This window comes from Lynx canadensis, chromosome B1, assembly GCF_007474595.2.
Source record: "Lynx canadensis isolate LIC74 chromosome B1, mLynCan4.pri.v2, whole genome shotgun sequence".
In the NCBI taxonomy this organism is placed as follows: domain Eukaryota; kingdom Metazoa; phylum Chordata; class Mammalia; order Carnivora; family Felidae; genus Lynx; species Lynx canadensis.
In genome coordinates this window covers 30839321-30911409 of record NC_044306.2, presented here as the reverse complement: position 1 = coordinate 30911409, position 72089 = coordinate 30839321, and the positions used below count along the sequence as shown (strand labels likewise).

Here is a 72089-nt window from a genome sequence, read left to right as displayed (position 1 = left end):
ATCCTTTTCTTCAGCTTGGACTCCCACTTTTCTCAGGCAAATTGTATTTCTGGGACTTCACTGTCCTGCCCTGTCTCTGGGACCCGGTTGAGGCCACCTTGGTCTAACACACAGGACTCCCTCAGTTCAAATCTTGAGAAGTCTGGGTGATTTGGATTCTATTCTTCCCACAAGGAGGACAACCCCAAATCAGTCTCAACAAGTTTTCTTACACTGTAATTCCAAGGAATGCCAACCCCAAATCAGGCACAAGTTTTCTTACACTGAAATTCCAGAGCTTAGAAGAGTGACTTGGGTTGGTAATCCTTCCAAAGATCTTAGGGTATGCTTTTGTTTGCCTTACCGCTTATATGGTTTCTTTTTGTTTCTTTTGATTTTTGCCTTCTTTTGGACTTATTTTATTATTCCTTTTATTTCTTCTGTTAGTTTGAAACTTATACACAATTTTACTGTTGGTTACTTTAGAATTACTAGTGGCTACCCTAGAAATTTAGCATGTAGACTTGACCTATCAAAGTCTAATATTAATTAATCATTTTACCCACTTCTGTATCAATAAAAGGAACTTAGAACACTTTGCTTTCTTTTAATCCTCTCTTGAGTTTTATGTCATTGTTTATATATATATAAACAATATATATATGTTATTGTTCATATATATATGTGTGTGTGTGTGTGTGTGTGTGTGTGTGTGTATACATATATCCAAACAAGACTTTATTATTGTTTTGTACCATCAATGCTCATTTAAGCTTATCTTTATGTTTGTTGTTTTTGTTGTTGTTTTTTTCTTTCTGCATCTCCAAACTTCTGCTTTCTCTTTGCCCAGAGAATATCCTTTAGGATTTTTTTTTTTTAGTATGATCTCCAGGGGGCAGATGCTCTCATTTTTGCATGTCTAAAAATGTCCGTAGTACAGCTTCGTCCTTGAAGGAATTTCCAGTCAACATAGAATTCTAGGGTGCCAGTTCTTTCCGTTTGGTATTTTTAAGGTGTTCTGATTTCTGACATTGCTAGAGAGGCGGGCTATATAGTCCATCATTCCTTTGAAGATGGTGTCTCTTTTATCTCTGACTGCTTCTAAGATTTTCTCCTTATCTTTAGTTTTCTGCAATTTTCCTATAATACATCTCTGTTTGGGTTTCTTTTTTATGTATTCCACCTGGGGCTTCTGGGCTCCTTAAATCCATAGATTGATTTGTTTCATTGGTTTTGAAAAATCCCATCATTATCTTTTCTACTGTGCCTACGTTGTTGTCTTTCTCTCCTTCTGGGATTTCAATCAGCTCTATGTTAGAACTTGTTACTGAATTTCCCACATGTCTTATCCACTCTTCTTGAATTTCATCCCTTCTGTCACTCTGTCCCTGTCTCTTGACAGAATTTTCTGGCCTGGGTGCAGTTTACTAATTCTCTCTCTCTCTCTTCAATTGTGTATAATCTTTTGTTAAACATATTTATTTAAATTGGTGAATTTCTAAGGTAACCATTAAAATAGACAGTAAGACAGTGTATAAACATCAAACTAATTAAATTCTTAAGTTTGATTATGTTTTTCAGTTCTAGAATTTGGAGGGATTTGTTTTCAACCATGAAGTGTTCTTGTTGTGTTTGAATTTAAGGAGCATTGGAATAGAGTTGTTCAGGAGGGTTTAAGTCCAGAAAAATTTCAGAAGATGGGAGGGAATTTGGGAGTTAGTGCAAGTTCTGACAGCTGGGAAAGGAAGTCCCAAGAGGCCAGTGAAAGGAGGAAAGAACAGGAAAATGGGGCTCAAATCCATTATCTCAGAGAGCCATCCCGAGCAGGACTCCTAAGCATTATTGATGAACTCTGAACCCAAGGGTGATCTACTCTTTACTATATTATAGGCTGCCTGTTGTGGGTCATAGGTCTGGGGATTGGAACTAAATGTAACTAGAAAATAGGAAAAAATCCCACAGCTGAAAATAATCCTTAATTGAGACAAGAAAGCTAAAACTCCTTGCTAAACAATGACATAGGCTGATGAAAGTTTTGTATAGAAAAGTCATCATAGAAGGAATGTTTTAGTAGTATTCTTTCTAAGTGCAGCATTTTGCATACATTTTCAATTATTTTGCCTTTAGTAACTCTCACGATAAACACAAATGCATTAAGAAAGGAAGGAAGGCAGAAAATATTGTAAATCTAGAATGAGAAATTGGAATTAAATTTACAATTTTAAACTCTCCTTATTGATGTGAAGCTTGTAATCAATTTTTTTTGTTGTTAGAATTTGGGGCATTTTGTAATTTTCTAACTGGCCCAAATGCTTTCAGGGCTTTCCTACTAAGAAAACAACATATTTAATTCATGTTATTTCTTCTATTCATTGCTAACACGTTTCAAAGATTAATATAAAAAAAAACCCAGAGTCATTATATTATAGAAATGCAAATATAGTTCAATTACTGTACCTCCATTTTTGGAGAAAATCTACTTCGCTAAAAATGACAACGAACCTTCTCTCTACTCTGATAGAACCTAAGAAGTTAGCAGTGGCAGAACTCTGAGGGTCAGAAGAATTTCTCATTGCTGAATTGCTGGTGGGGGCAGCATCTGAGGTGGGGTTGGGCAATGGGACGGTGTTACCGAAGCTTCTGTAATTCTATAGCAGCAACAGGGACAGCTGTAATGGTCGTGCCCGAGGCCACCACAGCAGATAGTCGGTGGCTCTGGAGTGGCAGCCATGTTTAGCTTAGTTACAAGTCCTGTGTGGGCAGGACAGATTCCAGCAATCAGAATGATACTTGGGAGGGAAGAGACCTGGTTTCTTCTTTGGGTTCTGTCACCGACCAGTTATGGAGCCTTGGATAACTTGTCAATCACTCAAGGCACCAATATCCACATCTCTGAAGTGAGCGTGTTGGAATAAATGTTTTCTAATATTTTTTTTCCCAGCTCTATAGTTCTCTGATATGATCGATGTGTTCTCATGCCTAATATGGTTCCTTCCTCTGGGAAATTTAAAATTTTTATAGTGCAAGGTATTTTAAGCATAGTGAAAAGTAGAAAAAAAATTTATAATAATTCCCTAAATATTCCTCACCTGCATTCAATAGCTATTAACATTTTGCTACATTTGTTTTATTTATTTGTGCTTAATTTTTAAAAATTATGGATGTTTTGGGCACCTGGGTGGCTGAGTCAGTTAAGCCTCCAACTTCGGCTCAGGTCAGGATCTCACAGTTCATGAGTTCAAGCTTCGTGTCGGGCTCTGTGCTGACAGCTCAGAGCCTGGAGCCTGCTTCGGATTCTGTGTCTCCCTCTTTCTCTCTACCCTCCACCGCTCATGCTCTCTCTCTCAAAAACAAAATAAACATTAAAAGAAATAAATAAAATAAAATTATGGACGTCTTGATATTCACCTCTAAATAATACAGACTTTTGCTGATATAACCACAGTATTATCATCACAACTAATAAAATTAATAACAGTTCTTTGACATTGCCTAATACCCAGTCTGCGGTCAAATTTCCCCAGTTGTTCCCAAGATAGTATTTACCTTTGGTTTACTTGAACATTTCGTTGGATGGTTATGCTTTAAAATTCTCTTTTAATACAAAGTAATCTCCACCTTTCTTCATGACATTAACTCGTTGAAGAAAATAAAAATTTTGATGACAGTAAGCTATTAGCTGGCATCCTCTTTGTTAATAGTGATACATGTTGTGCTGCCTTGGGTTGGTTTATAAGCACCATTTAACTCTAAGTCCCCTCTCCAGTAAGCCTGCTCTCAGTAAGAAACAAAACAGAACAAAACTGACATCTTTGGCTCAGACAGCTGTGACTCAAATCAACCAGCTCCTGTCCCCAGACTCTGGGGTCACAATTCTTCAGGGAGTCAGACTGAGGTGCAAGGTCAGTCAGTGGCTGATCACTGCAAAAGGAGACAGAAAAAAAATGTTTTCCTCGCGGAATGGAGAGAAATTTAATGGAGGACATTAAATCTGCAATATATATGAGCATTTCTATTTTATTAGATACAAGCTTAGAGTTTCTTCAGTCCTAGGGGAATTCCTAAAAACATTCAGCTACCTTTTTCCATTACAGAAGCTATAATTTTTACTATGCTTCTTAAGAATATTTTAACCAGAAGCTATAATGCTTTTATTTTTATTGAACACAGGGAAGATGAGATTTGGGGGGAACTCTACATTTTGATCAAAAAATTTGGAACGAGGTAGCTCATTATACAAGAATTGCATTAGTGGTATTTACTTGAACACTTTATAAGTCCCATATTTAGCATTAGCCATCAATTGAACATTTGAATCTTTAATGCTAGCTATATATACAGTCTGTTTACATTCTTCTTTTTCTTCTGCCTTTCTACCCATAATTTGTATATATATTTTTTTCCCACTAGTAGTGTCCTGGTTATGACTTTGTCCTTCAAACAGCTGATCTCCCAGACTCATGATTAATGATTTTTCTTTATGATTAATGATTTTTAAATTCGATTATGCTTTTAAAAACTTGATGAAAACAGCTAAGCATACACAGCAATACAGATTAGTCTTGTTCATCTATCTTCATTTAAAAAGTAATATAAACACATGATAGAAAATTAATTCTTATGGCATAAATATAGAAGCAGAAAAGGACCATCAGTAATCTGATTATCTGAAGTCATCGCTGCTAATATGGTCACATCTTGTTCTCACGTTTAAGCATTTCAAACGTTTACGTGCAAAAGTGTAGAGCGTTACATACATATAATTATTATAGAAAACCTCTAGGCGTGGGCACTGTAATAGGTACTTGTGATATTGACCTACCTTTGCATCATTTACCTACATTTCTGGGTTTCTTTCTTTCACATATGTGGTAGAACTGCAATTCTCTGTCCCCTGAAGTTGGGCATAGGCATGAGGCATCGCAGGCAGAAACTTACAATCAGATTCATGATTTGCTCATTTCCTACCCTCTGCCATGGTGGCAGGTGATGTTACAGACCACAGAGGCTTTGTCAGCCCGCCTGCCCAGTCAGGGATGGTCCGGAGCACAGACCCCACGCAACCCTTGCTGGACTCGAGACGTGAGCAAGAAATAGACTTTTGTCTTTTTAAGCCCATGGGAATTCGGGGGTGTTTCTTACTAGCATAGTTTACTGCTAAAGTTTTTACATATGTTATCTAATTGAACTATCAGAGTGATCCTAAGAGGTAGCTTTCACCATCCCCATTCAGCAGATGAGGAAACTGAGGCTCAAAGAGTTTAGACAACCTGCCGTATGTCACACAGGGAATGAATGGAGGAGCCAGAATCACACACAGGTCTTTGTAAAACTCCTCCCCACCCCCGCATCTGACTGTAGCAAAACACTGTTTTCATTTTGTTCGAAACTCTTCAAACATGTTTGTATAGGCTGCATAGTATTTGACCACACTCATGCCCCGTGATCTGTTTAAGCATTCCCCAAGTCGTCGGATATTTATATTTCTCTGAAGTCTCGTTATTAGGTGAATGTTGTAACAGACGGTTTGTGTGAAATGTTGTGCCTGAACTGCTTCCTGGGAGGGAGGATCTGACTCACACTCAGGTTTCAGGAGCCAGGGGATGAAGGTGGGAAAGTATAGCGCTAGTCTTGCAGCCACTGGCCATGAAGTGAAGACATTGTTGCCAGAGGCAAATAAGAATCAAGGGCTAAAGGAGCTGGGGCGCCTGGGTGGATCAGTTGATTCTTGATTGCGGCTCACATCATGATCTCACAGTTTGTGGGATCAAGCCCCATATAGGGCTCTGCACGGTCAGCTTGGGATTCCCTCTCTGCCCCTCCCCTTTGTGTGCACTCTTTCTCTCAAAATAAGTGAATAAACTGAAAAAAAAAAAAAACTTAAAAAAAAAAAGAACTAAGCAGGCTGCCAAATCAAGCATCATTCCAAAAAAAGATTGCGAAGTGCTCAATCTAGACCCACGGCGATGGAGCTCCAATGGAGATGGTGAGAGAAACCAAGCAGGGACAGGAAGAGAGAGAATCAGGGCATTCTGGAGACGTTCTCTGGAAAGGTGCTGGAAAATAGAGGCAGGGGATGGCACAGAGTAGCTGTCAGCTCTTCTTTAGCACTTTCTGCGTGTCCACTGTTGTTTTAGCCAGTTCCGGCTGCGATAATCAACCCCACACACTGGATGGCTTCAGGAACAGGCATTTATTTCTCACAGTTCTGCAGGCTAGAAGTCCAAGATTGAGGTGCTGGCAGATCTGGTGTCCGATGAGGTCCTCTTCCTGATTTGCAGATGGCTGTCTTCTTGTTGTGTCCCCACATGGTGGAGAGAGAGGTCTTGTGTCTCTTCCTCTGTTATAAGAGCATTAATCCCAGCATAATGCCTCCACCCTCGTGACCTAATCGGACCCTAATTGTGTCCCAAAGGCCTCACCTCCAAAAACCATCACATCGGAGATTAAGGCTTGAAGATGTGGATTTTAGGGGGGACACAAGCAGACGTTGTGCCAGGAACCATGCATGGATTACTCATTTATCCCTAACTACAGAGTACTTTCTGTAGATAAGGAAACGTGACGGTTAATTTAAAAAAAAAATTGTTTTAATTTTTATTTACTTTTGAGAGAGAGTGAGAGAGCTTGTGTGAACAGGGGAGGGGCAGAGAGAGGAAGACGGAAGATGCGAAGCAGACTCTGCATGGACAGCAGACAGTCTGACGCGAGGCTCGAACTCACGAACTACGAGATCATGATCTGAGCCAACGTCAGACGCTCAACTGCCAGAGCCCCCCAGCTGCCCCTGTGATGGTTAATTTTATGTGTCCACTTGACTGGGTCAAATTGGCATGGTGTGCTCAGATTAAACACTATTTCTTTTTTTTTTAACGTTTATTTTTATTTTTATTTTTGAGACAGAGAGAGACAGAGCATGAACAGGGGAGGGTCAGAGAGAGAGGGAGACACAGAATCTGAAACAGGCTCCAGGCTCTGAGCTGTCAGCACAGAGCCTGACGCGGGGCTCGAACTCAAGGACCGCGAGATCGTGACCTGAGCCGAAGTCAGACACTCAACCGACTGAGCCACCCAGGCGCCCCTTAAACACTATTTCTATGTGTGTCTGTCAGGGTATTTCTGAATAAGATTAGCATTTGAATCAGTAGACTGAGTGAAGTAGATTGCCCTCTTCAGCGTCGGTGGGCATCACCCAATCCATCGAGGGCCTGAATAGAACAAAAAGCGAAAGGGAGGATTGGTCCATTTCTTGCCTCCCTATTGAGCTGGACACTGGTTTTTCTCTTGCCACGGGACTAGGATTTACACCATGTGGCTCTCAGGTCTTCAGACTCAGACTAGAATGACACCACTGGCTTTCCTTGGTCTTCAGCCAGCAGACAGCAGATCACGGGACTTCTCAGCTTCCACAGTTATGTCAGCCAATTCTTCATTTCATATATGAATGATTTTGTTTATCTGGGGAACTCTGATTAACACAAGGACTGAGGCTCAAAAACAGTTGAGAGACTCTGCTCAAAGTCACATAATAAACAAAAGAATCTGGGATTTGAATCCCCGGCTTGCCAATTCCAAAACGTATGTGCCAAAACTCCACGCTATCCCGCTCAGGGCTTCACCCATGGGTGGGGAGAAGGCTGTGAAGGGCACAGAGCCCATTATAAACTCTTAGATGACTTTTCACATAGTTTCGCAAAGGTAGAGTAAGAGTCCTTGAGATGGAGCAACGGGCTAAGAAAAACTATTTTAAAATGTAATGCAGGGGCGCCTGGGTGGCGCAGTCGGTTAGGCGTCCGACTTCAGCCAGGTCACGATCTCGCGGTCCGTGAGTTCGAGCCCCGCGTCGGGCTCTGGGCTGATGGCTCGGAGCCTGGAGCCTGTTTCCGATTCTGTGTCTCCCTCTCTCTCTGCCCCTCACCCGTTCATGCTCTGTCTCTCTCTGTCCCAAAAATAAATAAAAAAACGTTGAAAAAAAATTTAAAAAAAATGTAATGCAAACAAGACAGCACAAGTTAAATAACACAGACGCATAGAAACAGAAACTATTTTACCAATTCTTACCATTTCCGATGTATTTCATTGAATTCTAGTTTTTTCCAGGTTTGAGTAGAATCCCTGCCCCTCACTTTTTTTTTCCAAATTCTAAGATTTTAGAACTTTAAAAACTACACCTGTCTCTTTGTCATTAGCACTTTGACTAGTGAAACAAACACCTGGGTCACTACTGGTCAGTGAGGATCCGTATGCAGCTCTATCAACGAGCAATAATCTGCGTTTTTAAAGAAACTAGGCTGACACACGTTTTACAGTCATACTACAACTAATGCTACCTTGTCAAATACATTTAAGTGAATTATACAAGCATCTCAACCAATTTCACGGCTGGTTGATGATTTCAGCTTCTGTACAATGAGGAAGCGTAAGTAGAAGGATGCTGCTTTCAAGAGGAGCCGCTCTGTGCGCTGGGAGCCTCTATCTGCCTCTCTGTGAAGATCAGCCTCTTCACTTCCCACCCCGATCATTCTTGATTCACTTCTCAACATTCCTGAAACCTGTCACCTGGGTCTGAGCTCACCTTGACCTCTAAACCTCTTCCACTCTTATTTCGGTTTCTCCCATTATCCCTGTGGGATCTTCCTTTTACTCATCCATTAAAAAAGAAGGAGGAGGAGAAGGAGGAGAAGAGGAAGAGGAAGAGGAAGAGGAAGAGGAAGAGGAAGAAGAAGAAGAAGAAGAAGAAGAAGAAGAAGAAGGGGAGGAGGGGGAGGAAGAGGAGGAGGAGAAGGAGAAAAAGAAGAAGGAGAAGATGAAGAAGAAGAAGAGGGGGAGGAGAGGGAGGGGGAGAAGGAGGAGGAGAAGGAGAAGGAGAGGAGGAGAAGAAGAAGAAGAAGAAGAAGAAGAAGAAGAAGAAGAAGAAAGAAGAAGAAACAGAAGAAGAAGGGGAGGAGGAGGAGGAGGAGGAGGAGATAGATTTTACTTTTTAGAGCAGTTTTCGGTGTACAGAAGAATGGAGCAGTGAGTTCCCACAGTATCCCTAGTACCCACAGTACCCCCCCTCAGTACCCACTCCCCAGTTCCCTCTATCATTAACATCTTGCATTAGTGTATCTGATTAATACAACTGATGAACCAACATGGACGCGTTATTATTAACTGAAGTCCATAGTGCACATTAGCGTCTACTCTTGCTGTTGTACATTCTATGGGTTTTGGCAAATGTATAACGACATGTGTCCATCGTTACAGTATAATTACAGTGTAATTCATAATAGTTTTGGTGCCTTAAGAATCTCCTGTACTCCATCGATTCCTCCCTCCCTCCGCCGTGACCCCTGACAACCACTAAACTTTTTCTTCTGTCCATAGTCTTGCCCTTTCCAAAATGCCATATCGTCGGAATCATACAGTGGATAGCCTTACACACCCCTCGTGTATTACTAGTCACACCCTTATTACCTGATGAGGGAAACAAAGGCAAGAAAAATGTAGTTTAAATTAAATTCCCTTACAGCCTGCCGCTCATTGACAGATGTCACAGGCCTGCAGTGTCTAACACTCCCCAGGACGTTTATAGCTGCCTTAATGCCTTAATGTTTACACTTCCTTAAAAACTAAAAGCAACTTTATCTTGACAACAGCTAAATCTGCAGGGTCCTGTGAGACCCTGCTTTCAGCATCCAGAAATTCTTTGGAGACCTATGTTATCTATACCTCGCGTTCCTCCATAAACTTGAGAGTATATAGTCAAGTGCTCCTCATAAACCCCGTGCAGCACTTTCTGCCCACGGGTCCTGTCCCCGTGCTTTAATAAAATCACCTTTTCATACCAAAGACATCTCGACAATTCTTTCTTAGCCATTTGCTCGCGAACCCGACTTCAAATTTCATCATTACCTACTCACCCCCAACTCACTCCACCAAATTCTCTTTTCTCACTGCGGTAGCTCCTGACCACTTCCGGTCTTTTATGTGCTGCCGAAGCATTGTGTGCCCAGCAGAAGTGTGGGCCGCCTGGCACAACCCCGGCTCTGCACAGAGAATGGATGTACAATTAGTAATATTTATCAGTCCTCACTTGCAGACTAAGGAGTATTGACTTTCTTAAAAATGGTTTTGAAGGGGGTCCCATGGCTCAACTCTAACAAGGATACTCAACTGCTTTTCCTAATGCGAACAATAAGCTGTTAAAGAGGGAATCGATTCTGATTCTGTTCTTAATCATTGTGGAAAGGGAGTCCACGTCTTTGAAATAGAGTAAGAGAACACCAGGAAGCCCGTGCTTGTAATGCTCTACTTTGATGAAATACTTTGGTTGAAGGTTCTCATTGTTTTGATGTAAATATAAAGAGCTACTATTACTACTATGAGCTGAGCCAATGTGGAAAGATTCCTGGGAAAATCAGTGAAAGATGAGCACGTAGATTACTAAGAGGAAGCACACATTCAAGAAGAATCAGCTATGATGAGGGTAAGGGGCATGAAGTGCTCAAGTTGGACAAAAAGGACACAAATGAAATATATGCAAAATTAATCCTTCAGAATTTCTTGAAGTGCCCATAAAATGTTTGCATCGTATGTGGCTTTTAAACCAGTACTTGGGGCGTCTGGGTGGCTCGGTCGGTTGAGCGTCCGACTTCAGCTCATGTCATGATCTCATGGTTCGTGAGTTCGAGCCCCGCTTCGGGCTCTGTGCCCAGAGCTCGGAGCCTGGAGCCTGCTTCCGATTCTGTGTCTCCCTCTCTCTCTGTCCCTCCCCCACTCATATTCTGTCTCCCTCTCTCAAAAATAAATAAACATTAAAAAAATAAAATAAAATAAACCCGTACAGTAATGCAGTAACACAGTGTATGTATTACTAGTGTTTAAAAACACATAAAATGTAACTTTACGATACTATAAATTGCATTATCTAAACTGTTATTTTCTTTCTTTAAAAAAAAAAATGCCAAGCAATGCTCAATAAATTTATAGAAGTGATATTGGTTGTTAGCTTGAGTTAAATGTTTTTATTATGTTAATGAAATGTTTCTCTGCTTCTTTATTTAAAGTTTGTATTAGGGGTAGATGTTGAATATTATCTTCTTCTTTTTTTCTTTTTATTTTTTTGCCTCTAACTGATGACGTTTTGGGGTGGTGGGGGTTTGGAGCTCATGGCCAAGAAAGAATTCTTGAAAGACATCTTTGGTGCAAAAAGGTGGTTTTATTATAAAGCAGGGAGACAGAATCCATGGACAGAAAGAGCTGCACTGGGGTTGTGAAGAATGACTGGTTATATAGTGTGGAGTTGGGGAAGCAAAGGCAAATCAGAGGCCTCCAGAAGGACTTTGATATGCTAAAGAGGACTCCTAAGATACCTTGTCAAGCTAAGGTTGTTTTCCCTCCTGTGAGGCATTAGCCTTAGGACAGTAGGGGGTTCCTGGAGACATGTTACACTCTGCATTTGCCTCAAGTATTTGTCAATGGGCTGCAGGTTATAAGGAAATTTAATTTTACCTGCCGGTTCCTTTTTGCCTTTGTTCCCCACATCACTATGGAGGGGGGATGTTGGGGCTCCAGGAAATGGAGTCTATGGGTTTCTGGAGATTAGGCTATTGATAATGTTGCCTTTTTCTTGTAATTTACTGATATTTGTAAACTGATGGAGACTGTATCTCTATCAGTTAAACATTTGTTTTCCCCTCTCCTTTGTTCCTGGGCAGTCTGGAGTGCCTGAGGAATATCACATATCCCACCTGGGGCAGAGGGGGGAGGGTGTCCTACCTTGTACTTTGTCCTCAGCCTTGTCCCCTCATCCTAAGGAGACCCCTGTATGGATTTTCTCTTTTTGCTTTATTGATATGATTTATGTCAACAGATTGCCTAACATTAAGTTAGCCTTGCTTTCTTTAGTTAAGCCTTCCTTGACTATGGTCAATCATTCTTTTGAATAATTGCTAAATTTTATTTGCTTATATTCACAAGAGTTTCCTTTCGAGTGCTGTCATGTTCAGAATTGGAAATCAGAGCACCTTAGCTGCATATAACAAATCGGGAAGCTTTCCATCTTTTTGCCATGTTCTGGAACAGGTTATACCACTGGGAAATCATTTGTTCTTCAAAATTTTGGAAGAACACATTTGAGTACAAGCAACATGTCGTAAATGTTGACATGTATAGTGTTTTCATTATCATTGTAATCTAAATAGTCTGGAATGGTGGTATTAATCTCTGACCAACTTCCGAATTATTTAGAACACCGCATTTTGATGTCCAGGAGTTTGAGAATACTTTTGGTTTGTGTGATTTTGTTGTTGTTGCTAAAGATACTTTTACTGTGTTGTTGTCACAGATTAGAGTCTGTACAATTTCTGTTCGTCTCTTTTTATTTTGGTTTTTGTTCTAACTCGATACAAGACTTTTTGTGCATGCTTGAAAAAGAAGGTATTTTTCTGTTTAAGTAGTATTGCTACCATATCTATTTAATCCGTCTTAGTAGGGATATTATTCAAATCCCTTATATTTTGTATACTGATCCATCATAGAGGATTTAGGTCTGAAGTTACCCCCCCCCCCCCTTCATTTCTGTTAGTTCTATTTCTATTTGTAGCAGTTTATGCTTTATATGTTTGGGCACAATATCATGAGGCAGAGAATAAGTTTGTGATAGTTATATTTAAATTATGGATTATATATTTTGCCAACGTAAAATGACTTTTTCCTATATACTCTTCCGATTTGGGTTTCTTTCCATTTTATATTAAAATTTTCGTGGTTTGTATTTGCTCGATATGTCTTTGTCATTTTAAATTTTTTGACTTTTTGTATCTCTTTTGTATTTGTCTCTTATAAGCAGCATATAATTGGCCTTTATTTTGCGACATAGTTTTATATTTTTTGTCATTTAGTGGAAAAGTGTACCTATTTACATTTGTTGTCATTTCTCATATGTGTGGGCTTACGATTGCCATCTTGGTTTACGCTCTATATTAATGGTTTTGAGTGTTTTTCATTCTTTTTGACGTTTTATATACATTATTTTTGTTTTTTTACTTATTTTTCATACCATGTTTATTTACAGGAGTTATTTTTGCCTTTTATTTGTTCTATAATGACAAAGAAGTTATATACTTAAAATATTTTATTCTATTATTGGTTGCCTTTAAGTTTTTAAAAATAATCATATTTAAAACTACTTTTCCTAAAATCAAAGAAAACTTGGAAGAGTTGATTTCCAGACACATACGAGATGAGGAATTTTCGTATTATATTTTTATCACCAGTACCTCTACTCTTCTTCATTCTACCTCTCAAATTTTATTTATATATTGTGGGGTTTTTAGACCCAAGTGGTTATATTATATTATGAATCATCTCTTTAAAAAATTTTTACCCTTGTATTATTATAATTTAATTCACGTGTGTGTGACTTGATTTCAGGCCTTAGTGGCCTTTTTTATGCTACTTTATTTCCTTTTATGAGTTAATATAGGCGAGTTGTTGCTATGTCCTTCTGAGTAAATTCTCTGCCAATATATGGATGGTATACTTTTCGATCCCTTGTAGATGTGAAAATGTCTTTCTGTTGTTCTTACCAGTGCAGAATTCTGGAATCACAATATTTTACCTGAAAATTCCATAGATGTTGCTTCACTGTCTTACAAGTGTCTAGTGTTGCAAAGAGATCATCTTGATTTTCATTCCTTTGAATGCGATTTTTTTTTTTTCATCTGGATGCCATTTGGAGATTGTATTTGACCTTAAAGCTTTTTGTTTTTTTTTAATTGTTAGAATCTCTTTGATCTTGACCTTGTAGACATGAGCTCTTTTTACCCACAGACACAGGTTTACTTCAGTTTAGGTCAATTTTTTTCTGTAGTTGTTTTGTTTTGTTTTAAATTATTATTGTTCTATTCTGTTCCTTTGTATCTTGTAAAACCTTGTTTTTCAGGTCTCATACTTTGTATCCTATTCATTATTTCTCATTTCTTCTGTGTTGTTAGAGAATTTCTCAAGCTTGTCTTCTACTTCACCAGTTACAACTTCTACAGTCTTGAGGCGCCTGGGTGGCTCAGTCAGTTGAGTATTCGACTTTGGCTCAGGTCATGATCTTGCAGTTTGTGAGTTCCAGCCCCGCATCAGGCTCTGTGCTGACAGCTCAGAGCCTGGAACTTGCTTCGGATTCTGTGTCTCCCTCTTTGCCCCTCCCTCACTTATGCTCTGTCCCTCTCTGTCTCAAAAATAAATATAAACATTAAAAAAAGCTTTTTTAGGACTTCTGTAGCCTCTACAGCTACTCAATATTACACTGAATCTCTGAATTCTGCAATTGTAATTCCCATCACCTTTCTCTTTCCTGATCTCGAATAATTTCCTTGCGATGAACACCCACTTTAATCTCATACTTACAGTGCCCTTTTGAAATGGAGAATGAAGATGACACAATTTCTTTAAAATATCTGTTTCTAATAATAACCGTGAGTTTCAGAAGGTGACGTTAGTTCCTCTTGTTATAAAATACGAAGGTTTCAATGGCTTCTGTTTATTCTCCCTTCAGGAGGGAGGTCGAGGTTTGCCCAAGACTGGCTTCAAGAGTTAGGATTTCATGGCTTTATGTAAGAATGAAGAGTTCAATTTCTTTCTCAATCCTTCAGTTTTAGTGGAAAGCAGACAAGACAGCCGAGCTTCCCTCTGTATTGTTGTTGTTGCTTCTTTTTTTTTCGCTGCGATTTCTTGCTGCCACACCATCAGCCCTGCTCAATGCCAGTCATTGCACAGTGGCTAGAAGCCTGAGCCAGGGCTGGGTGGGAGGCATCTTAGCATGGAGCCTTTCCATGCTGAATCCCCAGTGGAGCAGTGCCTCTGGTGTGTGTCCCTCTTGTGTCCCTTCTCTGTGGCTCCAGCTCTGGAGGACATCCCACAGGTGCTGGCTGGTAGAGTGGAAGTGTTTCACTCAGCTATTCAATACTACACTTAATGTCGCACGTTGAAGGTAATATACCTCCATCTCCCTTTACAGCGCATCAGTACCCGTCTTCGTTTCTTCGCTTCCTAGGATTTTAATACAGTCTTGCTCCTCTCTCCCTCTTATTTTCTTTTTTTAAATTTTTTTTTATTAAGTTTATTTGTTTATTTTAATGTTTATTTATTTTTGAAAGAGACAGAGACAGAATGCTAGTGGGTTAGGGGCAGAGAGAGAGGGACACACAGAATCGGAAGCAGGCTTCAGGCTCCAAGCTGTCAGCACAGAGCCTGATGCGGGGCCTGAACTCACGAACCATGAGATCATGCCCTGGGCCGAAGTTAGACGCTTCACCCACTGAGCCACCCAGGCACCCCTCTCCCTCTTATTTTCTAGACATGCAACAGAATACTAGATGGCTCTTTCTTTTCATCCAGTCCCATCTTGCTGTATCTAAATGATTTCTTCAACGCTCCTGGCATATATATAATGTTTTCTTGAACTGCAGCACTGATATCTGCTCATAATCTTTATAATCGCTTCAGTAAGAATGGGGAAGGAACAATTTGATGTTTGTACCCAACATCGTGGCTCATACATACGTATACATACCTCTAACTCGAGGGCAGAGCTCCCGCCTTAGGTTTTCTTACATTTCCCACAGAGAAACCGATGCTTTGCATATCATTTATATTTTATAAACTTTGGATGAATTGGATTGAATTTTAATGCAATCTCCTCCACTTTCCTACTTCCAAACCCAGGCTTTAAATACCAATATTTTTGCTGGCAGGGATTCTTCTAAAATAAGAATGGAGCCTCTAGTTTTCTTTTTCAGTTTCACGAATTAAAAAGGTGATATTACAGCACCAGACAAAAGAAATGTCCTCTAAAGTATTTAATAAAATAATTGCACTAATATGCTTGGATCTGTGTCATTGCAAGTGAACTCCATGCTTCATTGCTTTCGAACTGGGTGAATTACTTGGGGGTGCTGATAGATTGAAAATGAAAACGATAGCTTTTTTTTTTTTTTCTGACGACTCCTGCCTCCATCTGAATATTCAGCTTGTACCCAAAGACTGAGACAATAGGAAAACACTGTTTAAATCTCTCCTGAAGTGTTCAAGTAGATATAGTTCCGCTAGCTGTTGTGAACGTCAAAACTAAGCCGCTGAATTAGTCGAGTGAGTCACCTGTGAAGGCTCTGAGAGTGTGAGCTGACTAAAGATGGCAAGGTGTGGGAAAGACATCATTTGTAACCCACTTCTCAGCTCTATTCCCTACCCCCTCCTCATGATTGACAGCCATGTGGTAGTATAGATTAGTGGCTTGACACCCGCTTTGTGGAGAGGCAGTGACAGAGGAGGGAAGGCCATGGCTTAGTCAGCTCGGCTGCCATAACGAAGTATTACAGACTGGATCTTCTTAAAGAACAAAAGTGTATTTTTTTTCCATTCTGGATGCTGGGAAGTTCAAGATCAAGGTAGTAACAGAGTTCAGTTCTTGGTGAAAGTACTCTTCCGGGCTTATGACCTTGTCTTGTCAGTCCTCACATGGCCTCTCCCGTGCGTTTGCGGGTGGGGGGACAGCAAGACCGCAAGCTCTCAGGTGTCTCTTCTTATAAATAGACCATCTTTATGACCTAGTCTAACCTTAACTACCTCCTGATAGGCCCTCTCTCTAGATACAGTCACAGTGGGGGTCAACACATGCATTTTGGGGGGCACAATTCAGTTCACAGCAGGGTAGGCTGGGGGGTATGGGTGTATGTGGAGAGATTTTGACCAGCAATCAGAAAGTCCTTGTTTCCTCTGGTTGCTATGTGAATTCGGCAAGTCATTCAACATTTTGAATCTTAAGGATCTCATCTGAGGGACTTGCGTGAGAAACGTATAAGCTTGACCCTCCAGGGTTTTATAGTTTATACTAACATCAGACACATTCCAGTCTGTCTAGTAGTGTCACTGGCCTGTCATCACATATGCTTCCTACCTTGACAGCCATTATTCCTTTGTCCATGGACACCACTGTGTCCGGAAAGCCTTTCTGCTACCAGACTATCAAATGAGATCCCTCCCCCACCCCCAGTTCTCCAGAATACCTCATATTCATCCTTTTAGTCAAATAGTGTACACTTTTTTTTAACTGCTTTGTTCCAGGTACCGTTCTAGGTGCTGGGGATGGCCCAGCATGGTGCTCGGATGAACCCTGCATCCTAGTAAGCATGCACGGATAAAAGGAACAATAAACAAATATATGCGGTATGTCAGATGGTCGCGGGTGTTATGGAGAAGGATAAAGCAGGGTAAGGTGGCAGGATGTCCTGGCCAGGCAGAGGTTTGGAGGGTTGTTATTTGTTACCAAATGGTGAGGAAAGGGCTCGTGAGATGATGCAGAGAATGTGAGCGAGGCAAGCACATATGGGGGAGAGGGTTCCGGGTGGGCACGGCAGGAATGCCTGGAGAAGAACGAGCATGGAGGGAGAGTGAAAAGAAATCAGATGGGCAAGGTGGGGCGGACTAGCTCATGTGGGGCCCTGAGTCTACCGGACTTTGTGAAGTTTTCCCAAACCTCAAGTGATTGCATTGTCTCTCTGACCGGAGTTTACGCTACTATTTGTGGGAGACCGATTTTGTTAGGAGTTCACTCTCCTACACTGAATGCAGAACCTTCTGCATTTATATCCTTTAAGTGTAAATTGAATGAGGCAACTAATGCCTAAACCACTTTTCGGTATGAGGTCAGCCTTTGATAGCATGGTGTAAAGGAAACTGGAATTTTCTGTGAGTTTTTGGGAAAAGAGGAGGCTTGGGTGGGTTCTCACCCCTCATCTTTTCTTCTTTTTTGCCTACCAGAGAGACATGCAATCTAGTTCACTCTTGCCTCTTCTAGATCTGTAAAGCTCTCCTAAAATATAATTTTAACGATAGTTCTATCGAAGACAAAATCTGTCTTTTTCCCGTTAACAATGGTTTGTATGATTTGATTTACTTTGTATTAATTGTGTAAGAAAAGCATAATTTGTTGACAAATAAATCAGAAATGGCAAAGTTGTTTTGGTTTGGGAACGGAATGTGTACTAACATGTATACTAAAATGTAATTACTTACTGATGCTTTAAAAATTGACAAAAACTGTCTTCTTGACCAAGAGTTAAAAAAACAACTGTTTTATTTTTTGTTTCTACATGATGAGACAGGAGGTGTTAGGTTGTTGTGTCTCACTTACGGTCTTAGATAAACATTGTGTGTTATTCTTATCCAATAAATGGTCAATTTAAATATACTCATTACTATATTTCTTCTTTTTACTTTTTTTTTTGAAAAAAAATTTTCAATCAGCTGCAAATTGTAATTTAAACAAGCCACAGATCTGGTGAGAATCAATTTGAGATTAGATTGCAGAATCGTTATCATTTTTATTCTCATAACTTGAATTTTGACATTGTATTTTTTTTTTTTTTTGCTTTCTTTAATAAGTGGTCCATTATGTATACAAAAACTCTAAGACTACGATTTAAAGTAATTCAAACAAGGGTCCCTGGGTGGCTCAGTCAGTTAAGCATCTGACTTCGGCTCAGGTCATGATCTCACAGTTCCTAAGTTCGAGCCCCGCACCTGGCTTTGTGCTTTGGATCCTGTGTCTCCCTCTCTGTCTGCCCCTCCCCAACTCACACTCTATCTCTTTCTCAAAAATAAAATAAAATGTTAAAAAAAAAAGTAATTCAAACCATCTTGGCTAGTAAGATTCAGTTGAGTGATAATATGGGTGAGATATGAGTTTGTTCACTTTGAAATTCACTGGCCACAGCACACCTGTTCCCTTGATATGAAATGAGAAGTTAGCAAAGTGTTCCCTTTAAAGGGGAAAAATATTTAAAATCATTGATTTATTTTTTGCTTAGTTTTGAGAAATTTTCCTACTCTATTAACTGACTGATAAAACTGGAAAGGAACAGGTGGCACTGTTGTGAATGACATGACCTTTCCAGAACCCTTCCATCAAATCCCTAAGTGTTCTCAAACCACCAGCTGGGCAGAGCCACTAGAATGATAAAAAGCCAGTGAAGAGATTTCAACAGGGAGTACACTTCATCGGGTTTTCCTTTTAGAAAAGTCACTCTGGATTGGACAATGAAGCCACCGAAGCGGGAAAACAATTGGAAGCTATTGCAACAGCCCCCCCCCCCAAGGTAAAGGTTAGTGACCAGGGCTTTGAAAGAATGAAGTGAAGAGATTTTTAGGAGGTGGAGTCAACAGAACATGGCGATTGAGTTGGAGGAGAGCAGGAAGAGAGATGGAGAACGGTGGTGGATGGTAGAATGCACCGTGGACGGTGTCTTGGTAAGGAAACCAGAGAGGAGAAGGGGACGTGTTGAGTGTCTAGGTGCCTGTGGGATTTATACGTGGACTGGTTCAATGGCATAGGCAATTAGAAATTTAAGTGAGGACTTTGGGGGATACAGTCGTCCTTGCTGAAAACATAATATTTGGGGATTTGGGAATCATACTGTCTTAAAAACATGACTTGGAACTACATGGGAGTATTTTGGGTTATCAAAATGACTAGAAAGATTGCTACTGGCATTTAAAATCAAGGGTAGGGAAAGAAGTTTGCTAGACTCTTCCATAAACCAAAAGATGAGGAACTGACTATTTCCCATAGAATGGGAGAAAATACTTAAAAATCATATCTATAATAAAAATACAAATAACACAATTGAAATGGGGCAAAGGACCTGAATAGGCACGTCTTCAAAGAAGATAAGCAAACAATCAACAAGCACATGAAAAGAGGCTCATCGTCATCAGCCCTCAAGTAGCAAATCAAAATCAAAATAGGAAACTTCACCCCAGTAGGGCACCTAGAATCAAAAAGATCACAATAAATGTTGGTGAAGATATGGGGAAATCAGAGCTCTTGTTTATTGCTGGTAGAGATGTAAAATTGTGGAGTTACTTTGGAAGACAGTCTGGGAATTCCTCAAAAAGTGAAACATAGAGTTACGATTTGACTCAGTAATTCTACTCTTAGATATATAGGCAAGAGAATTAAAAACTTAGGTTCACATAAAAGCTAATACACAGATGTTCATGGCAACATGACCTGCAATATCTAAAAGGTGGAAACAAACCAAATGCCCATCAGTTGATGGATGGGTAGATATAATGTGGCATATCCATATAATAGGATATTATTTGGTTATGAAAAGGAATGAAGTACAATACATGCTTCAGTGTGGATGAAACTTGAAAACATTATGCTGACGGAAAGAAGTCCGTCACAAAAGACCACATGCTATGTGATCCTATTTATATAAAATATCCAGAATAAGCAAATCTATAGAGACAGAAAGTGGATCAGTGGTTGCTTAGGGCTGAGAAGGATTGGGGCTTAGGGTGGGATTGGAATGGTAATAGCTAAAGGGTTTGGAGTTTGTTTCTGCAATGATGAAAATGTTCTAAAATTGATCACGGTGATGGGTACATGGCTCTGTGAAAAGACTAAAGGCCACTGAATTCTAATCTTTAAATAAATGAATTATATACTATACAAATTATATGTCAATAAAGCTGCTACGAAACAAACAAAGTCTCCCGAAGTGATTCGGAACCTCTAACCTATCAATTGTAACCTACTCTTGGAGGACAGAGTGTAGGGCAGAGTGGGCTGTGGGCAGGGACAAACTTACTTCATAAGCGTCTCTGAGCTACACCCTTGAGAAACCAGGTCCATTTGGGCACGGATTATCCTTGATTGAATTACACAGTGGAGATAGAAGCTACGGTCCCCCCTGCCTTGCAGAAACATGGTAGCTTTGAAAGGTTGTTGGAGCAGGAGAAGAAGTGTCACCTCGGATTTGGGGAGAAAACAGAGCCAAGCAGTAGTGGTTTCCTCACACCCTGGTGACTATACTGAATCACAAAAGGAGGATGGATTGAGATAGGAACAGCCTGGACTATTTGCTAATAATCCACGATAGGCCATAATTCACATGTCAGTTGAGATCGTGGCATGCCATTTCTACATATGGGCAATGTCACTCAGAGAAGTGCACAGGGAGAAGAAAAGGACACCATGGACCAACCTGTTTGTTTAATTGAATTTAATAATGTCAACATGGTGCTAAATCAATGGACAAGTCCATCTGTTCAGTAAAAAGATAACCAGTCACAGAATTTTAAAGATGGATTATTCTTTGAGGAAGGTTGACTCCAACATATTTTCTGGACAACAAAAGGTCAGCCGACCACACCAACATTTAAAAATCTACTTCAGGGACTCCTTCCATTTTGAAGTGGTGACAGAAACATTACCTGGACACAAGCTCTATTGTCCCTGCCCTTATATAGGAAACATAGTGTCTGTCGTATGCACTATGGGTTTTGACTTCTCAACATGGGGCATCTGTATGCATTCTTCTTGGTACCTCGGAGCAAGGGTCCTGCACGTACTAGAAAATTCTTAATGCAAGGACCAGGAGAATACGCGGTCATGGTTGTACTTTGCATGGATAATGAAGGTTGAGGGAATTGGCGAGGTCCAGAGCAGCTGGAAGAGGTGTCACAGAAGTGACGTGAACTGAGCTGTGCCTTGAAGAAAGACTGCTTTCCTCAGGTGGAGAGGAGAGAGAAGGTACTGTAGTGGAGAAGGCAGCACGCACAAAGACACAGGTCGGGGATCAGCAGGGAAGCGGGTGGGGTGACACAGAGAAAGTAGCCTGACCGGGACAGAGTGCCTGCTGGGAAACAGGAAGAAACAGCTGCGGGGATATGGTGCCTTAGAAACTAGAGTGAAGAATTTTGACTTCATGCGATGCAACAGGAAATCATGTTCTTGAGCTGGGCGTTCATCTGGTGGAAACAGCATTCCTGAAGAAGTTGTCTGTTTGGTTAGTGTACTTCTTAGAGACAAACAACTGGTCGGAGCCTTGGTCTCCAACAGCTGCCTTACAATCAGTCACCAAAATGATCGTAATTGAATGTATTTCACTTAAACCGTATACAAAAAATTTGATTTCATTCTGCTCCTCGTGTGCTGAAGAAACAAAATCTCCAGACTTTATATAAAGTTTCAGAAGTGGATCCCCATTTTTACATATGGCAAACCGAGGCAATGGTTTCAGAATGTAATGTAACAATGTAACCTGGTATTCTTAAGAAGTGATGTAAGATCATCATTTTTACTTCAGTTTCTATCTTCTTCTTTCAATCATATTGCGATGAGCCTTGAAATGTACTTGGACTCTGGAGATATTTCTCTTTTACTTACCTTTTATTCATGGCCTAACTTTGCAAGGAAAATGCTCTCTTAATAATTGAAAAACTTCAGTATGCTGCCAGTTAACATTTTACCAACATCGCGTCTCCCCAGTGCATGCTTAGGAACAGAGCCATTTCATTGTCACAGCAGAACAATTGCCCTTTTCCAATGCAGCCTCAGAGGGGAGAGGTGTAAAAATAATTTTACAATCAATAGTTGTCAGACCTTACGTATGTAGGGTACATTCCTAAGACAAGTGTTAAGATACTTAAGCTCATTCCCAAGCCATTCTAAGGTTATCCCCAGCTATTAAAAAGAAACAAACGAGCCACAATATCAGAGCCAACTTTATAATTCCTTTAGAAAGAATAAGAAGCTGATGGCATCCCTAAGACGTTTGAATGTAAATTTGAGCATGAATATCCATACGATGTGCACAAACCTACGAGGCAGGTTCAAATGTTTTGATACTTCCCACAAATCACACTACACCCCTTTTTGGCACTGTTTATCTTCCGATCAATGCAGATGTAGACACATCCGTCAGAGACTTGGGAGAAAATTACATATCTAAAGTGACTGACATGGTTCCTTCTTTTTTTCCCCCTTATAAAAGGCTGATATCTGCGTTGCAAGAAACTCGGTCTCAAGAAAGTCATCTTCCCCTTTAAACGGCAGTAAAAGATCTGTCTTCAAGATGACAGCAAGCGGGAGTTGAACTGGAGTGACGGTAGTGCTACAGAAACGAGGGGCTGAAGTACTGCTTCTCAAACTTAGTTGCGTGCTAAAATTACCTGGAGAGTTTTCAAAGATAATAGTGCCTTGATCTCACCCCAGAGATTCTGATTTGATTAGTGTTGAGTGCAGCCTGGGTGTTGAGATTTCTGAAAGCTCCCTGGTGATTCTATTGTGCACTCAAGGTTGAGCCACTGGGGTAATGGCCATGGGTTTAAGTTGAGCACTAGGTGGAGGGTGTTGGGTGAGTCACACAGACTCTAGAAGCCTCATTCTTCCTGTCTGTGAAAATTAGATAAATACCAGTATCTTACAGGGCTATTGTAAGGATCAAATAAAGTAATGGATATGAAATTTCCTTGAAAACTATAAAGGGCCATACAAATGTGCGCCATTAGAGATATATTTAGACCCTCTTGCTCCAAGGAAATAATTTAACGATATGATTTGTACAAAAGGTCATGCTCCAATCACTTCTACAGGAAACAAATGTCCTGCCAATTTTTAAGATCATTTTCACCACTCTAATAGATTCTAAAACCCAGTGACCATTCTGTGTGATATGTAGATTTTATACAACAGAGGAATATTTCAATGCTGTTGCCAAAATGGATTCATGCATAATTTAGCAGTCCACCAAGTTTTTTTTTTTTTTTAAACCAAGTCCCCCAAATGGAAAACTGAGGTAGGTATATTGGCCGTAGGATTTTATCTCTGCATAAATTAGATGTAACCAAAAAAAAGGAAGTTACTGGCACAATAAAGAAGATGAAACCTATAAAGAATGTGCAGAAACCTGCAAAATACAGGGAAATTGCTCAAATAAAAGTTAAGGAAACTAAGGATACAGAGATGGTCAGTGAAATTGATGGCATAAAGGGGAATTGAGATTCTTATGTGGATAATGCCCGTAGGGTAATGGGAAATGAAATTTGAGGAAAATGAGTTAAAAACAAAACAAGAATTTCTGAAAAGGGGAGTGGAGAAAAGGACACAAAATAGAAGGGAACTTTGGGGCCAAGAGAGAGTTTATTCATAGGTACTGGAGCTACGAGAATATACTTGAACACTAGTAGGATTGATTCCTGGAGGTAGGAATGCTCCGAGGAGAGAGAGCTGATTGAAAGAAGGGCTAATTGCAGCAGTGAGGTCCTTCGGAAGGGGTTATGAGAAGCTAGCTGAAAGGAGTAGTGTCCGGGTAAGAAAAGAGGTGGTACATTTCAGAATGGAAAGACTGTTTCAATATTATCAACACAGTGAGAAGTAAGATCGACAACTAGGAGTGTTGGGGGAGGGATTCTTGTGGACAGTGAAGGTATATAATATTGTCCTGGAAAGCATACTTAGAAAACAAGGTAGGATTGCTGATCTGTGTTCCATGTCCGTTTGTTGTTGGCAGTCGTGAATGCTGTATGAGGTCAGTCGGTACTTTGGTCTACACTTGGGAATAGGTGTGGGAAGGTGAGTGTTGAGGTTAAACAGCATGGTGGTTTTACCCGGGGAGGACAATGGACGAGGTTGTCATATTAGTTTAGTTTCATGAGACATTTAATGAACACTCACCAGGGAGTTGTGGGAAAGGCAGGATGCACAGAATGCCATGGTAGGATCTCCTCCTCAAGTGTCTCTTTCTTTTTTTTTTAATTTTTTTTATTTTTTTTCAACGTTTATTTATTTTTGGGACAGAGAGAGACAGAGCATGAACGGGGGAGGGGCAGAGAGAGAGGGAGACACAGAATCGGAAACAGGCTCCAGGCTCTGAGCCATCAGCCCAGAGCCCGACGCGGGGCTCGAACTCACGGACCGCGAGATCGTGACCTGGCTGAAGTCGGACGCGTAACCGACTGCGCCACCCAGGCGCCCCAAGTGTCTCTTTCTTAAATCGGTGCAAGATTTGCCCAGCCAAGAGGCAGATTTGGGATGGGGCCAACTGGGAAGATTCAGAAAGGCAGTGCGCTCTCTGTGGGGCTCAAAATCATTGAAATACATCAGAAATGCAGGGCCAGCTAACTCACTTTTCCACATCTTCTCCTTACACAGCTGGCATGGTGTGTTGAATGGGACCCACCAAGACATGTCCACTGGGAACCTGTCGATGTGATCTTGTTTGGAAAAAGGGTATTTACAGATGTAATTAAGGATCTCTTGACGACGACAACATGGCTAAAAGTGGACCATAAATTCACTGACAGGTGCCTTTATAAAACAAGAGTAAGGAAGGAAGAGCACACGACGAAGGCCATGTGAAGACAGAGCAGAGATTGGAGGGTTGGGACCATAAGGCAAACAATGCCTGGAGCCACTGGAACTGAAAGAAGCGAGGAAGGATTCTTCCCCAGAGCCTTCAGAGGGAGCACGCCCCCGCGGACACGTTGATTTTTGGACTTCTGGCCTCCAGAACTGTGAGAGAATAAATTTTGGTTGTTTTAAGCCACCGAGTTTGTGGTAGTTTGTTATGGCAGCCCGAGAAACTAACAGAACTGGCGAAATGTAAATAGTTCCCGTTCCCAGTAAAATAAACAGTGCCTTCAAGTAAATAGTACAAATAATAAAAATAATAAATCTTGCCAGTGCTGACCTGGGTCTATTGAGTATATTTGTGACACGCCTGTGGCAACTTAGAGGGCGTGACATTGGGCCAGACACTAATCCTTGCCCAGTGGGTTGCCAGTTGCCTGAAGACCTCAACAGAGCCATCCAAAATCCTGAAATGGAATCATGCATGGCCTGGAGCCATTTTCCAAAAAGAAGTGACTCATTCTCATCTAAAATTAAAAAGCACTAATATCCCATCTGAGGACGCTTCTTCCGAAAACCGAGAAAGAAAACTCAAGAGAGAAAAATGACCAAAGAGAAAAGAATGTTTTGTTGTTCTCTTTCCCCCCTCAGTGGAGGTCAATTAGTGATTTTGTGCCTGTTTCTCCGGCTTTGGGTCAATGTTCCTTGTATGGGATCTGACTCCTGTCTCGGTTCTGAGTAGAAATTAGGATAACATTTGATTTTCTGCTGTTTCAGATAATTAACATCAAGACACAATAACTGAAATTGATTACATTAGAGTAGTGTTGTTGTTGTTGTTGTTGTTGTTGTTGTTTCTACTTAAATGGCAGGTCATATGGTCAACTGGCATTTCTCTGCTGCTGACCTTAATGGCAAGGATTCTGCTTGGTGCCTGGGATTGAGCAAACTGATCATATCGTGTCATGAGAGCATGAGTCCCAGTTAATGATGACTTTCTGTCTGTGGCTGGCAATAGGTAGAGAAGAAACACGACCCAGTAAATGGTTGGGTGCTTGTGGGGGACGGGAGGGATATCAAAATATCGGTTTTTCTGTTGCCAATCCTTGACTGAAAGATATGGCTTGAACCTGAGAGAAAATGGGGCATTTTACTCCTGCCTCTGAATTTGATGTAATTGGTCCCCACTGCAGAACAGAGGGCTGAGTTGAATTATCTGCCCAGAGGCTGGCACAGAAGAATCACACTTCTGGCTGGAACAGTCTATATAGTGAAAACCATGCCTGCACACCCCAGGAGGTCTATGGGTATGGAGGACTAATCACCGAACATGAGAAAACCAGAGAAAGGGAGCTTGCATTGTTTTTCTCAACAGGGTAGCAGAGAACGCTCCTGAGACTCATGCCTGTCCCCACCCCACCTACAATCCCGCTCATTGAACTGGTGATGGGGGAGGTAAAGGTGGGGGGAAAAGTTATGTTATTTTCAAGTTTCCAGTAATGGCTGCTTCCCTGAATTGATACATTATAGGAATTGCTAATGGGAATTCTGTTTATAAATTTATCTTGTAGTTAATAAAGTTAAAATTACTCAACTGCACTTACAATCATCAATGTCAAATAAGCACCTGAATTCTCTGTGGGAATTTGTTGGATGTTTTCTGCTATAAAAGTGAACCATGTCAGAAAAACAAACCAAAACAAAACGAAAGAAAACATTTTTCTTCCCAGCACGAAAGGGAAAACAAAACGAACAAAACAAAAACCTCAAACAAAACCAATAGAATGGATTTATTATATCCTCAGTTGAGTGACTGATGCTATCTAGTTATGTGACACACTGTAAAATGATAAGCAATTTCAAATAAGTTACAGCGTTAAATCCAGTGCCAGTCATAAATCCCTTAGTTGGAACTCAGTGAAACACACATACACTTCCATTAATCATTTCAATCAGCGTGTGGACACTGCAGCTCCTGGCCTGGCCTTGCCTGTTGTCATGTGAGTCTGGGCCACGTCAGGGTCTGCAACCCAAGGAAATAGACTGGAAAAGGTAAGTGACAACGGCGACTCAGTGTGTATTATTCCGTGATACTAGGTAGTTCCTGTATGCCACCTCCCCAGTTCCTTCTGCACTTTAGGGGATCGAAACGGTGATGAAGAGGTTCATTATCAGTGGGCACATGAGGTAACTTTTCCCCACCTCACTTGCTGGGGAAGGAGACTTCCCCGGCATTTATTACTTTCTTTTGAGAGGTATTCATGTCTAGATATATTATTAAGACGTGTCGATATCAAAGGACCAGGTTTCTATAAACTTTGAGGTAGTAATGTACTGAATTTCATAAGCTCATACCCTTGACACTTGAAAACATTAAACCTCTGTACACGTTAAGACGAGACCACACACAGCAGATCCGCAAGAACAAACGGAAATCAGAGGTGGGAGGGAATCGCTTTGGTCGTGTTGCCAGGAAACTGACGGCTCTACGTCGTGTTCTTTAGATTCCTATTAGCCCTTAGGTAGCACACTTTACCTACTTTCCTAGTTCCTTCAAGAGAGCACAGACGGACCTGTTCTCCACTACCCTCACTAAAAAGGTGACATCCCTTGCTATGAGGACCCTCGCTTACTGCTTATGGACACCAGCCTTAAGTGCCTGACATTCACTAATGTATTTAAGCCCCACCATAAAGCATATAGTTTCAGTTTTTATGTCATCTTGTGGATGATAAAATGGTTGCCACTCAGATAGTCTGACTCAACCCACACTCTTCTCTTTTTTTTTTTTTTTAATTTAAATTTTAGGTAGTTTAACATACAGTGCAGTACTGTTTTCAGGAGTAGAATTCAGTGATTCATCGCAGCCATACAACACCCACTGCTCATCACTCTTAATCGATATGCCACTCTTCTACTCTCTCTTACCTTTTCAATGGCCATTTTGTTCGTGAGGATTCCTGAACTGTGTCTTCCCTGAGTCTTCCTCCTGTAAAGGTTTCTGATAATTCGCAAAGAGATTAAATGACTTGCTAAAATGTGTACAGTGAGCAAGTGGTGGAACTGCACTTAAATCCAGGCCTTCTGATTCTAAATCCTATTATCTCCAATGACATCACACTACTGGATATAGCTGAAGTTTTCAATTTAGGAAGAACTGGCTCTGAAACAAAATAGCTGGCACTATTTCGCTCCTTTCAGAAATAAATTCCAGATGGATTCAAGAATTAAATCTTGCAAATGAAACCATAAAAGTCCTGGAAGAAAATTTTGGTGAATATTTATGTAATCTTGGGGTGGCAAAGGCCATTCTAAAAATGGCCTTAAAGGAGGAAAGATGGATACAGTAGATTGCACAAAAAAAAAAAAAAAAAAAAAAAAAGTCCGCATGTGAAAACTCTACAAATCAAAAAGAAAAGGCAAACAACTCAGTTTGGGGAAAGCAGTTCTCTCTTTTAGTGATAATTATTTTATTCATTCCAAGCATATTGACACTGGGGTCAAATGGAGATTAGCAACAGATAATGCCCTGTCTTCAGGAAGTTTATAATTGAGAGAAGGGGTCAGATACTGATTGATGAATGTGCAATCACATGAAACAAAAGGAACATGGTGCTATGATGCCAGGTAGCAGACGAGCCTAATGAAATGATGTCCGCACGATGACAGGAAAGACTTCCTGCAGAGGAATGTTTGAGTGGAGATCGGAAGAGGAGTCTACATCGAAGGGAAGGCAGCAAGGGGGAACGTTCCAGATAGAACAGCATACCCTTATGGGGAAGAGAGCATGGCCCATTTGAAGACAAAGAGAAGGCCAGTATGACCCAAAGCCAGAGAGTAAGAATGCATATGGGAGGAAGTGGAGAGATAGATGCCAATCACCAGTAAAAGGACTAGAGAAGATGAGCAGGTTTACACAGGATGGAAGATCAAAAAGTCAAATTTGGACATGTTTGAGATATTCTAGAATGGTCCAAATAAGTGGTTGGATATAAGGATCCAATGTATGGAGGATAAGACTGATCAAAAGATATAAATTGAAAGTCATTTAATAGATGATAGATAGATAGATGGATAGATAGATAGATGATATAGATATAGATGATATAGATATAGATATAGATATAGATATAGATATAGATATAGATATATAACAATGGCTTCATTAAGCCATGGTCACGAATGCAAACATGCAGGGAGGGAGGACAGAGTAAAAAGAGAAGGGTCCTAGGGCTGAATCTTGAGGAATACCAATATTTGATGATCAAGGAGGGGATGAGCCTACAAATGTAACTGAGAAGATTGCGCCAGTAGGAAAGCCCAGGAGAGTGTGATGTCATGAAAGCAAGGAAAGCCAGAGTTTCAAAAAGGAGAGCCAAAAACAGTGCCAAATGCTGTTTAAAGATCAAATACAATGAAATGAAATAAGCTGGAAAGTACCCACCGCATTTAGGAGCCTACAAGTCACCAAGAACTTTAATAAATGTTTTCCTGGTAGATAACAGGAACAGAAACCATACTGGAGTTGGTTGAAGGGTGAGTGTGTAGGGAGGGAGGAAATTGCAGTAGCTAATAAAGAATATGTTTAACAAATTTGTGAACAGAAGTGAATGAGTGATAGCAGAGAGAGATGTGGGATTTAGGAAAGGATTTTTTTGTGATTTATTAATTTACTTTAGATAAGAGAGACTTATGAATATAGCTGTATGAATCCGAGTTTACAAATTTAGTGTGTGCAGCATGGACAACTTTTCTGAATTTTTCTGAAACTGGACATAAGATATAATGTCTTATGTCACCAGATTGGTAGAAATTTAAACTCCATTAATTCATAACGTTATTCTTTCCTCAGTATAGTATCTAAGTTCAGGGTAAGTCCACCCAGGTGTCAGCTGTGCTCCCATGATCTTTCACCAGGAATGCCCCATCTGCCTGTGACACACTCCACAGACTCTACTCGTCTGGATCTGGCTGTTTCCTGGGATCTCCCAAGAGCACAGGACTCCTTGCTCTGGAACCCAAGGAACTCTCCCTCTTATGCTCTCCCTTCACTGTCTTCCCTTATGTAGAAGCATCTTTTTCCTAGTCTGAGTGGTGGGGGCAGGAGCGGAAACCTTACTCCCTCCCCTGGTTCTCTAATACTCCTTTTGGTTCCACTGTGATCTGGTGGAACCCAAATGAAGAAGACTTAGTGGCATTCTGTTTTCTATCCTGCTTATGCCTTCACTGCAACTAAAATTTATCCGGGTGGTAGTTTTGTTCTCTGCCTTCCAACTAGTCTTACCAAATAGAGAACAAATAGTATACTGTATACTATCTTGTATATTGTTATATCTCCAATGCTTATAATAGTGTCTGGGAACAATAAGCTTTCAATGACTGTCTGCTTATACACAAGAAGAAGAAGAAGAAGAAGAAGAAGAAGAAGAAGAAGAAAAGAAGAAGAAGAAGAAGAAGAAGAAGAAGAAGAAGAAAGAAGGAGGAGGAGATGAAGAAGAGGAAGAAGAAAAAGGAGGAGGAGGGGGGAGGGGAGGAGGGGGGCAAGAGGAGAGGAAGGAGAAGAAGGGTGGAAGGAGGGAAGGAAAGATGAAAATATATGAGGAAGGAAGGAAAAAAGGAAGACAAAGATGGGGGGGAGGGAAAGAGACAGAATGGGTTGATGGGTAATAACAGTGTATACTTCACTTCGCATTCCTCACTGTCAAATGTAAGCTGGGAGCTAGCCTCTTACTAGAATCTCCACTCTGTGATCCTTGATTGACAGATGCATTACCTAGAGACGTAAGCTTTACATTTTCCCCACCTACTGCCCCAGGAGACCCAGAAGATCCTTTCCATATAGTCTCTGGCTGGGCTTTTCCCTCCTCATATGGTGACCCTCACATGAATTGGCCCTCCTTTCAATCCAGCTTCTTATTTCTTGCAGAATTCTGTTAATAGTTCTGGCGCTTCACTTGAATGCGACACTTCTGTAGTTTCTAATGGCAATGTAAATTTTTACCTGTGCTGCATTCTTAGGTCATCCCCGTCGGGAATCTAGAGGAAGGAGTAAGTAAATAAGTAATTTTCATCTTGAATCAGAGCCCGTGTATGTTTTAGCAAACATTCATTCGGCAGCAGCCCTGGAAAGAGAAGCTACTGACTGTCCAGTATAGTCAGTGGACTCTTTGAGAAGGTTGGGGTCCTTTTGCTGTAACTGCCAGTAATTTCATTAGAGCCAGAGCCAACTTGGCCAAGAGAAAAGACTGCAGTGTTTCCACTCATGGATGTCTAGGTCTTTTTTCCTTCTCTGCCAGAAAGTGCCCTGAGGCCAAAGGGAAGGGAAAAAGAGACCACTTGTCAGCAGGGAGAGGGTTTCCCTTGCTCTAACCATGCCCAGGACAACTTGGCCATCAGGAGTGCCTGAGCAGAGAAACGTGTTCTTGCACATGAAGGACGTGTGGCTTGGGGGCCTCTCTAGGTCATCGCTGCTGTCGCTGTCCCACTCCTCTAAGAGAAAAAGGTTTTACAGAATTGGGTGGAGGAGTGCTTGGAATCTTTTCTCATTCTTTTCCTGCTTCAATCTCGCTTAACATCAGGCACTCTCTCTAACCTTTTATGGAAGTAAAACACAGCGGAAACAGTGGTCCTCAGGAGGGCGGCTCCCCGACACCGTGCCCCCAGGAGACACTGGCAATGTCTGGAGACATTTTTGATTATCATGACTGTGGGGGGAATGTTGCTCCTGGCATCGGTGGATAGAGGCCAAGGATGCTGCTAAACATTCTACAAAGCACAGGACAGCATCCACAAGAAATTATCGGTCCAAATGTCAACAGCGCTGAGGTTGAGAAATCTGGATGTCGATGTAAGTATTCCTTCAAACAATCTCTCAGTGCAAAACCAAAACAAAACAGAAAGGCATGGTGTTGAGCTGGCTTTTGGGGTTTTTTTCGGGGCAATGTAGAGAAGGAGAGCTGCGATCTTATTTTTCATCTATTTTACATACAATTCACAATTCTCATATATTTCACAAATGAAGGGGGGATTTATAGCCATGGGGTGTGGAGGCCAGCTTTCACCATGACATGTGGTCAGACTCTTTTTTCCATAATCTCCGCTTCAAAACCAAATTCAAACCTTCCTTGAGCATCCTTGGTGAAAAGACATCCACAGGAATGTATTGTTTGGGTACTTCCTTTTTTTAACCTTAAAACCTTAAATATTTTCCTACCACTTTTTGACTTTATAGCTGATTTTCATGGGCGGCTTATACCTGTTCTTTCTTTATTTTTTAAAATTTTTAAAAATTTATTTTTGATAGAGAGAGACAGAGCACAAGTGGAGGAGGGGCAGAGAGAGAAGGAGACACAATCTGAAGCAGGCTCCAGGCTCCGAGCTGTCAGCACAGTGCCGGAAGCGGGGCTCAAACTCACAAACTGCGAGATCATGACCTGAGCCGAAGACAGACGCTCAACCGACTGAACCATCCAAGGGCCCCAACCTGTTTCTTCTTCTAAAGCTTTTGTGAAGCTTTGTCCAAAAATAAAAATATATTGATTTAATGTAAGAGTGTTTTTTACTATCATCTCTAAATTATGCAATGTGTGCACTTTTAATTTTCATAGTGGACTGATTTTACTTGTTTCTGAGAATAAGTTTATATTGCTTGACTTAATTTCACAAAAATGCTTATAAAAATTTCCTGTTCTTTTGTAAAGTTCGCTTGGAAACATGAGCACGTCCATGCTTTATACACAGTCACAACGTCTTCATTAAGAGCACCCAGATGGCTAGGAAGTTACTCAAATTGGGATTTCAAAAAGAACAGTGAATAAATGTTTAACTTCTTTAGAACTGATACCTCAAAGGCAATTTTTAGGACATCTGATCTTTTATATGCTAAATGTGGCTTATCACTAGGAATTGCATTTGGTTGTAACTGACAGGAATGAATACTGGCTTGAAGAGGACAGAATTTTATTTTTTCACTCTTAAAATAGGTCTGGAGACAGGCAGTCTGAGACTGATACAGTATGGTTGGCTCCATACTGTCATCTCCGACTGAAGCTCCTCATTCTGAGTTCCTTTATCCTCAAAGCATGGCTTCTATCCTCAATGTCCCCCAGAGTTCAAGTTGAGGGCTGGAATCCCAACCATCACCTGCACATTCCAGGCCACAGCTGAGAAGGGCGGACAAAAGGGTACCTTACCTTTCAAGAAGTCTTCCCAGAAATCTCATGTAATACCTCTTTTGTCGTCTCATTGGCCAGAGTTTCTTCTCTATGAGGGAGATTGGGAAATGTAGTCTTTTGAGCTGGGTACTTAACCATCACAAATAAGATTAGAACTCTGTTACTAATGAGAAAAGGCTTTTATAAGTTAAACAATTTTTTTTAAACTCTTGTTTGGGAGTTCACTCATTTTCATTGATTTCCTCTGACACTCCTTTCCCACCCCTCACCCCTCCCATGGTTTTGGATTTCCATAGAATCCTGAGGATTCCATAGGTTTGAAAATTATTAGCTAAGATCATTTCTAAGGTACATGCAAATTTTAAAATTCCGATTCTTTAATTTTGTTTATTTCTAAGATAGCTGATGTCTAAAGGATCACATTTCTCTATTGATGTGCTTTTGAAAATTGTGGTTGCCAAATATAAGTGTAAAGGATCAATCTTTTAATTAATTTTCCTCTAGCCAAGCATTCCATATTCATGAAACATTAGCTCCTCTTTCCCTCTAGTCTCTACCAAGTTCTGAAAATGGATAAAGATGAATTAGATTTTGCCCCAATACACTGTTGAAGAAATCTTTCTTTCTTTCTTTCTTTCTTTCTTTCTTTCTTTCTTTCTTTCTTTCTTTCTTTCTTTCTTTCCTGTTTCCTCTTAGCATGTGTAAACAAATTGGTGGAGAGAGAGTGGCTGGAGTGGCTGGAGAAAAAGTTATTTGCCCTGAAATTAGCTAGGTTGCATTTGATCGAATCCTGTGTTTTCTGGATTATTTGTAAGGTACATTTTGTTCCCCCTATAGCTCCAAAAGAATTTTGATTCTGAATCAGAATTAGTAAATTCTGATCACTAACATACGAAGGTATAGGAAGGACATGAGTATTGAGAACACACTCCCTTATAGGCCAGTATTGTTTCTGCCATTTAATAGTTGTAAGATCATAAACAAATGAATTATCCTTAAGGTTTCTTCATTGATAAAATTAACGATAATACCTATCTTGTTGATTTTTAGAGTTAAATGAAATAATGCCTTCTTGGTGCTTTATAAATGTTAGTTTCCTTTTAGAGAGTAAAAGTTACTTACATGACTAAGTAAGACTTAGGCTCCTTCTTTGGATGTGAAGAACCAGGGCGGGATGGGTGTATAGAAGAAATCAGAACTATTGAGATGGCTTGGTCTGGGAATTCACGTCAAGGAATCAAGGAGGCAACCACTGTAGGACACAGGTTTGCATATTTAGTTTCACTCTCACATATAGCACTAGTCTTGTGCACGCACACGCACACATACTAAGTAAATATGAAACATGAAGCATCACAGACACGTGACAGAAGACGAGAATCTATATTTTCTAGAATAATACTCTGGTCATGGTTCTAACATTTCTTGGCTTCAAAAAGTGGCATTTGTCTGATCTAGGTTTATCCTTGGCTCTTTCATGAACACAGCCGTCCCGGCCAAAGGCTAAATTATGAATCTTCAAGTCTGACTTTGGCAAGCACCTTCCTTTCAGCACCTTCCTGACTGCCAGAATGGGGTGGGGGAAAAGGATGAGGAGGTATTGACCAAAAAAAATAGAAAAGCCTGCACTTGGACATCACTACCAGCTTCAAGGATATGAGGGGAGGCTTCTGAACACATCAACCTGGGATACAGAGTTCCTATTTTGAGGAGCACTGCCTTAAGAGAAAGCTTCTAAACATGTTCACTTTCCTGATGAGATGATAGCTGATCAAAATACCTCCTCCAGACCCAGCGTAGAGGGAGATCTATTACTACTCCTGTAAAAATAATAAACTTTTGTTATGAACACATCTGTTATGAACATATACTTTCTGCAGCAGCTTTTTATTTTTTATCTCTCTTCATGCATCCCCTTCCTTCACTTACCGACCTTTCTATTTTCAACCCATTTCATAAGTCCTGTCTGCGTAACACCTGCAATCTCCATCTCCAGCTTTGCCGACTATGAGCATTTAATCCCCTGAAAAGCTCAGCTGGCCCCAGGGTCTGCACCAGTCTGAGAGACCCGAAGTGGTTTTGCCCCCTTGTTCCTACTATTCGATGCCTGGGTTGATTTACTTACGTGCTTGGGTGCCTGCCTTGGTTTCCTGATTGGCAGTCCAGCTCCTCTTAAGTCTTTAGTAAGTTCAGTGAATTAAACTTCAGCAAGTTGTACTAGAGCCTTGCTTGTCACTGCTGACCAAGACTAGATGTCTTTCACCAGGGACTATCACATCCTTACCCCACACCAGGCTTTCTGGCTGAAGTTTACCCCAAATACTTCCTCTCACCAGAGGCTTTGAATTTCTATTGTCTGAACTGTCACTTGGACCACGTTGTCTTCCCTATTAGTGTTGCTCGAATCTGAAACAGGTCTGCTGAGCCTCTTTGGATGGTTGGTCATGCCCTTTGGGGACCAATTTCACAGAGGAGTTAGACTTTCTAACATCAGCCAAACCTGTCTGTGTGGCCAAGGCCAGCATATCCTGGTCATACCCCATGACCTTGAAGAACAATGCTCATTATAGAATGGTTGCATTTGAACAGTACAATTGTGTGATGAAAGATTAGCGTGGACATTAGACTCCAAAAGAATACCAGATGAAGCTTATTTTGAATGCTCCCTTCATAGCTATGTTAAATTTTAATATATTTTTAGGTTGGCTTCTGGGCTCTGTTTTTTATTCTCTTGGGCTTTTAGTCTATTGGTGTATCTTTACCATGCTATTATAATTATTACAACCTTAAAAACATGTTTTAGTGTATTGCAGAAAACCTTTCTACTATTACTTTATGCCAAAAACTTTTTGGTTATGTTGATTTACTTGAGCTTAATTATTTTGGAACATGCTTTCCTTTTTTGGTCATTTTCGTATTTTGGCATTTTCTTCTGAATACTAAGAAAATTTCTCAAACTTTTATCATGTATTCGATCTGAGGCAATGTTGATTCTGTTATTCTCTATATCTAAAGTCGTTTTAAAAGTCATAAATCAGGAGATCCAAGATGGAATGAAGAATGTGACAAAATCAAATTGTAATATACATACATACATACATACATACATACACACATACACACACACACACACACACACACACACACAGATTGTACCACAAATATATAAAATAACCTCAGTGAAGGTGATGGAAGCAAAAGTCACTAAACGAAGTGCCTCCTATGTTCCTGTGGAAATAATCAGAGTCTATAAGACGAAAAGGAACTGTACACAAGTACCGTATTCTAACCGATATACTTGTTCCCCTTTGGGTATGAGTTAACACTTCTAATACCACTATACGTGTATACTGGTATCGAACAATTATGTGAATGGATGGCATATGGTGGAAGCCAAATTTGCTTGATGGATATTATAGATACACAGAAAAAGGATGCTAGAATGATCTATGTGGTAATGGACTAGATTAGGGGCATCAATATAAACTCGTGTTTGGCTTAAAACAGATACATAAAGCATGTGGAAATATACATGTGGAACAGATACATGTGGAAATATTTATAGATATGTGTATATATTTGGATCAGTATACACATGTATATCATTGCTCTGTCAGCTAAGAAGGCCTAGAAGAAATGACGCCCCAATGGCAATAAACATTCCTAGGGCCCAGATCTTGGTTTCTAATACATTTCTCATAAAAGAAACCAGGGCTTCCAGAAGAAATACTTAGTTCTTGGACTGGAGAAGGAAACATATGAGATGACTCTGGAACAACTTGTAGTGTCAGAAAGTAAGGAAATGATAGAGGCTGCAATGATGGAAGTATGTAAAAGGGACACAGGAGTCAACTTAAAGAGGTTCCGATGGCCAAAGCCAGAATATTTGAGCAACAAAATAAAAAATAAGTAAAGTAGTATTGATTATAATCCAAGTATAAAGGAACTATCTATGACACCACAATGATTTAAATAGATGATTGAATAAATAAACAAATAAATAAATATGGAAGACCAAACAAATTACTCATGCAGAAAAATTCCAAATAATTTACGTAGAAACTCTGTCTTCAAGGAGATGGAACAGAAATCCCCATTTCTTGAGTGTGGACTGCACGTTGTGACTTCCTTCCAAAGAGTGTAGTATGGATGGGGGGAAAAAGAACTTCCCAGTGGAAAAGTCTGTATGGACAACTTCAGCCAGGTGAACAAAGTCAGTATCAGCAGTCATAAATCATGTTAGTTTGTTTTCATGATGTGATAGTTTGAAAGTGGCACTTTATCTCTGTGATCTTCCTCTCCAAAACAAATAACCCTAGTCTAATCAGTAGGGAAAAAAATCAGCTAAATTCCAGTTGAGGTACATTCTATAAAATGCCTGACCAGTAGTTCTCAAAACTGTCAAAGTCATCAAAAAGAAGAAAGTCTTGGGGCGCCTGGGTGGCTCAGCCGGTTAAGCGGCCAACTTCAGGTCAGGTCACGATCTCACGGTCCGTGAGTTCAAGCCCCGCGTCGGGCTCTGTGCTGACAGCTCGGAGCCTGGAGCCTGTTTCAGATTCTGTGTCTCCCTCTCTCTGACCCTCCCCCGTTCATGCTCTGTCTCTCTCTGTCTCAAAAATAAATAAACGTTAAAAAAAAAAATTTTAATAAATAAATAAATAAATAAGAAGAAAGTCTTAGAAGCTGTCATAGGCAAAAGGAGCCCAAGGACACATGAACTAAAATTATTATAGTATCCTGAGTGGGATCCTAGAACATAAATTGGTCCAAGGAATTGGTAAACCTAAGGAAATTCAAATAAATTATGGATGTGAGTTAAAAATGTTATATCAGTACTGTTACATCAATTATGACAAATGCACCATATAATGCTAAGTGTTAATAATGGGAAAAACTCAGTGTGGGGTATATGGGAATTCCTTGTACTATCTTTGCAATTTTTCTGTAACCCAATATTGTTTTTAAAAACAGTGTTTATTTTTATAAAGTTACCATGGCATTTTTTTTCTCTGCATTTTTTAAAACGTTGTCAGTTCTCTTATCATCTCAGCTGCATCTTTCTCTATTTTTACATACAGTTTTGTTTTATTTGATTTCCTTGTGAAAGATACCAGATGATATTTAAAATTTCAACCCATTTCCTGTAAGTTTTAAAACTTCCATTTCTAACCAAAATGAAATAATAGGGACTAGATTTATTCTCCAACTTGAAACAAACAAAAGGCAAAAACAGACTTTACACGAGACAATATTTAAGACACTAGACATCAACAGTGAGGAACAAGGATCCCTAAGAGATGGAAAACAAATCAAATGAACACTATAATTGTCCAAGCTTACTGCCTTGAGAGAGCATTTAACTATCAGAACAAGAAAATGAAGCCAGGTGAAGCATGGTCGGCTCCTTGAATTGAGGGCACAGAGCTGAAAGTCCAGATAGAATAAGAGGGATGCCCGGGTGGTTCAGTTGGTTAAGCATGCAGCTGTTGATTCAGGCTCAGGTCAAGTCCTGCATGGGGATCCATGCTGAGAGTGTGGAGCCTGCTTGGGATTCTCTGTCTCTTCCTCTCTCTGTCCCTCCCCCCTCTGTCTGTCTCTCTCTCTCAAAATAAATGAATAAACTTAAAAACAAAACAGTAAAACAATGAGAGTTTGTAGGACTGAGTACTGGAGAATAGAAAACTGTACTGGCAGAGAACATTGGAGATCTCCACAGGTCCCTTGCACGGTCAGCAGAACATACAGCACCATGTGAAAAAGAAAATATTTGACCTTGGGGAAACAAAATTCAAAAGAATGAGAGGAAACAGTACCTGCTACTCATAATGGGCTTGAAGAAGTGCCTGTTTCCAACGTCTAGACTAGAAAACTTTATGATTAATGGAGAGTTGGATAGAGTGCTAAGAAGGTTCTTGACTAGTAGTAGGAAATAATTATAACTAGATGAGATTCTGCTCTGGTCCTGCCTAGAAAATCATATTAGCAAAATCAAAAGGATCAAATTATTTCTGAATTATTTATTTATTTTTTTATTTAAAAATTTTTTTTAACGTTTATTTATTTTTGAGACAGAGAGAGACAGAGCATGAACAGGGGAGGGGCAGAGAGAGAGGGAGACACAGAATCTGAAACAGGCTCCAGGCTCTGAGCTGTCAGCACAGAGCCCGACGCGGGGCTCGAACTCACGGACTGTGAGATCATGACCTGAGCTGAAGTCGGACGCTTAACCAACCAAGCCACCCAGGCGCCCCATTTCTGAATTATTTAATTGCATCCTAGAGCAAAGCTCAAGAATCTTCATAGGAATACAAAAATATCCAGTGTTCGATAATGCAAAATTCACAATATCTGGCATCCAAACAAAGGTTGCCAGATATACAAAAAGGCAAGGAAATATGACCCATGGTGAAAAGAAAAATAGTCAATTGAAACCAGTTGCACAGAGTTAGCCAAAAAAGACACTGAAACGGCAATAATTGAATTCTATATGTTCAACATATGAAACAGAGACATGGACATGATTTTTTTAATTGAAAGAGAAGCTCTAAAGATGAAAACTAAACTATGTAGGATGTTAAGCACATGGATGTGATTAATGGAAGACTAGACGCTGCAGAAGAAAAGATGATCGAATTTGAAGACAAGCAATAGAAACTCTTACTATTAAATGCACAAAGAAAACTTAAATGCGTGAGGTATCATTAAATAGCTGGTAGATGTAATTAAGCCTCTGAAGGCAAAGAGAGACGGGGAACAGAAAAAGTGAAAGAAATTGGGGCTGAATGTTTTCCAAATGTGATGAAAATGATAAGTTTTTAGCTTCAAGAATATGAAAAAATCCATGAAGAAAAACTATGTCGAAGCCTGTCATAATTAATTGCTCAATACCAATGATAGAGCGTACTTAAAAGCAGGCAGAGAAAACCGTATGTTATGTACAGAGGAACAAAGATGGTGGGTGCTTTTTTTTTTTAATTTTTTTTTTTCAACGTTTATTTATTTTTCGGACAGAGAGAGACAGAGCATGAACGGGGGAGGGGCAGAGAGAGAGGGAGACACAGAATCGGAAACAGGCTCCAGGCTCTGAGCCATCAGCCCAGAGCCTGACGCGGGGCTCGAATTCCCGGACCGCGAGATCGTGACCTGGCTGAAGTCGGACGCTTAACAGACTACGCCACCCAGGCGCCCCAGGTGGGTGCTTTCTTAAAAGCAGTTTAAGCAAGACACTGAAGCAGCATCTTGAAAATAGTGAAAGAGAAGGCTGTCAATCTAGAATTCTCTACCTAGGAAAAAACCATCTTTAAAAAATGAAGGAAAAATAAAGATTTTTCACATACAAGAGTGAGGAAAGAACTTACCATCAGCAGACCCACAATACAAGAAATGATAAAGAAATTCCATCAGGTGGAAAAAAAAAATTATACCAGATAAAAACCTACCTCTATGCAAAGGAATGAAGAGGAATGGAAATAAGGTTTTCCCTATTATACAAAAGGAGAGTGTTAATAAAACCTCTGCAAGTGAAAATGGCATAAAGTATCTCCTGGCTTTCCAAAAATTCACATTATGCTACTTCACTTTTAGGAACTCCCTGAGTACAGTGATGTTTGTTTTTGTTTTTGTTTTTGTTTTCGTTAAAGTGGAAACCCTTTTTGGATTTAATGTAGTTAGCCAAAACAGTAGGCCTTTCCTAAAAGCAAAGCGGTAGAAGGCAAACTTTTGGAAAGCGGGGATACACGTCCTAACCACGCAGGTGATTATATATTATTTTTTAAACTGTTTAAGCAAAACTATAATGTTGTATTCTGTGGTAAACAAGGTACGTCTTGATAAAATATATTACAAAAATAGCGCGAAGGCCAGGAGGGAGGAAATGGAAGTATACTATTGCAAAGTTATTTTACTCTATGTGAAGTGGAACAAAACTGCATGAAAGTAGCCTATAATAAGTTGAAAATGTATATTATAAAGCCTGAAGTAAACCCTAAAATAACAAAATAAACAAATACAGCTTAGAAACCAATAAAGGAGTTGAAATGGAATCCTAAAAGTAGTCAGTTAATCCAAAAGAAGGCAAAAAACAAAGACGGAAAAAGGAACAAAGAACAAATGGGAAGATAACAGACTTAAATGTAGCCTAACCAAGGGTTAAGTGTAAATGGTCCCAACACTCCAATTAAAGGACACTCTCAGGTTGGATTAAAATATACTGCTAATAAGAAGCAAACATTGAATATAAAAACACAAAGAGGTTGAAAATGAACAGATGGAAAAGATATACCATGGTAATAATAAGAAGAAAAAAGTTGAAGTGGCTTGGGTAGAATCACATGAAGCAGATTTCAAGGAAAACTTTATCGACTATAAAAAAGATCATTTCATATTGATAAAGGGTTCAATTTATTTTATGAAGAAGATATAATAATCCTAAACATTTGTGCACCTAATAATAATAGAGCTTCAAAATATAGGAAGCAAAATTTGATAGAAGTGCAAGGAACAATAGACAAATTCACAATTAGAGCTGGAGATTTCTATACCTTTTGCTCAATAGTGTAGGGAACAAGTACATAGAAAATCGGTAAGGATATAGAAGACTATCAACCAACTTAACCTAATTGACATTTACAGGATACACCACACAGCAACAGAAAACATATTAGCTTCAAGCGCATGTAGGTCCTTTATCAAGATAGAATATATTCACGGCCACACAACAAGACTCAATAAATTTAAAAGGATTAAAGCAGTAGAGGCATCAAAGATGGGGTGGAGTAGGAGGACCCTAGGCTTGTTTTGTCCCACGAACACCACGACATAACCATCAGATCACCCTAAATACCTCAGAAATGGTCCTGAAGACTGACAGAACAAATTCCACTGCTAAAGGGAGAAAAGAGGCCACACTGAAGAAGGTAGGAAGTGTGGAGACATGGTTTAGGAAGAAACAGATTGCAGGTGCTCCGGAGGAGAGGGAGCCATGGTCATGGAGAAGGGCAAGAGAGAGAGAGAGAGAGAGGAACACAGAGGAGAACACACAAGGAGAACATTTCCCTAAAGCCATTGGCTTGGAAAATGAGAAGGGCCGAATAAAGTGGTTCTTGCAATCAGCAGGGCTTAAAGCCTGGAAATAAATTTATTTATTTATTTATTTATTTATTTATTTATTTATTTATTTAAAGCATGTGCAAGTGGTGGCAAGGGGGAGAGGGAGAGAATCGTAAGCAGGCTCCACACTCAGTGCATACCATGTGAGGCTTGAGCCCACAACCCTGGGATCATGACCTGAGCCAAATCAAGAGTCAGAGGCTCAACTGACTGAGCCACCCAGGCGCCCCTATAATAGAAAGATATTTTTAACAATTTTGAATTCTTTGGAACATAAATAACACTTCTAAATAACTCAGCAATTGGGGGAAAATCAAAAGAAAAAATATATTTTTAACTGAAGAAATGAAAACACAGCATGTTGAAATATGTAGAATGTCACTGAAGTAGTGTTTAGGGTAGAATTTGTCGTATAAACAAACTATATTATGAAAAAGCAAAGTTGTCATGTCAGTGATCTCTGTTCCAAACTCAAGAAACTAAAAAAATGAGAACAAATAAAACCCAAAGTGAAAAGAAAAGGTAATAATAAAAATCAATACTTTAGAGTACAGATAAACATTATATAAAATCACTAAAACCAAAACCTGGGTCGTTAAAAAAAAAAGTAATACAATTAGTTTACCCTAGACTAGAAAAGAAGAACGTGAAAATTACCAATATTACAAATAAGGTAATATCACTACAAAATCCACAGATATTCAAGGATCATAATAGTATTATGAACGATCTTATGCCAATATGCCAATACTTGATCAATTTGTATCAATTGGATGTTTCGTTGAAAGACACAACCACAAAACCTCATTTAAAAAGAGACAGATAGAAGAGAACTTTTGGAATTGTGTCCTGAGGACCATCATGGACCCGCTCACCAGTAAAACCAAGCATAAGTGGGGAAAATTATAAAAGACATCCAACAACTTTAAGCCCCTGGAAATTGTCCTAAGGGAATATAGCAAGTGAAGAAATATGTACTCAAGAAAATCTACTGACTCTTGCTAAGAATAGCAGGAGTCTGTGGTGCTTGAGACATGACTGGCTCCTTCCTCTTGTCCACTGTACCTCAGTTTGATAAAGTTTCACTCTATGCAGTTGTGGTCAATATGATAGAACTCCTTTCCCAAAGATCAAGGGCTATGGTATCTCCCTGGAAGAAGCAGTTTGCCAACCTTTCTCATCTCTCCCATTCCATGTTACAGAGGCAAGATTCCAGATGTGTGAAGCCGAGAAGCTGGAGGCTGCCTTCCTTCACCCAGCCTCCACTCATAGGGTAGAGACTCTACTCCAGACATGGAAGGTTGAAACTGTTCCATGTATGCTTGAGAAGGGTGTGTATTCTGCTATTGTTGGATAGAATGTTCTGTATATGTCTGTTAGGTCCATTATTCACAGCCATTACTTCCTTATTGATTCTCTTTCTAGATGATTTTTCCATTGCTAAGAGTGAGGCATTGAAGTTTCCAACTATCATTGTATTACTGTTGATTTCTTCTTTTAGGTTCGTTAACTTATGCTTTACATATTCAGATGCTTCCAGATTGGCCGGGTAAATATTTTAAACTGCTGTATCTTTTTGATGTACTGACTCCTTTATCGTTATATAATGACCTTCTTTGTCTATTTTTACCATTTTTGTTTAAAGTCTATTTTCTCTGATATACGTATTGCTACCCCTGCTTTTTTGGGTTATCATTCACTTGCAATCTTTTTCCATCCCTTCACTCTCAGTCTATGTGTGTCTTTAAGGCTAAAGTTAGTCTCTTGTAGGCAGGATATTGTTGGCTCTTTTTATTTTATCCGTTTCAGCCATTTAATATCTTTTATTGGAGAATTTATTTCTTTTCTGTTTAAAGGAGTTATTGGTAGGTAAGAACTTACTATTACCATTTTGTTGATTGTTTTTTGGTCGTTTGGTAGATCTGTTGCTCCTTTGCTGTCTTTGTTTTTGTGTTTGCATGGCATTTGATATCAAATGCTTTGACTTCCTTATTGTGTTCTTTTGTGTAATTATATAGAATTTTCCCTTGTGGTTACCATGAGACTTACATAAAATATCTTACATTTATAACACCCCATTTTATTTTTTATTAAAATAATTTTTTAATGTTCATTTATTTTTGAGAGAGAGACAGACAGAGAGCGAGCAAGGTAAGGGCAGAGAGAGAGAGACACAGAATCCAAAGCAGGCTTCAGGCTCTGAGCTATCAGCACAGAGCCGACGCGAGGCTCGAACTCACAGATCGCAAGATCATGACCTGAGCCGAAGTCGGACGCTCAACAAACTGAACCACCCAGGTGCCCTTATAACACCCTATTTGAAACTGATAACAGCTTAACTTCAGTAGAATTTATCAACTTCACACTTTTCCTCCTCCTCCCCCTCATGTTTTAGGTTATTGCTGTTACAATTTACATGTTTTTTTTAATTGTGTAACTAATAACAGATTATTATAGTTATGGTTGTTTTTGCTATGTTCTTTTTTTTAACTTTAAAAATAGAGCTGTAAGTGAATGATGCACCACTAATACCATATTGCAGAATCTAACTGTGACTATGTGTTTACCATTACAAGTGAGATTTGCATTGCCTTTTAATGTTTTTATGATGTTAATTAGCATTTTATTTCTGCTCAAAGAACTCCCTTTAGCATTGTGTAGGGCCGGTCTGGTGGTAAGGAATGCTCTCAGCTTTTTTTTTTTTTGTCTGGGAAAGTCTTTATCCCCCTTTGTTTCTGAATCATAGCTTCATCCAGTATGGGATTCTTGGTTGGCCATTATTTTCTTTCAATATTTTGAATGTGTCATTTCATTCTCTCCTGGCTTGAAATGTTTCTGTTGAGAATTCTGTCAATGATCTTACAGGGGATCCATCTCCTGTTACTTCTCTCCTTTCTCTTGCTGCTCTTAAAATTCTTCCTATATCTTTGACTTTTGACAGTCTAATTATAATGTGTCTTGATGTAGCCCTATATAGGTTCAACCTATCTGGGGTCCTCTGAACCCCATGTATTTGTAGGTCTATTTCTCTCTCCAGGTTCAAGAAGTTTTTAGTCACTTTTGCCTTAAATACATTTTCTGTCCCTTTCTCTTACTCTGAAATTCCTATAATGAAAATATGGATTTTTTTCATCATGTCCCATAATTCCCATTGGCTTCTTCACCCTTCTTTATAGTTTTTCTCTTTTTGCTCTTCCGACTAGGTAATTTCCAATGTCCTATCCTCCAGATCACTGATTCTTATGTATGATCACGTCTCCTTTTCAAACTCTTTATTCAATTCTTCAGTTCAGGTATGGTATTTTTCAACTCTAGGATTTTTGTTTGTTTTTGATGGTAGCTATTTCCTGGTCAAACTTTTCGCTCATGCATTGTTTTTCTACCGTTGTTTAGCTACCTGTGTTTTCCTGTAGTTCACTACACTTCCTCAAGAGGATTATCCTGAATTCTTTGTCTGACAGATGCATTTCTTTCAGAGATGTTACCAGAGCTTCATTAGCGTCCTTTAGTGGTGTCATATTTACCTAATATTTTGTGATCCTTGATTGCTTATATTGGTACCTGAGCATCTGAGCAATGGGACTCCTCTTCCACGCTTTACAGATTTGCTCCGTAGAGTCAGTTCTTTACCAGTCAGCTCAGTTTTGGTTTCTGGATGTGCTGGTTAATTAGCCGCTGGTTAATGTCTTTGGGCAAAGGGGGCTTGCTATTATAGTGCATTTGGGGGCAAGGCAACTGGTCAGGTTCTGAGAACAGGAATGGGAGTGTCTGCCCGTGGCTGAGAACAGTTGGATAGGACTGCTGGCTTGGTTCCCTACCCAAGTGAGACTGCAGAGTAGGCTCTGTGTTTGCCTGGATTCTTTGGTCAGGATCCAAGTTGGCAGATCTCCATCTCACCTAATTCCCTGGTCAGAGTGCATCCCAACCTGGTTCCATAGATGAGCAAAGCTGCTGGTTGGTTTTACTGCTTGGACGCTGCAGGTATAAGTTTGGTCTGCCAACATCCTTATGCTGGTTATTGCAAGCCTCTCCCCCTTTCTCTCTCACAGTCAGATTCCCAGTAGTTGAACCCCCATGGTGTGAGATCAGAGCTGGGGCTTCTGTAAAGAGACTCTCATGCTGATGGGAGTTGGTGGCCCCCCATTTTTTCCAACTGGAAAAACTGTAGGCTCAAGGGAGACTTCTTTGCATGGTGCTGTGCTGGCCAGGGGAGGGGCCATGCAGTCAACATTGAGCTACCTCTCTTACCCTTCTAAGGCAATCTATCTTAGTCTTTGTGGTGCAAGGGGTGCTTCAGTTTCACTACTGTGTTCTAAGATTCTCTCAGTGGTGTCTTGTGCTTGAATAGTTGTTTCTTCTTCTTCTTCTTCTTCTTCTTCTTCTTCTTCTTCTTCTTTCTTCTTCTTCCTCTTCTTCTTCTTGGGAGCAAACTCAGCAACAGCTTATGTTGCCATCTTGGTGACAATAGTCAATCTAGGCCTCTACTTCTTTCCTTCATGTTAACAGCTAGAAGAGGGCTTCTGCTGGTATTCACTTTAATTCTGCTACCTTTGGCTCTTCTCTCCATATGGAGATCTGCTAAATAGTTATCAACTCCATTGGCATAAAATCTAAAACCAATTCTTCAAAACTTGTGATGAGTAGGTGGCCCCTTTCTCTAGGATCCAGCCCTCGGGCAATTCCCCCTAATTGCTCCATGCCACTTGTCCAGCAGTGCTGGCAGGGAGGACTTGGAGGGAGGACCGTGCTGACTCCACAGTCTTCCCCAGAAGCACAACAGAATCTTGTTTTGTGGGAAATTATTAATTGCTTACCAAGTTGCCAGGCACTTATGTAGGCACTTTGAATGTCAGCCATTGAATCCCTAAAACAACTCTGGTACTGTTCTAGAACACACTGTTGAAAAAGGGACACAAGCAAATCCAAGCTGCCGTTTGTTTATTCCAAATGCAACTTTCTCTCCCTATGCTACTTGCCTTTTATATTTAACAATCATTTGAGCAAAATGAAAGATGTTTTTTTCCACGCCTGAAAACTGGCTGATCTTTTTTATAATGGATGTCCAAATGTAGATATAACATATATATGTGTGTGTGTGTATATATATATATATATATATACACACCTGAACATTGTTAAATATGTATGAGCATTATTGTGTGTATATGTGTGTGTGTATATATATTTATATACACACATACATATAGATATATTCACATACATATATATGTGTATATATATATATATATATAATTTTTTATGTTTATACTTTGGCTGAAAGCTTCACCTCTCTTTCTGACCACTAGAAATAAAGAATTATCACATATATCTTCTTCAAAATTAAAACGAAACACCAAACAAACCCCACAAAAGACAAAATCCTTTGTGTGTTATGGTATAGAGTCAGTTTAGTTGGGAGAATGTTGAACATAGTGAAGAATTCCTATATCTTCTGGGTGGTCTAGGCAAGGTACTTCACTTTCCTGAACTGGAGATCCATCTGACAAGTCACAATATTCAGTTGGACAACTTCTAAATTTCTTCCTGTCTCTGATAGTCAATAATCCCAGTCACTTACAGATCTTCTGCAACATGTACAGTCATCACCCAAGTGCAGATGACCCCTCTCCTCCCATGCTCAGCTTGATGAGTAGCCAGTATTAGCTTGTGGCTTGGATTCTACTTGAAAGAACACTTGGAATGAAGATAGATCTAAACTTTTAGAGATCTGGATTGCTGAAGACGATGAAAGGGCTTTCTTGAGGTTCTTTCAATGTTATTAAGAAATGACAATGCTAATTAATTCATTGGCATGATTTGCTACCTAATGAGATGATTGCACTCTGATGCACTGAGCCTGTGAGACTTGCTAACCTCAGGGTTCTTATAATTTAGTTTTACCTCCTGCTGACTCACATTTTTCTAATGGCTTGAATCAGCTCTCATTTTAACTCCTTTGCATTTTCTCTAATTTTCCTGCTGCAACACTTCCTGCCTGCATCTTCAAGACAAAAGATGGGGGATTTTTAACTGGAGAAATGGAGAACTGCTGAATGAGTAGGCAATTAGTTGCTGAAGGATGTGCCAAGTGTCATTGAAAATAGAATTTTCCCCAGATTTGCAGGAAGGGATTTGGTTACACAGAGTGCTTCTCCACAGTGGTGATTTCGGCTATCATATTGCCAGGTCTGTAAATAGGCACCTGAACTTCATATTCTTGGATCAAAACCTAAAAGTCTGCATTTTATTGTATTAAGCATGTCTTCGAATTTAGTTTCAAGTTTTATTGATTTACTGCTTGATTAGGAATCCTGAAAAATGGCTACATCTCCTTTACTATTTTGTAAAAATCATGTTAGTGATCTCTGTAGAGAGATAAATGGTCCCTAAATATTATTGCATTTTTGTATTTTGGAATCAGTGAGCATCTATCCTCTTGTGAGGACAGAAATAGTCAAAAAAGAAGACCAACGTTCCTTATCAACCTAAATAATTTTAGAGATAAAAAATAGCCTTGGAAATGGTAGCCATCTCACTTTATAGATGAGGAAACCAGATGCTGAGACGTTGAATGTCATGTTCAAAGTCGCAGAGCTGGTTATTAAATAGAGCCACACCTAGGGTCTCTTCAATCTTGTGCTCCTGTCCCCAAACCACATAGTCTATCCAACCAGGGTCACTGTCCTGGTGGACCAGAAAAGCAGGGGTGCGACTAGAGTAAGTAGGCCTAGAGGACAGAGTGCTGAACCAAAGATTATTTTTGAGGCTTAAGATCTAATGGAACTTTCCTTGCTATTTTTCAGACTTGCTTGGATCCATGACTGCTTCCTTCTTTTCTATTTCTTCCTTGTAGAATGGGAATATCTATCTTATGGCTGTCTCCCCATTGCATTTTGGAAGCAGATAACTTGCCTTCTGATTCATAGGTTCACAGCCAAGAAGGAATTTTGCTTTAGGATGGATCAGACCTTGAGTCTCTCCTGTATCTGATTTGGATGATACTTAGTCAAGATTTTGGACTTCAACTTGAAACTGGAATAGGTTCACTTTGGGGCTGTTGTAATGGGGTAGATGTACTTTGCATATGAGAAAGATATGAACTTTGTGGACCAGAAGGTTGGATGTCACGGGTGGAATTGTGACCTCCAAATTCTTATGTTGAATTTTCCTGTTACTCCTTACCTCCTGCACCCCCGTTCCTCATAATGTGACTGTATTTGGAGAGGGGGCCTTTAAAGAAGTAATTAAGGCAACATAAAGCCATATCAGTGAGCCCTTAATCTAATATGACTGGTGTCCTTATAGAGAGAAAAGATTAGGAGACAGACAGGGAAGAGCAAGCTGGTGTGGGTCTTGCAAGGAGAAGACAGCCATGTACAAGCCAAGGAGAGAGGCCTCAGAAGAGATCACCCTTACTGACACCTTGACCTTGCACTTCTAGCCTCTAGCGCTGTGAGCAAATAAATTTCTGTTTGTTGAAGCCACCTAGCCTATGGTAAGGCGTTATGACAGCCCAAGCAAACTAACACACTACCCTTGATTCTATTGTCCGAAGCACAATCAGTATTTCTGGAGGATCATGCTTTTCTGCATCAATGTCCTTACAGCTGGGTGTCCCCAGGGTCCTTGTTACTCGTCCTTACCCATTAAGGATTTGGCTGCAATAGTGGAAGATACGGATGGAAGACTGCAAATAGAATAATAGCCTTGAACTCTGCATTCCCCCAGTATTTGTAAAACTGAAACTTTCCTTCTGATTGAAAGAAATGTGCTTAAATAAGGGAAGGAGTAAAAATCAAGAAGCTGTGCAGTGTTGCCTTTATGACAGGCAAGTGGCCTGAGATGGTGATATTCATTCGTGAAAGACACAGCGATCTCACGCTGCGGATATATAGTATATCCACACAGAACTGAAAGAACCAAATCTTTCCCCCCATCATGCCTTAGTTTAGTTTACAGTTTATTTATTTATTTTTGAGAAAGAGAGCATGGGAGAAGGGTGGGGAAGGGGGGAGAGAATCCCAGGCAGGCTTTGCACTGTCAGGGCAGGGCTCAAACCCAAGCACCATGAGATCACGACCCGAGGTGGAATCAAGAGTCTGACCCTTAACCGACTCAGCCACCCAGGCGCCCCCATTGTGTCTTATTTTTAAAGCCTGCATTAGAAGCCACACCTGTCTGTCTAATCACTCGGTGCTTCAGAGATGAGTTTGAATGTTTTAGAAAGAAAGAATAATTTGGACTCCTATTCTCAGCTCATCTACGACACTTTGTGATTTATTAAGTGTAATTTGAAACAGACCAAGATCGTTTTCTTCTCTACCGTTTATCGACCCGTCCATCCCACCCTATAACTCTTTTCATTGATTAAGCCATGCCCCCCCCCCCCGAGGATCTAACAGGAAGAGAGACGGACCAGAGACTCCCAATGTTGGCCTCAGTTGGAAAATAACTGAGGATAAATTTCCCTGCAGAGCCCTGGAACAGACCTATGCACAGGGCTGCCCTCTGGGCACCTCTAAGCTGAAGAGCCCATATTAGTTTTAATGCCCATACTAGTGAGTCTTTTGCATTGGGCAGAAAGGTCCTACCCAAATTAAAATGACGCTCAGGAAGGAAAACCAAGAATGAGCCAGTGGGTCAGAGGGCTGGTTCTGAAGTCAGTCTCTGGCCCAGCCTCCGCACTCAATTCCTGCCCACTCTCTACTGCTTTTTTAGTTATTACAGGCAACAGAGGAAACCCAGAACAACTATGGAAGAAGCAGTTTTTTCTTCTCCTCTGGCAGAGATACTCTGAGCCATTAAGTAACTCTCTTTGCTAGTATTTGGCTCTCTCCCAGCAGCGTGGGATTCTCCCCACTGGTGTTATCCAGACCTCCTTACCCCTGCACCATCAAAATACGGGCATGCGTTGGAAGAAAAAAGCTAACCTTTCAAAAGCAGGGTAGTCTGCCCTCTGAAGATCACAAGACACATCTGAGCACCTGCTACGACCTTGCATGTTCCATATCCTGGGAAGGTACCTAACTCTGCACCGGACACTGTGGGAAAATGATACCCATATGGTTTTATTCAACCCTCACAACAACCGAAGAAGTAAATTTTACTATTGGCCTCATGTCACATGGGGGCTATAGCACAGAGAGGCAAGTCACTTGCCCAGGGTCACACAGTACTGACCCCCAGAGTCATGATTTTTTTTTTCATCTCTTTTACCCACATACTTTTTGGAATGGGAAAGGGAGGGGTATTTCAAGTCAATCCAAATGAAGACATGATATCATTTCACCTACTTCTGAATGTATCTCTAATAGATAGGAACTTTAAAAGAAAACATAACGCAGTCCATATCATATTCTTAATAATATTAAGAATAGTTCAATGTCAACTAATGCCCAGTCCATAATTGTTTTCAATGGCCATATAAATCATGTAGATAAATCATGATTGGTTTTTGAATTCAAAGTTGATAGATATTTAGTTTGTTTCCAATTTAGGGTGACTATAAACAGCATTGTTATTGTCGTCTCTGTGACTAAATCTTGGCTATTTCCTTAGCATTTTTCTTACAACAAATTCTGAGAGGCAAAACTACTGTTGTAACAGTTACTCTTATTTTAAAGATTTGTATAATAGGTATAATTGTGAGACTCTTTTCCAGAAAGACCCAATTTGCCAAGCCATCCTCAGTGCTCGGCATCTTTACCAAGACTATCTGCCTTTATTAGCTATCTTTTGGGCCATTATAATAGGTGAAAATGAGGTTACAAGGAGCTTGCATTTCTACATTTTCCTGTTTATTGGCCACCTGCATTTTTTCTTTGGTGAATCGCTTGTCTCTACATTTTGTCTATTTTGAAAAGGCATACTTTTTTTTTTTATTTTTTTTAACGTTTATTTATTTTTGAGACAGAGAGAGACAGAGCATGAACAGGGGAGGGGCAGGAGAGAGGGAGACACAGAATCGGAAACAGGCTCCAGGCTCTGAGCCATCAGCCCAGAGCCTGACGCGGGGCTCGAACTCACGGAACGCAAGATCGTGACCTGAGCTGAAGTCGGATGCTCAACCGACTGAGCCACCCAGGCGCCCCTTGAAAAGGCATACTTTTAAGTATAATTGACATACAATATTTTAGTTTCAGGTGTACATCATAGTGATTCAATATTTTTAAACTTTACAAAATGATCCCCCACAATAAGGCTAGTTATCATCACTTATCTTTTGACTCTGCACCGGACACTGTGAACATCACTTATCTTTTTCTTGAACATCACTTATCTTTTTCTTGAATTTTAAAGGCTCTTTTATATTGCAGTGCAAATGCTTTGTTTATAGTGTATGTTGCAAATACTTTCCTAGTTCATTTTTTTCTAAACGTTGGAAAGTTTTTTTGTTCTTTGAAGACATTCACAACTACCAATCTTTTCCATTTTGCTTGCTCTGGGATCACTTTTATAAAGACTTTTCCCAGCCCAGGACCCAAGTTTATAAATATTTCATTCTTGTATTTTGTTTAACATTATCATCTTAATTTACCTGGGGCTTACTGATATAAAGTATAACTAACATGTAAATAACATGTAACTAATGTGATATAAAGTGTAACTAAAATATAAAAGCATTTATTGTTTATATATTTTAGCTAATTTTTCCAAGATTTTATATATATATATATATATATATATATTCTATACCTATATGTAGATATAGATAGATTATACATATATATATTCTATACCTACTTGTAGATATAGATAGATTATATATATATATATCAAGATTACATATATTTTGTCTGATGTTTTCTATTGGGCATATGTTGGGTTTTTAAAACTTTTTTTTTAATGTTTATCTTTGAGAGAGAGACAGAGTGTGAACAGGGGAGGGGCAGAAAGAGGAGATAGAGTCCACAGCAAGATCCAGGCTCTGAGCTGTCAGCACAGATCCTGATGCGGGGCTCGAACTCACAAACCGTGAGATCATGACCTGAGCCGAAGTCGGCCGTTTAACTGAGCCGCCCAGGCGCCCCAGCATATGTTGTTTTCATTTCCTTCTTTATTTTCCATCTAGTGAACAATAATTATTGAGCTCCTACTCTCTTCCACACAGTGTAATTAACAGGTGCTGAGAGTATCTTTGTGAACAAAACAGTAAAAGGCCCTTCCAGTTTGGGGATCATACTGTTGAAGAAGAAGGGGCAATATGAAGGAAACAAGCAAAAATGCAGTGGAATTTGAGTGCTCTGAAGAAAATAAAAGGAAGGCAAGGGAATAAGATAGTGCCGAAAGAATGAGCCTTTGGATTTATTCATCATCTCTACTGACTTTCTATTTTCTATTCATTAATTTCTGTAGGTGTATTTCTTTATTCTTTTTAAAAAAAAATTTTTTTTAACGTTTATTTATTTTTGAGACAGAGAGAGACAGAGCATGAACGGGGGAGGGGCAGAGAGAGAGGGAGACACAGAACCGGAAGCAGGCTCCAGGCTCCGAGCTGTCAGCCCAGAGCCGGACGCGGGGCTCGAACTCACGGACCGCGAGATCGTGACCCGAGCTGAAGTCGGACGCTTAACCAACCGAGCCACCCAGGCGCCCCTCTTTATTCTTATTTCATAGAGTCTAGAGAGGCTTTGGGGCATTCTGGACAGCCAATATGAATGAGAGAGAGCTCAGGAACATCCCTTGGCTGGCCCTGCAGGGGTTGTTATTCCCTTACCTTAGGACACATTTTCCTGCAGGGCTCCAGGACAGAGCAAATTGAACAGTGGCCACAGTCGGCACTCGCTCCTTTAAAGGACTCTGCCCTCTGGCCACTAATGAAAAGATTTACAGATCATTATTTAAATGGTTAGTCTTTACTCTAGAATTTCCCTTCCCTGGAAAGAGGAGAAAAGATTTCTTTTCCCTGACAGCTTTGGGGGGATCCAGCAGTCCGAAGATTGCAAGGAAGAAAGGAACATTCTTTGCCCGGGAGGGTGGTTCTTTTATGTGGTTGGCACTCACTGAACCAAGCCTTTTGCAGCTTTAAAGCAGCCTGAAGTAGGAATCTATCTACAAGAAAGTGCTTTTTCATGCTAATTTTAAATCCAGGATTCATACTACAAAAAGGAAACCGAGAAGAATAACTCACTGTGAAATAGCGTTCGTTGTATTTGAAGCTGGAAAATTCATTGAAGTTCTGGCTCCCAGACCAGGCTAGTCCATTTACCAATTTGTCTTTCATGCTCAGAGAAAACTCATTTGTCCATTTTACTATTCAGGAAGATGTGTAAATTGCATAGCATCTGTTCAAGAGCTGAGAAGAAGCACAGAGTAGGTATTAGAGATGGGAAGTATCATACATCACAAAAACAATGATGGGGGCTCCTGGGTGGCTCAGTCGGTTAGGTGTCTGACTTCGGCCCAGGTCATGATCTAGTACTTGATGGGTTCAAGCCCAGAGTCGGGCTCTGTGCTCACAGCTCAGAGCCTGGAGCCTGCTTCAGATTCCGTGTCTCCCTCCCTCTGCCCCTTCCCTGTTTGCACTCTGTCTCTCTGTCTCCCCAAAAATAAATAAATATTAAAAAAAACCAACAATGATGGACAGAGCTAAAAACCACCCATCGGAGAGCCACCGTGAGCCCAGATGTAGCCAAGTCTGAGGACCAGGAGCCCATGATTACTGTAGAAGTGGGTCTTGGGTTATTTTCATCAGTGAGCGGAGAGATTATTTCTTTGCACATGGATAAATAGCTTATTCATTTATGTTAGCATATGTATTCCCGGCTTAATTTGAGATGCAAACGAAAGGGTTTTTTTGTGGTTTTTTTTTTCAGTTCTTGTATTATACTTCTTTACTGATTCATGTACTGTTTCATGTCAAAGTCTCTTTGGGGCAGAGGAGAGCTTGCTGGTGAAGGGGTGGGTACAGCACAGGCAGAGAGAGCAAGGCTCCCCCCCCCCCCGACGCTCCCCACAACCAGCCATATTGCCTGCTCCTTGAAGCCAGTCTCCCTGCTCCTTGAAGAAGGTCCAGGCCCAACCTGGGACAGTTCTCCACAGGACTATTTCTATGTGTGGGCAGTGGTCTAAGTGCCTAGGATTCCCTGTCATCCTCGCCCCCCTCCCCGGGTGGTTGCTGTGAGGGAGGCAGAGGCCAGATGGAGTCTGACATGCTGGCTAAGGCTCCTTCTGGTCCCTAGAGCGGGCCCCTGCCCCGGTGAAGTCCAGAACCCAGTGGCAGGGAAGATGACTTAAGGCATAGAGTTATAACCACATATTTAGACGAGCTAGAAGCAGTTTTGAGAAAGATGGAATTGACTGGTTCTCATTCCCCCCAGCCCTCTGTGCTGGGACTTAAAACAATATGTGTTTTTGAAGTACAAATCTATGGAGAGAAAAAAAGAAATTTTGAAGACATAGTTTACTGTCATCTCTTAGACATTCACCATCTACATCTTCATAAGAAAGACTAAAAATCCGACAGTAAAGAAACCTGTCTCATTTTATTTCACCTAGCATTTCCCATATAATTTGAAGAAATGGGGATTTCATGAAATACGCATTGGAAAACACTGTTCTCTGCCCATTTCATCCGGCTGAATAGAAAACTTTAGTAATTTATGGTACATTCTGTGACAGTTGCCCCATTAACCTGGGGTCACGAGCTTACCTTGATTCTTAAACTTTTAAATCATCATAGAAAATACTGCTGTTCTGATCAATTTGTCTGTTTTACACTCATCACCCAATGGTACTACTGTCACAATTTTTTTTATCTTTATTTATTTTTGAGAGAGAGACAGAGCATGAGCAGAGGAGGAGCAGAGAAAGAGGGAGACACAGAATCCCAAGCAGGCTTCAGGCCCTGAGAGGTCGGCTCAGAGCCCTACGTGGGGTTTGAACTCATGAACCGTGAGGTCCTGACCTGAGCTGAAGTCGGACACTCAACCGACTGAGCTACCGAGGCACCCCAAACTGTCACAACTCTTAAAATCTTTCCATGCATCTGACACTTCTTCACCTACTTAATAGGTTATCTAATGCTGATTTTCTTGTTCTGAGACAAGAATGCTTTGGAATTCACAAAAATAAATTGGGGGCACAGTATGTGTATCAATTCATAATATAAAATCTGGTTTGAGGAGATTATACAAATGCTTCAGATCTAGTTTAATGTTGTCGTGCTTTGAATTGCTCTCTCCTAGGCGTGGTCTTACTGAACACAGGCTTGCAGACTTTCTGGAGCCAGTAGAGAACTCAAGGCCAATCAGTCCAAATGCTGGTGGAGGTGCAAAGGACCTTTCTGGCTCTCACATCACTCTGCAAAAAGATGTTTTGCACCTGCAGGTTCAGCTTTGCTCCAAGTGGATCTCAACTCTGGCTGCACATTCAAATCACCTGAGAAACTAAAACCATTGGCCATTGGCCATTGACTCAATCTCCAGCCCTGTCTCCTCCCCAAAGGTCAGGAGCCTGAGCTAAAAGTTCCCTCCCTCTAATCACAAAGTTGATTCCTCTGATAACTAGCCTGTATCCTCAAGAGTGACTCATTAGCATAAACCCCTGAAAAGGGCTTATGAATAACAAAAGATATTCCTCTCTCACCCCTATCTCTCAGGAAATTCCAAGGGTTTTAGGAGCTCTGTGTTGGGAATCCTTGAAGAAGAGCAAAAATATGTATGGTGAGTATTTATGTGTTTCTTAACCATCAAATTTATGTCAAAGTTTTTATTCATTTTCTAGCTTTTTAAAATGTGTCACTGATTTGTATTTTGGGTGGTACACCCCCAACTGCATTTTTTCCATAAAGATTTTGATCGCATGATTTTGCACAGCATGGTGATTTTTTGCAAGATAAATATCACATCACAGCAGAACTAACTGTATGTAGAACAGTGCCAGGTACCAAGAGCACACTTTACACACTATATGTTAGCCAATTTGACAATAAGTTAAAATAAATTTAAAAAGTATAAATTTAAAAAAAGTCAAGAAAAAAAAAGAACAGCGCCAGGTACATGATAAAACAGTCAGTTTGTCAGAGCTATTATCATGCTAAACAGCTAGAAGGCCCAAAGGGAAGAAATATCAGCACACACTTGGGGAGCTGAGGGCAATTCCCTTGACTTTGTGAGAGACAGACAGGGAGGAGCAAAGAAGAGTGAAAGGGAAGATAAGAGCAGGTGAAGAAGCGCCTGGTGAAATCTACTCAGAAATTTGTAATTTATTCCAAAAGTGATGGGAGACCATGGAATGGTTTTGAGAAGACGATTCAGGTGAGCAAATTTTCCCTTTAGAAAGATCACTATTTTTTTCCCATTAAATAGCAGTTTATTATAAATTTATAATTTTTTTAATATGAAATTTATTGTCAAATTGGTTTCCATACACCACCCAGTGCTCATCCTAACAGGTGCCCTCCCCTGTGCCCATTACCCACCTTCCCCTCCCGCCCACCCCCCATCAACCCTCAGTTTGTTCTCAGTTTTCAAGAGTCTCTTATGGTTTGCCTCCTTCCCTCTCTAACTTTTTTTTCCCCTTCCCCTCCCCCATGGTCTTCTGTTAAGTTTCTCAAGATCCACATAAGAGTGAAAACATATGGTATCTGTCTTTGTATGACTTATTTCACTTAGCATAATACCCTCCAGGTCCATCCACATTGCTGCAAATGGCCAGATTTCATTCTTTCTCATTGCCACGTAGTATTCCATTGTGTATATAAACCACAATTTCTTTATCCATTCATCAGTTGATGGACATTTAGGCTCTTTCCATAATTTGGCTATTGTTGAAAGGAAAGATCACTATTTTTTTTTTAATTTTTTTTAACGTTTTATTTATTTTTGAGACAGGGAGAGACAGAGCATGAACAGGGGAGGGTCAGAGAGAGGGAGACACAGAATCCGAAACAGGCTCCAGGCTCTGAGCTGTCAGCACAGAGCCCGACGCAGGGCTCAAACTCACGGACTGTGAGATCATGACCTGAACCGAAGTCGGCTGCTTAACCAACTTAGCCACCCAGGCGCCCCAGAAAGATCACTATTTTTAAGTGAGCAAGGGATTGGGGAGAGATAAGTCTAGCGACAGACCAACTAGTTTTAGGAGGTCACTGCACAAATGTGGACAATAAACAATGTTGCATAGACTGGGGCAACGAAAGGCAAAGCCAATTCGAATGCTAGAAGGTGAATGTACCCGCTCTGGTGGCATGGTGGGAGGTGAAGGGTGACTTCTGGGTTCTGGCTGGGGCTGCAGAAGGTGGTACCATTTCCTGAGAATGAACTCAGAAGGGAAAACAGATTTGGGAAGGGAGATGATGAGTTTTGAGTACATTGGGTTTCAATCATGGAATTATCATGGAACCAAGAGCCATGCAGGCTGGAAAGGCCTGGGCCCAGCAGCATCCCGGGGCTCAGCTGGGACAAGGTGGCTCAAATGGAATGAAAACCCAGTGGATATTTTAATTCAGCTATACTTGGCTAAAGAGAACGTCATGCCTCCACGAAGAAAGTGCCTAGTAGAATCTGCAGAGAGATTCTGGAATCCGGTGTCTTTTATAAGCAAGAGTGTTTGGTTTTATTTTAGTCCGTGCAGGGTTAGGCGGTGAGAAGTTTGGATGGGATAAGTGCAAATGAATCTGAAGCCGAGGTAAATGTTTACAGTGACTTAAAAAGGAAAAGAAAGAGTGTTTAGCACAAAGTACATTCTGAATTTCTCTGAACCCAAAACATTTTAGGAAGGATGTGAAATGTGAAGAGACAGCCAGACTGAGGCCCGCTGATTATGACGGGGTACACGAATAGAAACCAAAAGACCTAACCCAAACTGTTTTTCCTTGAATGGCAATAAAAATCCAATGAAAATCCCTACTTTTTTTTTTTTTTTCCTTTCTACCTTAGTGGGCATCAAATTCCAAAGGGGTAAAAACTACAGCAGTTTCTTTCTTTTTTTTTTTTTTTTAAAGCATCGTGTTGTTGTTGTAATTCTTACTTGTTTTCTAAGTGGGATAAATTTGTGGAGCAAACTGGGTAGACTCTGGCTCCACTTAACTTCAGTTTTCAACTCAGCTTAGCAAATAAGGGAGTCAAGCACAGCACTGCTGTAATTACGGTCTCTAAATGTGTACGCTTCCAGCTTTACTATATCATTACACGGTATGTGCAAAGCTGAAATCAACACTGGGCTTTCCAAAAATAATGCTTACAAAACAACTAATTGTAATCTACCTTTGTTCCGTTGGTGGGGTTTGTCTTAGGATATGCCAAACCGATCTCTTATGTTATATAAAGATCCTTAAAAAAAAAAAAAAAGAAAAGGTTTACTTTGTCACAGCTGAAAAACTACAAGAGCCAAATAAAGGTGTATTTCAGCTAACTGCATTTAATTTGTTTTTATGAGAGTGGAGATTTGACTCTTTCGGTTAATGAATAATATCTACCGAGCTGATAGAAACCAGAGATCTACCAATACTAAATTTTTCTTTTCCTGTCCTTGGAACGCGTTCTTATTTGTGGATCTTACGTGGAGGAAAAAAAATCTATTCTCATTTTGACTTTAAATCATTCGTGGGTGAAGGAAGCCACGGATGGCCAATTTCAGAAACCTTTAGAAGGGCAGAGAAAACAGTGAGGAGCACTGGCAGCAAAGTGTAGGCAGAGGTGGGCTCCAGGGACCGCTTGTGCCCTCCAAACAGCAGAGATGAGAAGTGGCCATATGCGAGACGGACACAGCAGGGCTGGGCCCTGAGACCCTTTCCATATTTGAATGGTAGGCGGCCCAGCTGTTCACCAATGGTTAGACGTCCGGCCTAGGAATGAGGATTGTTCAACCGTGTCGCTCGTGTCTCATGATGGAGAGGGCTCAAACAAGCACCAGGTGTGGGTGTGTGCATGGGGCTGGGGGAGGTGGCGACGTGAGAGCGAGTTATAAGAAATCACTAAATTCAAATGCACAGGATACACGGTAGAAACAGTATATGAGAGGCAGTAAGGGAGGTGTTCTCTAGAACGTGAGTGACCAGTTGTACCCTGACTGAAGAAGACCGGGGGAGTATACAGTGATTAAGAACTTGGGGTCTGTGGTCATACTTCCTGGGACACAATCCTGCCTCTGTTTTATGATCTTGGGTGAGTTACGCCAGCTCTGAAACCTCAGTGTCCTTACCTGTAAAATGGGAATAATCGTAGTACCTACATAAGATTGTACTAATCATTCCATGACAGTCTGGGAAAAGGATGTAGCACAGGGCTTGGTGTCTAGGAAATGCTTTGCAAACGTTGGTTACCAGAATGCCATTTTTCTCCTGCTTTTGTCATCATCAGTTTCTTCATCCTGCTGGCTTAGAATCACTTTGTGACTTTTTCTGGCTAACCTGTTTTATTTTGTCCTGAAAATGTTTCCTTGATGGAAAGCATTTAAAGCTATCCATTTTTATTTTATTTTGTGGTTGTATCCATAAGATATGATGCCATGATTGCCTTGTCCTCAAACGGTCTGTAACATCAGTTTTTATTGCCCTTTTGTATCTGTTGTGAAGGATAATTTGTGTTTATTTATTTATTTCGTGCATGTTTCTGTGTTCTACAGAATGTGGCTTGTACGAGTTCTGCTTTTTGGAATTTATTATGGTTGCGACTTAGTATATATATAATGATAAAAGTTAATACTTATTTGAAAAATTGCTATTTAGTATGGAAACCAATTTGTCCATAAATTATATTTTAAAAAGGAATAGAGTTTCTTTGGTTAGAAAGGCCTAACTTTGAATAAAGCTCTGATATTTCTGCAAAAAAAAAAAAAAAAAAATTACCATTTAGAGATACTTTCAGAAGTTCTTTAGATGCAGGTTTTACTCCATTCTCGCAGCAAGCCTGTGATAGAGGTATGATTTTTATCCTAATTACACATAAGAAGACACAGATGCTTACAGAGGGAGGCTGAATCCTTTACTCAAGATTACACGCTGTCAGTCAGTTAGAAGTCCAAGTTAGAGTCCAAATTAAGGATCATGACAATGGGCAACGGCCAAGGGTACCACGTTATAAAGGGTGATGTGTAAGTTTGCTGTTGCAAAGTACCACGCACTGGGAGGCTTACATAAGAGACATTTATTGGCTCACAGTTCAGGAGGCCCGAAGTCTGAGATCAAGGTATCTTCAGGGTTGGTTCTTCTGAGAGATGTGAGAGGTGGGTCTGTTCTATGTGTCTCTCCTAGCTTCTGGTGACTTGTGGTCGATCGTTGGCGTTCCGTGGCTTGTAGAAGCATCACCCTCATCTCTGCCTTCCTCTTCGCATGGCCTTCTCCCTGTGTGCAGATCTGTGTCCAGATTTGCCCTTTTTTTTTCTTAGCTATTTATTTATTTTGAGAGAGAGAGAGTGTGTGTGTGTGTGTGTGCGTGCATGTGGCGGGGAGAGACAGAGAGGGAGAGAGAGTCCCAAGCAGGCCCCATGCCATCAGCGTAGACCCAACACGAGGCTCTATCTCTCCAACCATGAGATCATGACTTGAGCCGAAATCAAGATGCTCAACCGAGGTGAGCACCTCGGTGAACCACCCAGGTGCCCCCAAGATTTGCCCTTTTATATAAGGACACCTGTCATCCTGGATTAGGGCCCACCCTAATGACCTGATCTTAACTAATGACACATGCAATGACTTTATTTCTAAATAAGGTCATATGTTGAGGTACTGGGGATTAGGACTTCCACGTATGAGTTTGGGGGAGGGAGGATGATTTATCCCATAGCAGGTGATGAATCCCTATGAAAGTAAATTAAAAATAGATTTCCAGGTAATTCAGGTTTTTAAGCAGAGCTGCTTCAGCGACTGCTGGCCTGTAAACGGGCACTGCTCTGAGGGAGCAGACAGAGCTTCGAGAGGGCATCGAAAAGAAAAAGTAAAATTCCCCTCTGGCGTTGAACTGTCTACGGTTTTTCTTTGCAACAAGCATAGACAGTGGATTGAATGCAGCCATGGGCGGTGCCACTTTCTCTGAGATTTGTTACAGGCTGGTACCTGATGTTAGCAGCGGTAGCAGCTACAATTTTGAAACTAAATGAGGTACGGTGATAATTACTAACAACAACTCATTTTTTCAATAAAAAGAATTTCAGAAATTTCAGTGGTTTTCCCAAGAAACTACCCGGTTCTAATATCATGTTTAAAAATGAAGCTATTTACATATTTCCGTAGTTTTCCCAAGAAACTATCTGGTTCTAGTATCATGTTTAATAATGAAGGCAATCCATACCCTAAGAAATGCACATCTACGTGCCCCAAAAGGCATGCACGGAAAAGTTCTTAACACTCCAGCTGGCAAATGGAAACAATCTGAATCCTATCAGAAAAATGGATACGCAATCCAGTGACTACTGCAAACATAATGACCGAGCAAAGAACCTCAGTACAAAAGAGCATACACTGTATGATCCCACTCATCTAAGAAACAAAACAGAAACAATTAGTTGTTGGATATCAGGAAGGTGGGGGGCGGTTAGAGTGCCTTGGTTTTTGATCTGGTTGCTGATTACATGGTATGTTCAGTTTGTGAAGAACCACTGATCTACAATCTTATGATATGGACACTCTTTAAATATATTATACTTCAGTAAGAAGTGAAAAATACGCGAGAATATTAAATCTCTACTTCTTTGTTTTCATAAGAGTAGGGGCTCAGATTTTTATTCTTGAATATTAAACCTTTAAAAACTAGTAGGTCATTTGTCTCTACCCCCACCGTGCAGAAACCAAGCAAATATTCAGAGCGAAGAATCAAGCGTTTGTCCGGGCTCTGTAGAAACTGTCTGCCTGGGTAGTACAAACAGTAGAAGAGGGAAAGCATCTCTTTGTAAAAGCGTTTTATTTAATAAATGAAAAAAAAAATGATGAATTGAAAGATCATTGTTTTACAACCACTAATGAATGAACGGATCCAGGTATTGAGTATCAACAGCTGCTCAGTCCACAAAGAGAGACAAGCAGACAGATACCTCCTGGTGAGAGTACAACATTCCACACGGTCTTGCCAAAAGAGTTGAACCTGACTGAGTCTGATCAAGTCTGGCGATCAGCTGCCAATTTTCAAGAAGACAGAGGAACTGACTATGAGTCCACAATAAGTAGAACTAAGAGTGTGAAATATTCTGCTGGGCAAATGTCCTCGATTCCTTAATAGGTAAATGATAAGAAAAAGGAAGGGAAGGAGGGGAAATGTGTGGGCTGAAATTGACACGGAATCCGAACACCTTTAAAAAAGTGAGTAAGATTAAATTACAGTCTCTAAGAATGGACATTTGTGTCATCTCTACAAAGGTGAGTATAATAGTTACTTGGGGTAAGAGTGTTATTGTGATTGAATCAGGCCACACGTCTTCACCTGGGTGGTAGTTATAAAAAGGCCTCATAAAAACTCATCAGGCTGTGTATTTGTTCGGAAGAGCTTCCTGTATTTGTGGTTTGTTTTATAATAAAATAGTTTTAGGGGCGCCTGGCTGGCTCATTTGGTTAAGTGTTGGACTCTTGATTTCAGCTCAGGTGATGGTCTCACGGTTTGTGAGATCCAGTCCCATTTCTGACTCTGTGCCTACAGGGTGGAGCCTGCTTGGGATTCTTGCCCTCTCCCTCTCTCTCTGCCCCTCCCCGGCTTGCATGCGCGTTCTCTCTCTTTCTCTCAAAATAAATAAGTTTAAAAGATAAAGTAAAATAGGTTTAAAAGTCAATAATGTTACACAGTAAATTATTTACAGTTCCTTTATTGTAATTTGAAAATAAGAACTTTCGACTATTTGACTAAATTTGTCCTTTTTTGGGCAAACTATTTACATATATAAAATGTACTTTTCCTGTTTTCACATGAACTTTTTGAATTATGCTCTGCTTTATGAGAAACCTTCATGAGCAACATGCTGATTTTGTAGTTTAGTAGATTATAATTGACCTAAAATATCTTCCAGGTGTTAAATGCCACTTAATTCAGCAGTATTTGGACGCTTTTTGTGTATTAATGATTATCATCAATCATATTTAAAACTTGCAAATATGAAATTATTCTGGCCATACAGGAAGGCAGCACTAATTAACAAAACAAAACAAATAGGGCCTTGAACAGTTCCTTTTATCATGGTTTGCCCTTTATGCTCTGGAGCGACTGAAGGCAGTCCACATCTCTTAGATTGCTAGAGAATTACCCAGAAATGTTATAATTTCTTGGAAGCGCTGATTTAAAATGTCTGGCTACACATTCTCAATTCTGAATCCATCTTTATATTTTTAAAGAATTATTTCTTGGGGCGCCTGGGTGGCTCAGTCGGTTGGGCACCCAACTTCGGCTCAGGTCATGATCTCGCAGTTCGTGAGTCTGAGCCCCGCGTCGGGCTCTGTGCCGACAGCTCAGAGCCTGGAGCCTGTTTCAGATTCTGTATCTCCCTCTCTCTCTGACCCTCCCCCGTTCATGCTCTGTCTCTCTCTGTCTCAAAAAAATAAATAAACGTTAAAAAAAATTTTAAAAAAAAGAATTATTTCTTTTCTATTGATAACATAATTCCCATAGTACAAAATTCTCCCCTGAGAAGTGTAGACTTCAGTGGCCATTAGTGTATTCACAAAGTTGTGAAGCCATCAGGACTAACTCCTACACGTTTTCATCATCACAGGAAAAACCCTATACCCACTCACTATTGTTCCCTCTCCTCAGCCTCTAGGAAATGCTAATATAGCTTCTGTATCTATGGATTTGCTTATTCCGAACATTCCAAGAATGGAATCATACACTATCAGACCATTTGAGTCTGGCATCTTTCACTTCCCATCATGTTTTCATGGTACATCCATGCTGTCGCATGTATTGGTATTTATCTTCTTTTCATGGCTGAATAATTTTTCATTTTATTTACCTGTTCATCCACTGATGGACACTCAGGTTTTTTTGTAGCTTTTGGATGTTGTGAATAATGAAGCTATGAACATGTGTGTGCATGTTTTTGTGTAGACATCAGTTTTAAATTCTCTTGGATATATACCTAGGAATGGAATACTTAGTCATATAGGAACACTGCTTAAGTATTTCCATAGCAGCTGCACTGTTCTACAGCCCTACCAGCAATGCACGAGGATTCCAATTTCTCCACATCTTTGGCAATTCTTGTTATTGTCCATCTTTTTGACTATAGTTTTCATAGTAGGTGTGAAATGGTGCCTCATGGGAGCTACCTCTGAAACTGCATTCTGAAATCAATAAGGAAACATCAGACTTCAACTACACATTAGACCAGATGGACCTAACAGACATTTACAGAACATTCCGTCCAACAACAGCATAATACACATTCTTCCCAAGCTCACACGAAACATTCTTCAGTATGGATCACATGTGAGGCCACAAAACAAATCCTCATAAATTTAAGAAGACTGAAGTAACATCAAGCATCCTTCCAATCAAAATGCGATGAAACAAAAAATAAGTTACAAGAAGAAAACTGGAAAGTGTACAAATAGGTGGAGACAACAAAAATAGCCTAGAACTAATGAACTAATGAACCACTGATGAATTCTACCAAAAATTTAAAGAAGAATTAATACAATTACTTCTCAAAATCTTGCAAACATAGAAGAGGAAGGAATACTGCTAAACTCATTTTACAAGGCCAACATTACCCTCATAACGAACCAGGCAAGGGCACCACAAGAAAAGAAAATTACAGACCAATATCCCTGGTATACACAGATGTAAAATTTCTCAACAAAATATTAGTAAACTGAGTTCAACAGTACATTCAAATGGAATTCATTCCAGGGATGCAAGAATGGTTCAAATTCCATAAACTAAGCAATGTGATACACAACATTAAGAGAATGAAGGGTAAAAATCATCTGATAATCTCCATAGATGCAGAAAAGGAATTTCACAAAATTCAACATCCTCCATTATAAAAACTCCCAACAAATCGCACATAGGAGGAACATACAATTACATCAAAAAGGATTAAATACCTAGAAATAAATTTAACCAAGAAGGTGAAAGATCTGTTCACAGAAAACTACAAGACTGATGAAACAATTTGAAGGAGACACAAACAAACGGAAAGATGTTTTATGCTCACGGATTGGAAGAATTAATATTGTTAAAATGTCCATACTACCCCAAATGATCTACAGATTGAATGCAATCCCTATAAAAATTCCAATGGTATTTTTTCAGAGAAATAGAAAAAAAAAATCCTAAAAGTTGTACAGAACCACAAAAGACTGAATAGCCAAAGCAACCTTAAGAAAGAACAAAGCTCGAGGCATCACACTTCCTGATTTCAAATTATATTGCGAAGCTATAGTAATCAAGACTGTATGGTATTGGCATAAAACAGACACATAAATCAATGGAACAGCATAGACAACCTGGAAGTAAACTCCAGCATTATCACCAACTAATTTATAACAAAGGAGCCAAGAATATACAATGGTAAAAGGACAGCATCTTCAATAAATGGTGTTGGAATACGACCGGAGAGCCATGGGCAAAAGAATGGAACTGAACACCTATCTTACACCATGAACAGAAATCAACTCAAAATGGATTAAAGACTTGGCTGTGGGACCTGAAACTGTAAAACTCCTAGAAGAAAACATAGCGGGTGGAAAGCATTTTGACATGGGTCTTGGTGATGATTAGATTAAAATGGAGCTACCATATGACCCAGCAATCCCATTTTGGGGTATATATCCGAATGAAATGAAAACAGGATCTTAAAAAGATATCTAGATTCCCATGTTCTTTGCAGCATTATTCACAATAGCCAATAGATGAAAACAGCCTAAGTGTGTGTCAGCAGGTAAGTGCATAAAGAAGTTGTGGTGTGTAGATACAATAGAATATTCAGAACATGAGATAGGAGGGCATACTGACATTTGTGAGAACATGGATGGACCTTGAGGATTTTAGGCTAAATGAGACAGGGCAAAGTCAAAAAAGACAAATACCGTATGATAGCACTTGCATGTGGAATCTAAACAAGCCATACAGCCATACGCATCAAGATAAACACTTGAATGGTGGTCAGCAGGGACTGCGGAGTAGGGGGAAAGGGAAGATGTTGGTCAAACAGTACAAACCTCCAATTAGAACATGAATAAGTTCTGTGTATTTAATGTATAACGTGGTGATTATAGTTGGAAATATTGTATTATATCCTTGAAAGCTGTTAAGAAAGTTGGTCTCAAGTGTTCTCACCACAAAAAAAGAAATGATAGTTATGTGACGTGATGCGGATGTCGGATAATGCTTTGGTGGTAATGAGTTTGTCAAGTATATCAAATAAACAGGTTGTATACTGTATACTTAACACAATGTCATATGTCAATTATATCTCAATAAAGCTGGGGGGAAAAAACAACTAAAAATATATTCTGAAAATTCTAGAACATGAAATCAACCTTCGTGACAATATGGTGTGTACCTATAAGATGGAAAGGGACAGTCCTAGACAGTCAACATTCTCATGGGATGACTATTCCCGTGGCATAGCCATAAAACCCAAAATAAGCCCATCGATTCTACACAGTTTTCTGGGACAATCTGGAAAGAATACATTTTTGCATTGGTGTAATGGGTTGTTCACATTTTTTGAGCTGCTAGAGACAGTCATGCTTGAAGTTACTTTTACTTCGGGATGTTTTATCACATGTGCCAGTAAATTCTCTTCTCTCTTTTTCTCTCAACTAGCTTGAATTTGGCTTCTCTCACTTGAATGAAGAGGACTGAGCAATATAGCTTTCTGACCAAGACAGTATTCTTCAAAAGTTTGAAACATTAAATTTCTCATACATTTTGAAAAATGGTTTCTGACACCTTATACATTGTTTGTAAACTGAATACTATTCTCTTTCAAAAGAACATGTAAACGGGTCACTAATCACAAACACTGTGGATTTCTTCTCCTAATTAGCATCCACCCGGGAATCTGCCAAACTCTTCGACAAATCACTCAAGAGGAAACACAAAAGACGAAAATGTACCCTCTTACTAAAACAAAGTTCACAGACAACTGTCAAGCTATGGGGAAATTTTCATACAAATTAGAAGGTAATTGGGGACAAAAATGTCTAAGGCTAATAGCACACTTCTATGTTCCCTTAATAAAATAACCCATATGTAGAAATTGTACGTATTCTGCACGTCTGTAGTAGTCTGAATCTCAGAGCTTTAGTGGAAGCTGTAGTTGAAGCTCTGAGCCCCCTGCCATTACAGGTGTCAGCTGCTTTCTTTTCTACTCCATGAGTTGTGCTACAAGGCAGGCAAAATAAATGCCTCCATACTTTATTTGTAAAATCACTGAAAGAAGCCATCTGTAGAGACACACAAGGAAGCTTCTAGGCAGATAAAGTAGATGATTTACAACAGGCAAAAATCTTTCTCAAGTTTCGCCTTACATAACATGAAATCTCAGGAGGCAATGAAACAATTGCCCAAGATTGTCTTTCACTGTACCGGATTTTAAGGAACAAAGGTAGATCCAAAAATTTTATAGCAATATTAGTTCTTTCATAAATGAAAGTCCCAAATAATTATTTTCAGTAATGTGAGAACTTAGAAAATAGAGCCAGGAAAACCAACTCTTGGAATTGTTTTTAGAAAGTTTTGAAGCTCTTAGATTTGTTTTTGTTTTTTTAATTTTTTTTAACGTTTATTTATTTTTGAGACAGAGAGAGACACAGCATGAATGGGGGAGGGGCAGAGAGAGAGGGAGACACAGAATCGGAAGCAGGCTCCAGGCTCTGAGCCATCAGCCCAGAGCCTGACTCGGGGCTCAAACTCACGGACAGCGAGATCGTGACCTGAGCTGAAGTCGGACGCTTAACCGACTGAGCCACCCAGGCGTCCCATTGAAGCTCTTAGATTTGTATCTTTACTTCCTGCAATTTGGTAAAATTGAGATCTCTCAATGGGGAAAACTATTGCATATCAGGAGCAATAGCCAGTTCGAATAGGAAGAAGCCCAAATATTATTGTCAATCTGGTTATATTATTCAAGGCAAAAATATTTTCCGTGAAAATAAAATATAATTAGATGAGAACAATCATATAGACCCATGACTTCCTGAAATCATATTCTACAGTGTAGACACACTGATTTTTCTTCTTGCCTGTCTTTGCTGTGCCAGAGTGAACTCCATGAGGGTGGGTCCTGTGGTCTGCCTCGTTGGCTGAGGTAGTCGGCACTTGGACTCCCTTGGGGCACATAGCGTAGCCGGAATAAATAATAAATATCAGTATGTAGGGATTTTTGAGAGAACATTTTCAAAGTGTATGAAATGACGTGTCACAAATGAAAGGGTCTGAAATGTGTATTTTTAACTCTGGTAATTAGAAAAAATAGTGAAGGAACGTTTTTGAAAAAGTTAATCACCAAGGGACGTAAAAATAGGACATGATTTTCAAAATGCTGAAGAAGATAAAAATAAGACATCGTATTTCATTGTAAAAAAATGAAAACAGTAAGGGGCACCTGGCTGGCTCAGTCTGTTGAGCCTTGGACTTGGGCTGAGGTCATAATCTCACTGTTCAGGAGTTCTAGTCCCACATGAATCTCACCGCTGTCAGCGTGGAGCCCAATTCCTATCGTCTTCCTTCCATTCTCTGACCCTCCCCGGCTCACACGAGCTCTCTCAAAACTAAAGAAATATTTTTTTAAAAAGTAAATAAAAAAATCAAAACTTGAAACAGTAAGAAAACATAAATATTTTAAAAACCATGGAACACAGTGACTGATACAAGATGAAATATGACTGTTAAGTAATAATTAAAGATGTTAAAGTAGTTCATTAAAAATCAAATGGGGCCTAGACTAAATTCAAATACATGCAGACTTACCTAAAACAAACTGATGCAAAAAAATTAAAAGTAAAAAGATACAGATAAGCAAACGCAAATAAAAAGCAAGCACAGCAGGGAGCTTGGGTAGCTGGGTCAGTCAATTGCCAGACTTGGGTTCAGGTCATGATCTCACAGTTCATGAGTTCGAGCCCCGCGTCCGGCTCTGTGCTGACAGCTGGGAGCCTGGACCCTGCTTCAAATTCTGTGTCTCCCTCTCTCTCTGCCCTTCCCCTGATTGTGCTCTCTCTTTCTCCCTCTCTCTCAAATATAAACATATAAGCATTCAAAAAAAAACAAACAAAAAAAAAACAAGCAAAGGTTGTAAAATTGATAGTAACAAGAATAGAGCTCAGGCGATAAGCATGAAAAAGGCCCTTGGCTCTGTTATACCTAGGGAATGAATCACTGGAATCCACTCCTGAAATCGTTACTTTGCTGTATGCTAATCTGGATGTAAATTTTCAAAAAATAATAAAAATAAATAATAAAACTTTTAAATAAATAAATAGATAAATGGTTTATTAAAAAACAAAACAAAACAAAACAAGGGCCCTTGGCTCTTGCAGGTGCTGTTGGACTTGAACCACTTGTGGGCCAACGTCTAGCGGACCTCCTGCAGGGCTTCCCCAGGCAGTTCCCAGGGAGGGGGCGGTGGTGGTGACGAGGCGCTGGCCGGGCGCCTGGGGTTCCTCACCCGCAACAGTACAGAGACCTGCTGCTGGACCTAGTGGACGAAGTGGCCAGTGTGCATGAGGTCCCAGGCTTTTCCCCAGACGCGGAGCCGATCCCTGGAGCCTCGGAAGCCGTGCGGAGGTGGACGACATGCAGGACACCGAGGTCCCCGTGTGCACCGGCCCTCCGCTGAAGTGTGAACACTGCGGGCGAGAATTAGCGCTGGTTGAGTGGGTGGAGAACCACCTGGAGCGCCAGTTCATGGACTGCACTAGTCTGATGAGGGACAAGACGGTGGGCTTGGGGGACCTGCTCGTGGATGACAAGGACACCATCTGAGGCCAAGAGGAGACGCCAAGCTGGGAGCACATCTTGTTTACTTGCTGCCACAACCAGCACCCGGCCCCGCCCCCTTTAGGAGACAGCTGCTCTCCTGGAGGGACACCTGGAGGGACACCTGGAGGGACACCTGGAGGGAGATCATAGACAGCAAGTGAAGGGGGTGGGGAGGCGGGACCAAGGGGGCCTGGGGCTGCTGCAGGAATAAGCAAGGGACCAGGATAGTGGACAGTAGCTGAAGGAAGGCTGGCAGGGAACCCCAGCAGAGCTGAATGACAGGGCAGTGCGATGACGGTGACCACCCAGCACCCTGAAGCAGAAAGACACAGTAACGTCAGTTCTCAAGGGCCAGCCACCTGGAACGTCGCAAGATGGCTGGCCGGGTAGCATGGTGGGAAAATCACTCAGGAACCTTTTTAAGAAAACACTTTGGCTCACGGAGAAAAAAGAAAAAAGGAACTTGCAAGAATCAGGAAATATTTTTAAAGATTAGAGTTCACACTGAAGATTTAACTGCCAGGACATCTCATGCCTGGAATAATACTGCAACAAAAATTCTACTGCGAGCAACAATCTGTAGAAAATCAACACAACCAGAATATCAGTGGAAGACTTTAACATACCACTCCACCTCTTTTCCTTCTTCATAGGTCAAGTAGACAAGTGGGGGAAAGCTATTATTAAAAGGAATTTTAAAATATGTGGGATCTAAGGTCAAGTGTGTGTGTGTGTGTGTGTGTGTGTGTGAGAGAGAGAGAGAGAGAGAGGGAGAGACAGGGAGAAAGAGAAAGAGAG

The 72089-nt window shown here is 40.2% G+C and overlaps 1 pseudogene; it reads left to right on the top strand.

The window, feature by feature from the left end:
- The first annotated feature begins 19182 nt into the window (after positions 1 to 19182).
- Positions 19183 to 71452, top strand: LOC115512934 (annotated as a pseudogene).
- The last annotated feature ends 637 nt before the right edge of the window (positions 71453 to 72089 follow it).